The sequence below is a fragment of the Petromyzon marinus genome, unplaced genomic scaffold (genome assembly GCF_048934315.1).
Source record: "Petromyzon marinus isolate PM22_M1 ecotype Great Lakes invasive population unplaced genomic scaffold, UKy_Petmar_22M1.pri1.0 PM_G_Scaffold_3, whole genome shotgun sequence".
In the NCBI taxonomy this organism is placed as follows: domain Eukaryota; kingdom Metazoa; phylum Chordata; class Hyperoartia; order Petromyzontiformes; family Petromyzontidae; genus Petromyzon; species Petromyzon marinus.
In genome coordinates this window covers 5,772,142-5,844,230 of record NW_027422872.1, presented here as the reverse complement: position 1 = coordinate 5,844,230, position 72,089 = coordinate 5,772,142, and the positions used below count along the sequence as shown (strand labels likewise).

The 72,089-nt window shown below is 44.3% G+C and overlaps 2 protein-coding genes across 2 annotated transcripts; both read left to right on the top strand.

Annotated features, from left to right (window-relative positions):
* Window positions 1–35,633: 35,633 nt before the first annotated feature.
* LOC142915342 (E3 ubiquitin-protein ligase Mdm2-like) lies at window positions 35,634–40,283 on the top strand. The gene is made up of 5 exons (XM_076061177.1): window positions 35,634–35,693; window positions 36,436–36,510; window positions 37,309–37,442; window positions 37,774–38,012; window positions 40,246–40,283. The coding sequence occupies exons 1-5, from the start codon at window positions 35,634–35,636 to the stop codon at window positions 40,281–40,283; spliced, it is 546 nt and encodes a 181-aa protein (XP_075917292.1).
* A 2,618-nt stretch (window positions 40,284–42,901) lies between these two features.
* On the top strand, window positions 42,902–45,133 carry LOC142915341 (cyclin-J-like). The gene is made up of 4 exons (XM_076061176.1): window positions 42,902–42,967; window positions 43,482–43,689; window positions 43,811–43,923; window positions 44,903–45,133. Exons 1-4 carry the CDS (start codon window positions 42,902–42,904, stop codon window positions 45,131–45,133), a joined length of 618 nt encoding a protein of 205 aa, XP_075917291.1.
* The last annotated feature ends 26,956 nt before the right edge of the window (window positions 45,134–72,089 follow it).

Sequence of the window (72,089 nt, the reverse complement as noted above, 5' to 3'; positions counted from 1 at the left end):
TCCACCCGCAGTGGTTTAAACAGCCTGGTTGGGCACTGGAACGGTATCCCGGACAGTGCCGGATTAAGCTCGTGCGGGTCCTGTGGCATATATTATAAAGGTGCCCAAAATAAAATAAAATAACACAATTATTAAAACACAAAGTTTACACATCTACCGGGTCTCCACTTGACTTTGTATTGTCTAGGAGGAAGTCCACCCACACCTCCACTTCCACAAACTGCTGGGAGTTGCCTCGCTCTGCCTCACAGTCAGAATTCACCTCCTGCTACACGTTGCCTCCATCGATGTGAAGGTCCCATTTTGGAGTTGAATCTTTATCTTCACATTTCACCTTCACTTCTTCGCTCTTTGCCATCACCTCTTCACATTTCACCATCACTTCTTCCCTCTTCACCATCACTTCTTCCCTCTTCACCATCACCTCTTCATATTTCACCTCGATAACTTTAAAAGTGTCCACGCTGGGATTTTCTTCCGGTTCGTGTTTCATGAGGGATGGGCTCATGATGGCACTTTTACTTTCACTCCTTGTGGATCTTCTCATGCTTTTGTGTTTTCTGGTGTACTTGAAGATGTTGTTGCTGTGAAAACGCTCTCCCGCACGGAGTGCACCTGAAGGGTTTCTCTCCTGTGTGTATTCTCTGGTGTGTTACAAGAGTAGATGAATGTGCAAACGCCTTCCCACACACACTGCACTTGAAGGGTTTCTCTCCAGTGTGTGTTCTCTGGTGTTCTACAAGATTATATGAATGTGCAAATGCCTTCCAACACACACTGCACTTGAAGGGTTTCTCTCCTGTGTGAGTTCTCTCGTGCCGTGTCATATCTCCAGTACGATCCGTGCTGTATGCACACCGGTCGCATTGGAGCCTTGTCCTACCGAGCTGCGCTGAGCGCATTTGCTCCATCAGAACAATTCTGCGGAGGAAGCGTCAGAGGAAGCGTCAGCTGCAGACAGAAAAAAATAATATCCACACCATCTACACGACAGTATCGAGGCACAGAGGAATGCATATATAGTCACATGTGACTTACACGTCTATACTTATTCATATATTCAGGATGTAGTAAAAATGTTTCCTAAATTCATCACAGGGCTGTTATGGCACACAATGAGAGGGAAAATGGTCATAAACATGCCTGGAAGCCTTCGTATCTTCAAAATGAATGTTCACCCAAAACTCCGAGCACACAATTTCAGCTGTCTGGCTACAAAAGGAATATTGCTGAGAGCTAAATTCAGCTGACATAGCAAAGGGTGTTGAAAACAATACTATTTGTGTTGTGCAGAAATTCATAAATTAATGTTCAATCGCAACTTAGAGGTGTGAATCCAGGCTCAGATGTCCTTAAATGCTGGGGATGAACAGTTCCGACTTCAGCTGCATGTGTGTGCTGTGTTCACCTCCAGTTTCCATTCTTACAAAGAGTTCCAGAGGAAAACAAAAGTAAACTACTGTTACGCTATAACCTCCGTGTTCAACAGAGTTAATAGACGTTACTAAAAAACACAAACTGTACACTGTCACTGGGTAAACAGGCGGTGGCGTGTCTAGAATCACGCCTGGCCACCTTCATCTGCTTGGCATGAATGCTTCCTCACTCCACCATGTAATTAATCGAGGATCAATTAACATAACCGAGGCTAACTGGAGTTTGCGTGTCTCTCTCCGTGGTGAGATGTTAACTACCTCACCTGGTATACAGGAAGTCGTGGGTTCGATCCCGACACTGACGCCTGCTGTATATCTGGAGTTTGCGCGTCTTTGACCGATAGACATTGACACACGTATTCTTGGTTCTTTCAGTAAAGTTACGTAGATAGGAAATAACAATAACAGATAATAACAATAACAGATAATACAATTAAATTAAATAAAGACTACTTGTGTTGCAATCAAAACGTGGGTTTTTTTTGCTTTATTTACTATTTTTTATTGTTATTTTTATTTTATTTTCTATCTACGTGACTTTACCGAAAGAATCAAGAATATTAATTCCTGCAGTCACCAAAGTTTTAAGTCAAAACATTCACACACGTTGACAAAGCCTCACCTTGTGTTGTTGTGGGCAGGTCGCTTCTGATAACAAGAGCGGTATAGCAGCTCAAGCGGGCTTGGCCTGGTGAAAAAAATAAAAACTGCGTGAATATTTACAATAAAACAAAGTTACAAAGTGGCGAGCCGGGTGAAGACAAATTAAACTTAAGCGAGATAATTAAAGTGAATGCAATCAGGCGAGGGCAGGAGGCAAGGCCCCGCGTGGCTAGGCCCCGCGTTGTAAAGTTCCAACCTGGACATCGATTCCCATGCTCGCTGCTACTCAACTGACATCCCTACGAGAGAGAGAGAGGCTCTACCTTGATAAATAACAACAACAAAGACCACCACCTCAGATTTCAGTGCAAGCGTGGATCGGCAGCCTCCTGTTACCTCGCGACGTCACGCGGGTAACATGACGCCATTCCAGGGTAAGAGACACACCCCTCCCACGAGCAGCTCTGTAACTGAATAAGTTATGTTAATGAATCAGGGCCATATGTCGAGGGATGGGGCGTGGCTGCTGAACCCGACAGCTACTGATAATGATACTACTACTGATTATGCTACTACTGATAATTATGATACTACTACTAATGATGATACGACTGATAATGATGATACTACTACTGATTATGCTACTACTGATAATGATGATACTACTACTAATGATGATACTACTGATAATGATGATACTACTACTGATTATGCTACTACTGATAATGATGATACTACTACTAATGATGATACTACTGATAATGATACTACTACTGATGATGCTACTACTGATAATGATACTACTACTAATGATACTACTGATAATGATGATACTACTACTGATGATGCTACTACTGATAATGATACTACTACTAATGATGATACTACTGATAATGATGATACTACTACTGATTATGCTACTACTGATAATGATGATACTACTACTAATGATGATACTACTGATAATGATGATAATACTACTACTGATTATGCTACTGATAATGATGATACTACTACTAATGATGATACTACTGATAATGATGATGATACTACTACTGATTATGCTACTACTGATAATGATACTACTACTGATGATGATACTACTAATAATGATGATACTACTAATGATTATGCTACTACTGATAATGATGATACTACTACTAATGATGATACTACTGATAATGATGATCATACTACTACTGCTGATGCTCCTGCTGATAATGATACTACAACTAATGATGATACTACTGATAATGATGATAGTACTACTAATGATGATACTACTGATAATGATGATGATACTACTAATGATGATTCTACTGATAATGATGATGATACTACTACTGATTATGCTACTACTGATGATACTACTACTGATGATACTACTGATAATTATGATGATACTACTACTGATCATGCTACTACTGATAATGATGATACTACTACTACTAATGATGATAATACTGATAATGATGATGATACTACTACTGATGATGCTACTACTGATAATGATGATACTACTACTAATGATGATACTACTGATAATGATGATACTACTACTAATGATGATACTACTGATAATGATGATACTACTACTAATGATGATACTACTGATAATGATGATGATACTACTACTGATTATGCTACTACTGATAGTGATGATACTACTACTAATGATGATACTACTGATAATGATGATGATACTACTACTGATGATGCTACTATTTTAATTTGAAGCTTTCGTGACTGCAGGAATCCACACTCTTTGGTTCTGTCGGTAAAGTCGTCACGTGGTAGGTAGAAACATAACAGATCACGTGACGTTTCGATCGCAACACAACAAGCAATCGTCATCAGGTGGTACAACGACAGCGAGAAACAAAGTGCTGAAGTAGTGGGCGAGAGATCTGCTGTGGGACCAAGTTCTAGAGTAGGAGCCCTCGGCTGTTGTGTCTCGCTGTGGTTGTCCCACCTGATGACGATTGTTTGTGTTGCGATCGAAAAGTCACGTGATCTGTTATGTTTATACCTACCACGTGATGACTTGACCGAAAGAAGCAAAGAATGTGGATGCTACTATGACTGATGATGATGCTGCTACCACAGACTCGTCACACAGAGACTCATCACACAGAGACCCATAGACTCGTCACACAGAGACCCATAGACTCACCACACAGAAACCCAGAGACTCACCACCCAGAGACCCACAGACTCATGACACAGAGACCCATAGCCTGACCACACAGAGACCCATAGACTCACCACACAGAGACCCATAGACTCGTCACACAGAGACCCACAGACTCGCCACACAGAGACCCATAGACTCACCACACAGAGACCCATAGACTCACCACACAGAAACCCACAGACTCATCACACAGAGAAACACAGACTCACCACACAGAGACCCATGGACTCACCACACAGAGACCCATAGACTCACCACACCGAGACCCACAGACTCATCACACAGAGACCCACAGACTCGTCACACAGAGACCCATAGACTCACCACACAGAGACCCATAGACTCATCACACAGAAACCCACAGACTCATCACACAGAGACCCATAGACTTATCACACAGAGACCTATAGACTCACCACACAGAGACCCACAGACTCATCACACAGAGACCCACAGACTCATCACACAGAGACCCATGGACTCATCACACAGAGACCCATAGACTCACCACACAGAGACCCATAGACTCATCACACAGAGCCCCATAGACTCACCACACAGAGACCCATAGACTCACCACAGAGACCCATAGACTCATCACACAGAGACCCATAGACTCATCACGCAGAGACCCATAGACTCATCACAGAGACCCATAAACCCAGCACAAATACACCACTCACTCACTCACCACAGTCACCACACACACCACACACACCACACACTCACCACCACCACTCACCTCCCTCACCCTCCGTGCCAGGGTCTGGTAGTTGCCAGGTCCATCTCTCAGTCCGTGGACTATCACCACAGGCCGCTTCACACCACTACTCACACCACTGCTACCACCACATCTACTACCACTAGTACCACCACCACTACCACCACCACTACTACTACCACTAGTACCACCACTACTACTACCACTACTCACACAACTACCACCACTACTACCACCACCACTACTACTTCTACCACCACTACTACCACCACTACTACTAGTACCACCACTACTACCACTAGTACTACCACTATTACTACCACCACTACCACCACTACTACCACCACTACCACCACTACTCACACCACCACTACTACTACTCACACCACCACTACCACCACCACCACTACTCATCACAAGACTCTTCATTCTACTCATCATTCCCTCACCACCTCCTTCATTCGCTCCTTTCCTCGCCACCGCTGCGAGCGAAGGAACGAACGGAAGCAACAACAACAACACAGCCACCACCACCACCACCACTCTGGCCCCTGACGTTCTCTCTATTTCATTCCTTGCCTCGTTCCTCCTTGTTTCCTTCCCCCTCCCTCCTTCCTTCCCCCTCCCTCCTTCGTTCCCTCGTTCCCTCTTTCCCTCGTTCCCTCCCTCTTTCGTTCCCTCCCTCCTTCCCCTCTGCCTCCTTCCCTCCTGCTTTCGTTCCCTCCCTCCTTCCTTCCCCCTCCGTTCCCTCGTTCCTTCTTCTTTCGTTCCCTCCCTCCTTCCCCCTCCGTTCCCTCGTTCCTCCTTCTTTCGTTCCCTCCCTCCCTCCTTCCCCTCTCCCTCCTTCCCTCCTGCTTTCGTTCCCCCGTCGACTCGCTAAGAATGAAAGATAAATTATCCACGCGGAGCGAGGCGGCCGCTGTCAAAGAACAAACCGCGGAAGTCGACTCCAGGTGGGGCGGGGCTGTCGATGGCCATTGTATGACGTCATTAACACTCGAGCGGGGCTGTCGATGTTCATTGTATGACGTCATTAACACTCGAGCAGGGGCGGGGGTGTCGATAGTAATTGTATGACGTCAATAATCCACGCTCGGAAGGGTTGGGGTCAATGTTTATGTACGGACGTCATGACGTCATCTTTAGTAGAGGGAGTCTCAATGTTTATTGACAGGGGTCATGACGTCATGTTTAGTAGGGGAGGTGTAAATGCTCGGAGAGTCGTGACGTCATTAAGCCCGACTCAATGTGTGGACGGCCGTGACGTCATTCTAGGTAGTAGGGGAGGTGCCGCTGCTGGCTGTATAACGTCACGAAGCCATCTTGGTAAGGAGTGAGTCCCAATGTTAATTACCTTGCAGAGGCCATCCTGGTGAATCACAATGTGAATTAGCTTGGAGAGGCCATCTTGGTAAGGGGTGAGTCCCAATGTTAATTAGTTTGTAGAGGCCATTTTGGTAAGTGGTGAGTCCCCATGTTATTTACCCTGCAGAGGCCATCCTGGTGAATCACAATGTTAATTAGTTTGGAGAGGCCATCTTGGTAAGGGGTGAGTCCCAATGTTAATGAGTTTGTAGAGGCCATCTTGGTAAGTGGTGAGTCTCAATGTTAATTACCTTGCAGAGGCCATCCTGGTGAATCACAAAGTTAATTAGCTTGGAGAGGCCATCTTGGTAAGGGGTGAGTCCCAATGTTAATGAGTTTGTAGAGGCCATCTTGGTAAGTGGTGAGTCCCAATGTTAATTACCTTGCAGAGGCCATCCTGGTGAATCACAATGTTAATTATCTTGGAGAGGCCATCTTAGTAAGGGGTGAGTCCCAATGTTAATTAGCTTGTAGAGACCATCTTGGTAAGGGGTGATTCCCAATGATAATTAGCTTGTAGAGGCCATCTTGGTATTTGAGTGAGTCCCAGTGTTAATTAGCTTGGAGAGGACATCTTAGTAAGGGGTGAGTCCCAATGTAATGAGTTTGTAGAGGCCATCTTGGTAAGTGGTGAGTCCCAATGTTAATTAGCTTGGAGAGGCCATCTTGGTAAGGGGTGAGTCCCAATGTTAATTAGCTTGAGAGGCCATAGATTCATCACACAAAGATCCATAGAATAACCACACAGAGACCCATAGAATCGTCACACGAAGACCCATAGAATCATCACACAGAGACCCATAGACTCATCACACAGAGACCCATAGACTCATCACACATAGACCCATAAACTCAGCACACACCACACACTCACCAAACACAGCACACACACCACTCACCACACACTCACCACCCTCACCCCACACTCACCACACTCACCACCACCACTCACCTCCCTCACCCTCCGTGCCAGGGTCTGGTAGTTGCCAGGTCCATCTCTCAGTCCGTGGACTATCACCGCAGACCACCTCACACCACTACTCACACCACTACCACCACCACTACTACCACTAGTACCACTACTACTACTAGTACCACCACCACTACCACCACTACTACCACTAGTACCACCACTACTACCACCACCACTACTACCACTAGTACCACTACTACTACCACCACTACTACTACCACTTGTACCACCACTACTACCACCACTACTACTACTCACACTATTACCACCACTACTACTACTCACACTACCACCACCACTGCTACTCACACTACCACCACTACTCACACTACTACCACCACTACTACTCACACTACTACTACTACTCACACTACCACCACCATCACTACTACTAATCACACCACCACCACTACTACTCACACTACCACCACTACTACTCACACCACCACCACTACTAATCACACTACCACCACTACTACTACTCACACCACCACCACTACTACTAATCACACCACCACTACTCACACTTCCACTACTACTAATCACACCACCACTACTACTCACACCACCACCACTACTAATCACACTACCACCACCACCACTACTCACACTACCACTACTCACACCACCACTGCTACTCACACCACCACCACTATTAATCACACTACCACTACTCACACTACAGATACTACTACTACTACTCACACTACTACTACTCACACTACCACTGCTACTCACACCACCACCACTACTAACACCACCACCACTACTCACACTACCACCACTACTCACACTACCACCACCACTACTACTCACACTACCACAACTACTAATCACACCACCACCACTACTCACACTACTACTAATCACACCACCACTGCTACTCACACTACCACCACCACTACTCACACTACCACCACCACCACTACTCATCACAAGACTCTTCATTCTGCTCATCATTCCCTCACCACCTTCATTCGCTCCTTTTTTTTCAACTGTAATTGGTCTTTATTTGGAACACATGAAAATAAAAAGCGGGAGACAATATATGCACATTTGGAAGTATAATTGTATAATGAGAAGTTGCCACATCAGGGAAGAGAGAAAGAGTGAGTTGGCTGGGCTGGTAAAGGAGGGAGGACAAAAAAAAACCCCAACAGAATATTAACCATTACGCAAGCGTGTTGTTAACAAGAGGAGACAGATACATCGATCAAAGATTTGCACCATCTTACAGGTACGTATTCCAATATTTGTGCTTTAGACAACAAATATGTACCAATGCATTCAACTCGGCCGCACAGCAAGAAGCAGACCGCCATATTTCTTGGCGCGCTGCCTCTGTACCTAGCCTGGCACAGCAGTCAACCCATGGCAGCTGCTGGGTCTGTCCCGTGACCTGTACCTAGCCTGGCACAGCAGGCAACCCATGGCAGCTGCTGGGTCTGTCCCGTAACCTGTACCTAGCTTGGCACAGCAGTCAACCCATGGCAGCTGCTGGGTCTGTCCCGTGACCTGTACCTAGCCTGGCACAGCAGTCAACCCATGGCACCTGCTGGGTCTGTCCCGTGACCTGTACCTAGCCTGGCACAGCAGTCAACCCATGGCACTTGCTGGGTCTGTCCCGTGACCTGTACCTAGCCTGGCACAGCAGTCAACCCATGGCACCTGCTGGGTCTGTCCCGTGACCTGTACCTAGCCTGGCACAGCAGTCAACCCATGGCACCTGCTGGGTCTGTTGTTGGAATCGAATCGATTCAAAGGCAATGTGCCGAGTGGGTGTTGGAATCGTATCGATTCAGAGGCAACGTGTCGGCGGGTGGGTGTTTGAATCGAATCGATTCAGAGGCAATGTGCAGGAGGGTGAATGTTGGAATCGAATCGATTCAGAGGCAATGTGCAGGCATGGTGGGTGTTGGAATCGAAAAACGTTTATTCGTGACTACGAATCGAATCATCCATGAAAGTTTCAATAAAGCGCGGGAACACGAACTGCCCTGAGACCCAATCAGCGGCGAGTTTTGTGTCGCAGCCAATCAGAGATAAGAATACTCCCCTCCCTCTTCGGCCCACAGCCAATCAGATGCGCGCATCACCCCTCCCCCTGACCACCCCTCTCGGCCCACAACCAATCAGAGGCGAGCATTACACCTTCCCCTTACTCCCCCTCTCTCCTCGGCCCACAGCCAATCAAAGGCGAGCATAATCACCGCTCCCCTCACCTCCCTCGGCCTACAGCCAATCAGAGGCGAGTATCACCCCTCCCGCAGCCAATCGGAGGCGAGTTCAGGGGGCAAAGGTCGCGAAATTTCAGAATTTGTCGATGGCCGCCTCGAAGGCCTCCACTTAGGCTGCGACTTTAACCATTTAACTTTACCACTTTAAACATTAAAGTACAAATAAACAACGACTATACAACAGCTATACAACGACGACTAAACAACAGCACAACAACAACAACTTCTCCGGCGATGTCTACGATGGACGAAGTGAACTCGCGCGCCTCAGCTGCCCAAGGTTCGAGTGATTTTGAGGGCGAATTTTTTTTAAAATTTGTTTTAATTTATTTAAGTCGAAAAATGTTTTAAGTTTTTAATTTCATTTAGTCGAAATTTTTTTTAATTTGTTTTAATTTAATTGAGTCGAAAAATGTTTTAAGTTTTTAATTTAATTTAGTCGAAAATTTTTTTTAATTTAAAGTCGAACATTTTTTATTTAAAGCTTTCGTGACTGCAGCCGTCCACACCTCCTGCACCACCACCACCACCCCAGCCGCCCACACCTCCTGCACCACCACCACCCCAGCCGCCCACACCTCCTGCACCACCACCACCCCAGCCGCCCACACCTCCTGCACCACCACCACCCCAGCCGCCCACACCTCCTGCACCACCACCACCACCCCAGCCGCCCACACCTCCTGCACCACCACCACCACCCCAGCCGCCCACACCTCCTGCACCACCCCAGCCGCCCACACCTCCTGCACCACCACCACCACCCCAGCCGCCCACACCTCCTGCACCACCACCACCCCAGCCACCCACACCTCCTGCACCACCACCCCAGCCGCCCACATCTCCTGCACCACCACCACCCCAGCCGCCCACACCTCCTGCACCACCACCACCACCCCAGCCGCCCACACCTCCTGCACCACCACCACCCCAGCCGCCCACATCTTCTGCACCACCACCACCACCACCACCCCAGCCGCCCACACCTCCTGCACCACCACCACCACCCCAGCCGCCCACACCTCCTGCACCACCACCACCACCACCACCCCAGCCGCCCACACCTCCTGCACCACCACCACCACCACCCCAGCCGCCCACACCTGCACCACCACCATCCCAGTCGCCCACATCTCCTGCACCACCACCACCACCCCAGCCGCCCACATCTCCTGCACCACCACCACCACCCTGGCTGCCCCCCTTAACATCACGGCCCCCCCTTCCACCGCAGCCCCGGCGGCCCCCCCCTCGCGGCCGCGGCTCGTGACGCCGGTGCGCCGCTCGGCGCGGATCCACGCGGCGGGGGGGGCGGTGGGGAGGGGAGCGACCACCCCGGGGAGGGCCCTGAGGGACGGCGACACGGTTGGAGGCATTGCGGAGCTGCTGCTGGCAGCGGCCTACGCGGAGGAGGAGGAGGCGGACGAGGTGGTGGTGCAGGAGGGCGCTGCTGGCAGGGGAGAGATGGGGGGGGGAGAGGCGGCGTCACCGCACGAGGTTCCTGCTGAGGGCCAACGTGGCGCTGGGGGACAACGCCCCCCAGCAGCAGCAGCAGCTCGGGCTACTGGGGGGCTGGGCGGTGAGCGGAGTGAGATGAGTGGTGGGGTGAGCGGAGGGGTGAGTGGAGGGGTGAGCGGAGGGGTGAGCGGAGGGGTGAGTGAGATGAGTGGAGGGGTGAGCGGAGGGGTGAGTGGGTGAGTGAGATGAGTGGAGAGGTGAGTGGGGTGAGTGGAGGGGTGAGTGGGTGACTGGGTGAGTGAGATGAATGGAGGGGTGAGTGGAGGGGTGAGTGAGTGAGATGAGTGGAGGGGTGAGTGGTGGGGTGAGTGGAGGAGTGAGTGGGTGAGTGAGATGAGTGGAGGGGTGAGTGGGGTGAGTGGAGGGGTGAGTGGGATAAGTGGAGGGGTGAGTGGGTGACTGGGTGAGTGAGATGAGTGGAGGGGTGAGTGGGGTGAGTGGAGGGGTGAGTGAGATGAGCGGAGGGGTGAGTGGGGTGAGTGGAGGGGTGAGTGAGATGAGTGGAGGGGTGAGCGGAGGGGTGAGCGGAGGGGTGAGTGGAGGGGTGAGTGGAGGGGTGAGTGAGATGAGTGGAGGGGTGAGTGGAGGGGTGAGTGAGATGAGTGGAGGGGTGAGCGGAGGGGTGAGTGGATGGGTGAGTGAGATGAGTGGAGGAGTGAGTGGAGGGGTGAGTGGAGGGGTGAGTGAGATGAGTGGAGGGGTGAGTGGAGGGGTGAGTGAGATGAGTGGAGGGGTGAGTGGGGTGAGTGGAGGGGTGAGTGGGGGGGTGAATGGGGTGACTGGGTGAGTGAGATGAATGGAGGGGTGAGTGAGATGAGTGGTGGGGTGAGTGGAGGGGTGACTGGGTGAGTGGGGTGAGTGGAGGAGGGGAATGTTTCTGCAGCTGGCTGATGGACTGTGATGCTGTCCACCCCCATATCTCCCCACCCCGGAGTGCCCTACAGTGCTGCCCTTAATTGCTACTCCCAACAGAACTTGCCACAAAAGTGTGCTGAGGCTACTGGGGGTGCCTTTGTCTTTGTATAGGCTGCTTGTCCTCCTCGCATCGCGTGTCACCCAATAAATCAGAGGCCACGTGGTTTGCTGTGCGTTTCAAGCTTTATTATCCAGCCACTCCGAGCGTAGCTGCCGTCACTACACACGCAACGTGATGGGGGCACGGCCACGCCCACTGGTGGGGCACGGCCACGCCCACTAGTGGGGCACGGCCACGCCCACTGGTGGGGCACGGCCACGCCCACTGGTGGGCCACGGCCACGCCCACTGGTGGGGCCCCTCGGCGCGAGGGTTTCCCGACGTTCAATTGCTGACCAGGATCGGAGGTCAGAATGAAACTGATGTTTATTTCTGCATTCACAAACGATGAGGATCATCAACCTCGTCAACCTCGTCATCCTCCCCTAGGAGGGAGCTCGAGAGCGATGGGTGACAGGGTGAGCTCGGAGCGACCCCACAAACTTTCACCGCTTTTGTTCGACTCACCATTACCGCCACCATTACCGCCACCACATGGACAAACCCCGCACGCACACAACAATATTTACACGCAGCAAGACAAAGGTCCACCACCCCCCCTCTCTATCTCGCTCCCCCTACCCCATAGCTTGGAACAGACTGGCGAGCGACGTTTAGCGGCGTAGGCGGGCAGGGGGGCGCCCAGTAATCATCGCCAGCACCCGCAGCCACCTTAATCTCCCCAGTGGCGATGTTTACAATACGTACGGCGTGAAAGATGTTCGACACGCACCACATGGCCGCCACCACTACCGCCATCACTACCGCCACCGCGTGTCACTGTAGACACACATACACATAGACACACACACAGACACATAGACACACGCAGACACATAGACACACATAGAGACACATAGGCACACGCAGAGACACAGACACACATAGACACAGACACATACACAAACACACAAAGACAGACACACGCAGAGATACATAGACACAGACACACACAAGACACATAGACACACGCAGAGACACAGACACACGCAGAGACACAGACACACACAGAGACACATAGGCACACGCAGAGACACATAGACACACACAGACACACACAGAGACACATAGACACACAGACACATAGACACACACAGACACACGCAGAAACACAGACACACACAGACACACACAGACATACTCACAGACACAGTCACACACACATAGACACAGGCGTGTCTGTGTGTGTGTCTGCCAGGATGAGTAAAAATAAGGTGTCGTCTGTCGACTTGGAAATAATCCCACGGGAACGCTGTCTCGAGACAGACAATAAAAGTGTTTTGAAGTTATATCCGTTGACTTGTGAACCGAATAAATCCCGTGTTCTTCACACATTGAGTCTCGTCATCGTTTTTTCTTTTCTTACCTATAAAAGGCATTTTTTTTCTGTGTGTATGTCTGTCTGTCTCTGTGTGGACGCACACTTGCTCGCGAATCGTGGAGTTTAATTTAAAAAAAAGTAGCCGGGTACCACGCCGTAAGCCCCGTGGTGAGCCAGCGCCATTCCGTTTTCCCATCAGTAAACTTTAAAAGTTGTTAAATTAACAATTTAGTGCTATTTCGCATTATTTAAGTATTTCCTAAAGCTGCCCGGGGGTTGCTCCTAGCACCACAGCAAGAAAATTTGAAAAAGATTATTGCTGTGGTTTTCACACCTGATGATGATTGCTTCTTGTGTTGCAGTCGAAACGTCGTGAGAATTTTATTGTTTCATTATTTTATTGTCTCCCTTCTACGTGGTGACTTTACTGAAAGAACCAAGAATATGAATCCCTGCAGTCATGAAAGCTTTAAATAAAAAAATGGAACAGATGTGTTATATTATCTTGGCTTTGTGAAACAGATAAAAAGAGGCCTTCAACATTGATTGTGCCTTGTACCGACAGTTGCTGAGTGGTCCAGTGACATCACCAGAATCCATGGTCAATCTACTGCTGGATGAGGTTCTCACAAAGCTCTCACCATCTCCCGAGATCCCGAAAAGTATTAATCCACCCAGTACCTGCAGGTGATACTCATCAGCTGATATCATCCCGTCATCTCGATGGGCATCCTATTGGCCGCATTCCATTCCTTGGCTGTCATTCCATCACTATCCTCAACCAACCATCGGCCAACATTCCATAACAGAATTAAACCAAGGGAGAGTATTTGAAAGGATGCGATTAATTCACCCACCCATGGGATACGGATCCATAATAGCAAATCATTACAGGCGCACGGCGAATAGTAACGATGGAGACACTACAGCACGCCGTCGATTTGCGGTGCGACGATGCAATTAACTGAGCTCGATTTTTCAATTTAAAGCTTTCGTGACTGCAAGGATTCATCTTCTTTGGTTCTTTCGGTAAAGTCACCACCACGTAGAATGAGAATAAAATAATAAAATAACAATAAAATTCTCACGACGTTTTGGCCACAACGCAAGCGGCCGTCTTCAGGTGAAAGCTCCATTGAAGCTCTCTCGTCCCGACAGTTCTGTACCTTTCACCTGAAGACGGCCGCTTGCGTTGCGGCCGAAACGTCGTGAGAATTTTATCGTGTTATTTTATTATTTTATTCTCATTCTACGTGTTGGTGACTTTACCGAAAGAACCAAAGGAGATGAGCTCGATTTCTTTTGGCAGATAAAGGCAACCGGCGCAGGCACACTAGATCCCGGGGACGTGAATAACTCCACGCGCATTCAGGGCGTCCACATTGCCCTGTCAAGAGGCTGCAGGAGAGCGGGCGAAACAAAGAGCCCTGTGCTCGCCACGCGGACGGTCGCCCAGACAAACAACAAACTTCCAGGCTTCATCTTCTGTGGTTCTTTCGGTAAAGTCACCACGTAGAATGAGAATAAAATAATAAATTAATAAAATAAAATGACAATTTAATTCTCACGACGTTTCGGCCACAACACAAGTGGCCTTCTTCAGGTGAAAGGAACAAACCTGTCGGGACGACAGAGCTTCAGTGAACATTGTGTTATTTTATTATTTTATTCTCATTCTACGTGGTGACTTTACCGAAAGAACCAAAGAAGATGAATCCTTGCAGTCACGAAAGCTTTAAATAGAAACTCTTCCAGGCTTCACGCGGGCCGGACGAGCGGCATGCAGGAAAAAAAAACCCATCACAACCATTATTAGCGCGGACGTCCAGAATAAAAAAAAACTCGTTCAAAAACCCCAAAACACGGCAACCTCCCTGGCTTTGGCGTTCCTCGGAAGACACCTGTTTCATCGACAACCGCATCAGAACACCACCAGGCCGATGCGCACCAGAATTGATCCATCAGGGATTGACACGGGGACTGCGTCGCGATCGTCACGTGGACGGTTCAATCGTCGCGGGCAACCATCGCCTCGGCGCGTCGTCTCCGCGGCGTCGATACAAAAAAAACGACTTGGTGAGAGGTCAACGGCGTTTGTCCTTTTTGAAACACTCGTCCCTGCCGCGCGAGTGTGGAATTTCCACTTAGGTGTGAGAGGGCGCACCGACTGCCTGCCAGTGGTTTCACATTCAGTCCGCCAGGGGGCGAACACGAATTGGGCATCAGACAAAGCGGTGCCTTCAATAGTAGGTTCAGTTCATATTCTTAGCTCTTTCGGTAAAGTCACGTTGAAGGGAAACAATAAAATAATAAAATACATATAAAACTATAAAAATTCTCACGACGTTTCGACCGTAACACAAACGGTCGTCATCAGTTCAGTTTTATTCAATTTCAGTTTATTTTGGTATAGCCCTGTGAATTCTAGATTTGAAGCTTTCGTGACTGCAAGGATCCATACTCTTTGGTTCTATTCGGGAAAGTCACGTAGGTAAAAAAATAAAACAACAAAAATCACGACGTTTCGGCCACACCTGATGAAGGCCACTTGTGTTGTGGCCGAAACGTCGTGATTTTTGTTGTTTTATTTTTTACCTACGTGGTGACTTTACCGAATAGAACCAAAGAGTGTAGTCCTGTGAGCCATCTGGCTCTTGAATCGGAGTGCAACCACAACAAACAAAAAAACTAAAACACGAACAATAAAAACATCTTACAGTGACTTTGTGTTGACTGTGCAAAACAGAAAATCCATGGAAAAAAAAAAACAGCAAAAATATTCCTGAGATAGCACCGTACACCACCAAGGCTGTGTGCAAAAAATCCCAGTGGGATGCAAGTCAAACAACAACCACAACAACAACGACCACAAAAACTTAGATTAAGGCCATCAGTACTACAACAAAACAAACATGTCCAACGAGGTTGTTGGGTGTGTGTATGCAGGGGTATATTACCACTCGGGAGACAAAGGCGGCCGGGCGTGGTGCTGGCCACCCACCCCCTCGTGTGATGTGCCGGCCTTCATCGGCGCCACTCGATAACGGCACTTCCCCCTAGAGTCTGTTAATGCTGTACAAGGGATACTTGTGTGTATCTATTATGGGGGGAGTGGTGGGTGCAGTAGCGAGACAACAGCACGATATACCCCAGCGACCCCAGTTCCATTCCCGGCTACGGCTAACACGAGTGAGGGATTCTGTTCGTCCCGGTCCTGGGTCTCCCCTGGGTCTACTCGGCTTGGGGAGACAAAGGCGACAACCGGGAATGGAGTTGGCCACGCCACCCTTCCGTGTGCCGCGCGGGCCTTGAGATTCGCCGCCCACCCAGCAGCACGTCCCACCGGCCAATCAAGTCTGGGCCTGCAGGCGGGGGAGACGCGGTGGCTGTGGTAAGGGCTGACCCCGGTGTCTTGTGCGCATGGCCAGGATTTGCATATACCACGATCCAGAGGTGGAGCCAGGGGCTGACAGGGGGGGTGACATTCTGCGTGTAAGTGCACGACACTCGGTCTGGCGAACTCCGTGCAACTGCAATGTCAGAGCGTGTCGCCAACCGATGGCGTCCGGTTCAACAGCCCGACTCTCTCTAAATCATTCTTGAAATTAACATTTGTTGAATGTCACCCCGGGCTGAAAATCCTGGCTCCGCCCCTGCCACGATCGCCACCCGCCGAGCTTAAAGGTCAAGAAGGAATTGGCTGGAGGCCCTGTCAGGACGGGAAGATTGTGTAGCACGACGGGAGGGTGGGGTGGCTGTGGGGGATGGCAGGGTGCAAGTGGTCGCGTCACCGCCCCCGTTGGGTCGTCAAAGACATAATCACGTGACATTCTCTCCTGGTTTGTTTAAGTTTCATTTATTTTGGTGTAGCCCTGTGAGCCATTTGGCTCTTGAATCGGGTGCAACCGCAACAAACAAAAAAACAAAACATGAACAAGAAAACATCTTAAAGTGACTTTGTGTGACTGTGCAAACAGAAAATCCAGGAAAAAAAAAACATCAAAATATTCCTGAGATAGCACCGTACACCACCAACGCTGTGTGCTTTAATCCCAGTGGGATGCAAGTCAAACAACAACAACAACAACAAGAAAACTAAGATTAAGGCCATCAGTCTAACAAGGCACGCGTGTCATTGGAACACACGGGCCGTCACGGATACGCGATTGTGTTGCCGTCACGTGACACGTCCAGCACAGTCACGTTGCAGCCCCGTGTCGAGCCATTAACAAGAAAGCAACACGTCACACGATTGTGTCACTACCACACTGCCAATGCAGTAGCACCAAATAACGAGCAATTACATGCCGTAGAATCCATTGTTGTAGCGTGATCCCTGGACGAATTGCGCATTATAAATGTCAATTATTTTTTATTACAATTCCCCCATTGTAATAAGATGTTTTTTTGGGTTCTTATTTTTGTTTTTGTGTTTGTTGTGGTTGCACCCGATTCAAGAGCCGGATGGCTCACAGGGCTATACCAAAATAAACTAAACTGAACCCACGTCTACGCTCCTGGCCTTCAACACAGCGACACGAACCCTACAAGTCTTGTGGGGGGGGGGGACCTCCCTTGCAGTTTGCAGTGGCACGGCTGAGACGCTTGACTGAAAGGTACTCACTTGATGACTCCCACTAGCAAAGAAACCTCGTGTGCAATGTCTCTGAAGCATCGGGAATTAACGTAGCGTTAGCCCGGCCAACAAAAGACACAGATCCCCCCCGTGGTAATCTTTAACAGACTGTTGGGGCAAGTGCCCGTTAGCGAGCACCTCGGAAGCAGAATGTTTATTTACACTGGAGAAATCCGATGAGCTATGAAGCTCTTTTTCACAGATGTCCAGTAGGCGCACGGGGTGAGAACGTTAAAACAACACAAAGTAGAACACGTGATGGTAGTGCAAAGTACAACAATGGTCAATAAATCGCCCACACACACGCAACTAAACCATCCCCGTCCTACCAGGCAAAGCCCACTGAACTGCTATTCACTTATTTTACAGACGCGATTTGGCCTATGAGGGTCGACTGACTGAGATGACTGGCCAATGCACCGCCATTGCCCCCCACTACACACACACACAGTGTGTACACACTGTGTGTGTGTGTACACACACAGTGTGTACACACACACACAGTATACAGAACAATGTCCACGTTGTTGTTGCTGAGTTCACGCACCCAAGGAAGGGGGCAATGGAAAATGATGCTAAATCAACTTAAACTCCATCCCCGCTCTGTGACGTCACCACTCAACATGACCTCATCGGCAAGAAGTGCCAGCGGGAGGTGTACCTCGCTAGTGACGTCATGTCACCAAGGTATTCACGCTCCCCCAACCCCGTCAACAGCGCTCTTGAGCGTGATGTCACTTCCGCTTGGGTCACTGCCGATATCAATCCAGTGGCAATCCTTATTTGGGCAAAGCTACGCCCAGTGACTGCGGTTCATAAACATAATGTATTCGTTGTAGCCGTCGGGTTCAGCAGCCACGCCCCATCCCTCGACATATGGCCAGTTAACATTAACATAATTTATTCAGTTACAGAGCCGCTCTTTACGGGAGGGGCGTGTCTCTTACCCCGGAAGTGACGTTGGTTACCTGCTTACACGCGTGACGTCACGAGGTAACAGGAGGCTGCCGATCCACGCTTGCACTGAAATCCGAGGTGAGAAATTCTCATGGTGGTGGTTGTTGTTGTTTACCAAGGTAGAGCCTCTCTCTCTCGTAGGGATGTCAGTTGAGTAGCAGCGAGCATGGGAATCGATGTCCAGGTTGGAACTTTACAACGCGGGGCCTAGCCACGCGGGGCCTTGCCTCCTGCCCTCGCCTGATTGCATTCAATTTTCGATTTAAAGCTTTCGTGACTGCAATGATTCATCTTCTTTGGTTCTTTCGGTAAAGTCACGTAGAATGATAATAAAATAATAAATTGATAAAATAAAATAACACAATAATATTCTCACGACGTTTCGGCCACAACACAAGCGGCCTTCATCAGGTGAAGGGGGCGAGACTGTCTGGTAGGACAGCGCTGGAGTGAAAGAGCCACGAAAGAGCCACGTTCAGATACGGCCTTTAAGCCTGGTGCTGAAATTTGAGGCTTAAAGGCCGTATCTGAACGTGGCTCTTTCACTCCAGCGCTGTCCTACCAGACAGTCTCGCCCCCTTCACCTGATGAAGGCCGCTTGTGTTGTGGCCGAAACGTCGTGAGAATATTGTGTTATTTTATCAATTTATTATTTTATTATCATTCTACGTGACTTTACCGAAAGAACCAAAGAAGATGATTGCATTCACTTTAATTATCTCGCTTAAGTTTAATTTGTCTTCACCCGGCTCGCCACTTTGTAACTTTGTTTTATTGTAAATATTCACGCAGTTTTTATTTTCGTTCTTTTGTTACCAGGCCAAGCCCGCTTGAGCTGCTATACCGCTCTTGTTATCAGAAGCGACCTGCCCACAACAACACAAGGTGAGGCTTTGTCAACGTGTGTGAATGTTTTGACTTAAAACTTTGGTGACTGCAGGCATTAATATTCTTGGTTCTTTCGGTAAAGTCACGTAGATAGAAAATAAAATAATAAAAATAAATGAAAAATAAAATTTTTAAAATAAAGCAAAAAACCCACGACGTTTCGATCGCAACACAAGTGGTCTTTATCTTATTAAATTTAATCTGTTATTTTTATTTTCTATCTACGTGACTTTACTGAAAGAACCAACAATACGTGCGTCAATGTATCTATCGGTCAAAGACGCTAAGCGCGTGCCGCTGTTGACTCTGAATGTGTGGAGGGGAACACCTTCACCACGGGGAGAGAGAGACAGAGACACGGATAGCCTCGGCTATGTTGATTGATCCTCGATTCATTACTTGGTGGAGTGAGGAAGAATTAATGCTGAGCAGATGAAGGTAGCCAGGCATGGTTCTGGTCACACCGCCACCTGTTTACTCATGGCGGTGTGTGACAGTGTCAAGTTTGTGTTTGCAGTAAAGTCTATTAACTATTGCACACGGAGGTTATATCAAAACAATTTATTTTTGTTTTCCTCTGGGACTCTTTATAAGAATGGAAACAGGAGGTGAACACAGCACACACATGCAGCTGAAGTCGGAACTGTTCATCCCAGCATTCAAGGACATCTGAGCCTGGATTCACACCTCTAACTTGCGATTGAACATTCATTTCTGCATTTCTGCATAACACAAATAGTATTGTTTTCAACACCCTTTGCTATGTCAGCTGAATTTAGCTCTCATAAATATTCATTTTGTAGTCAGACAGCCGAAATTGTGTGCTCGGAGTTTTGAGTTAACATTCATCTTGGAAGATATGAATGCTTCCAGGCATATTTATGACATTTGCCCTTTCATTGTGTGCCATAACAGCCCGTGGAGAGAAACCCTTCAGGTGCACTCTGTGCGAGAAGGCATTTGCACGTTCATCAAATCTGATGAATTTGAGAAAATTTTTCACTACATCATGAATATATTAATAAGTATAGACGTGTAAGTCACGTGTGCATTCCTCTGTGCCTGACGTGTAGATGGTGTGGATATTCTTTGTTTCTGTTTGCAGCTGACGCTTCCTCTGCAGATTTGGTCTGATGGAGCAAATGCACTCAGCACAGCTCGGTACGACAAGTCAACAATGCGACCAGCGTGCATACAGCACGGACCGGACTGGAAATTTGACACGGCACCAGAGAACTCGCACAGGAGAGAAACCCTTCAAATGTACTGTTTGTGGGAAGGCATTTTCATGGTCATCTGCTCTTAAAAAACACCAGAGAACACACACAGGAGAGAAACCCTTCAGGTGCACGATGTGCAGGATGGCGTTTACACGGTCATGTAATCTTGTAATACACCAGAGAACACACACGGGAGAGAAACCCTTCGAGTACAGTGTGTGGGGGAAGGCATTTTCAGATTCATTTGCTCTTAAAACACACCAGAGAACACACACGGGAGAGAAACCCTTCAAGTGCAGTGTGTGTGGGAAGGCATTTTCAGATTCATCTCATCTTCAAAGACACCAGAGAACACACACGGGAGAGAAACCCTTCAAGTGCAGTGTGTGTGGGAAGACTTTTTCAGATTCATTTGCTCTTAAAACACACCAGAGAACACACACGGGAGAGAAACCCTTCAAGTGCAGTGTGTGTGGGAGGATATTTTCACATTCATCTACTCTTAAAAAACACCAGAGAACACACACGGGAGAGAAACCCTTCAGGTGCAGTGTGTGTCGGAAGACATTTTCAGGTTCATTTGCTCTTAAAACACACCAGAGAACACACACGGGAGAGAAACCCTTCAAATGCAGTGTGTGTGGGAAGACGTTTTCAGATTCATCTACTCTTAAAACACACCAGAGAACACACACGGGAGAGAAACCCTTCAAGTGCAGTGTGTGTGTGAAGGCATTTTCACGGTCATCTGCTCTTAAAAAACACCAGAGAACACACACGGGAGAGAAACCCTTCAAATGCAGTGTGTGTGGGAAGACATTTTCACAGTCATCTGGTCTTAAAACACACCGGAGAACACACACGGGAGAGAAAGCCTTCAAGTGCAGTGTTTGTGGGAAGACATTTTCACGGTCATCTGCTCTTAAAAAACACCAGAAAACACACACGGGAGAGAAACCCTTCAAGTGCAGTGTGTGTGTGAAGGCATTTTCATGGTCATCTGCTCTTAAAACACACCAGAGAACACACACGGGAGAGAAACCCTTCAAGTGCAGTGTTTGTGGGAAGACATTTTCACGGTCATCTGCTCTTAAAACACACCAGAAAACACACACGGGAGAGAAACCCTTTCAGGTGCACTGTGTGCGGGATCGTGTTTGCACAGTCACCACATCTTCAAGTACACCAGAGAACACACACGGGAGAGAAACCCTTCAAGTGCAGTGTGTGCATGAAGGCATTTGCACAGTCATCTGCTCTTGTAACACACCAGAGAACACACACGGGAGAGAAACTCTTCAAGTGCAGTGTTTGTGGGAAGGCATTTTCACGGTCATCTGCTCTTAAAAAACACCAGAGAACACACACGGGAGAGAAACCCTTCAGGTGCACTCTGTGCGGGAAGGCGTTTACAGTTTCACCAAATCTTAAAATACACGAAAGAACACACACGGGAGAGAAACCCTTCAAGTGCAGTGTGTGCGTGAAGGCGTTTGCACAGTCATATGCTCTTGTAAAACACCAGAGAACACACACGGAAGAGAAACCCTTCAAGTGTACTCTGTGCGGGAAGCCGTTTGCAGATTCATCAAATCTTCGAAGACACCAGAGAACACAAAAGCATCACAAGGGGCGGAGTCGGAGTCGGAAATCAGCTTGTGAAAGTCAAAGTGCCGCAATGAGCCCATCCCTCATGAAACACGAACCGGAAGAAAATCCCAGCTTGGACACTTTTAAAGATATGAAGGTGAAATATGAAGAGGTGATGGTGAAATGTGAAGATGAAGATTCATTTCCAGAATGGGACCTTCACATTGATGAAGGCAACGTGAAGCAGGAGGAGAATTCTGACTGTGAGTCAGAGTGAGGCAACTCCCAGCAGTTTGTGGAAGTGGAGGTGTGGGTGGACTTGCTCCTAGACAACACAAAGTCAAGTGGAGACCCGGTAGATGTGTAAGCCAGAGACGATGTCGCTACAATAGATGCACCTTTGTCACAGGCCTTTAATGACTAGAATGTGAAGTTGAACACTGTGTGGGCCCGTGGGTTGGGTAGATCTCTAACCAGGAGCAAGAGCCAATAAGCTCCCAAGCATACACTATGTTATTATAATTTATTTTACATGGAGCTTGGTTAATCGCCTCAGCAACTCGGAGTTTTGTATCTCATCTCAAACGCTCGAAGAGCATCCCCAAGTAGCAGCTGCCCCTGTGTGGCACAAGGTGGTGGCCCTGCACCGGCCTGCATGTGGACAAGAGCCTGTCAGTAGGGGGCGATGATTGATGCGTCATCTCAGTTGTGTAGTTTGTAGGTAATGTTTAGAATTTGCTACATTTTCACTCAGACGCCAGCATGCAATGGCCTACTCGTTTTGAATGACACAATTGTATGTTTTACATACACTGTGAAGCAGACTGCAACTTTTTTGTAAAAGCTTCTTGTTAATACGATGTAACGTGATGCAGTATATTTCACTGCATTAATCCAATTTTGTTAACATGCCTGTCAATAATTTAGAATGAATACTTGTCTGGTTTTGTGCATACTTGTAACATTTGATCTGTAAGGGGCAAACATTGAATAAGTGATGTTAGGACAAAGTGTGTGTGTGTTTGAAAGAAACCTGTACAGAGAACTCAGGTGAGACCCGTTGTTCTTGTGATACAGATCAAACGGTGTTTTTGTGTTCCATGAAGCATCTGCCTCTGGAGCAACTCATCGTCTTTGAAATAGGGAGCACGCTCGGATCATTAATCAGTTACAAGGCATACCACTTAAAAGTTACACGTATAGGAGGAGGTACATTCTCTACAACACGAATTGTAATTTCGTCTACGTGTTGACGTAGATTTTGTCTAACTGGGACTAGAAATGCTCCTTGCTGATTGATGTCTGGATGTTCGTAACCATCGGTTGAAGCAAACCTCACTGCTGTTGTTGAGACACTGTGCACCAATAAGGGTCCAACACATTGACGGCCTTCAGGCCAGGAAAGTCACAACATTTGCACACGAAGGACGCATTCACGCAAGTACCCCATGCTCCGTTTTGAAGTTTTAAAATGAAACATCTTTGAATTGTGTTATGTTTTGAATTAGAGAATTTGTATTTCTTCATTAAAAGCTTGTATCAATTTACATCTGGAAGACTTCATTGAAAAGGACATTTCGTGTGAATTTTCTCTCGTCGTTAAGTAGATGGCCTTGCCGGGGGTTCGGTCCGATGCGGACTTTCACCTGTTTGGCTTTGCGGGATCGAGATAAGGCGACACGGAGCTGCTGGCCGTGCGAGAAGACCGCCGTCTGCAGATCGATTCCAACGTAATCGAACGTCTGTCCCTGCGCCTCCGTCGTCCATGCAGGGGGTGCGTCGGTTTGCAGTGCCCCCTGCATGAAAACAACGGAAAGTGCAGCGCTCATCACAGATAGATAAAGTTGTGCGCTTATATTTAAAATGTTCTTCTTTCATTAGGTGATGTTGAAATCGAAAAGTGTTTAGCCAGTTGATGATTTCAATCATTGATTCATTTATTATGAACCACATATCTGAACTTTTTCTGGTCCTGTTGAGCTAAAGTTGGAAAAAGTCCGTGACTATAACTTCGCTCAATATTGTAAACGTGTTTCTATTATTTAGTTATTGTTTAATACAAACTACTTCAGATAATGGGTTTCAAGATGTACTTGAATGCCACGTTCGTTATTCCGGTGTTTAATGGCTTGGACGTCATGGCAAATGGCTTCCATCGATGTGGAAGTCAATGGTGGATGATGATTTGACATTTCGGTGTTGATTTGGAGTAGATTGTTTAACTGTTGCATACCGGGTGGTGAAATGCTTTGCCGAGTACCTTAACTGTTTGACCAAGTGAATTCATGAAGAGTTCGATACGAGTTTGAGCGTTAATATTCTTGCGGAACAACAAAGGTCAGATATTTTAAAGATTCCTGATCGTACGTTTATTGCGACAATGTTCATGGGGAACACGTGTGGAGGCGAGTTCCGGGTGAAGTCGCCCCTTACCTGGCGACCATGGTGGCTGTCCGCTGATCACTCTCGCTCCGTCACAGCTACGAGCTGTAGGGACGGGACGCTCCACCCTGGCGCTGTTTTAATTCACGGCACCAAGAGCGGAGAGCCTCATCCCTGCAGTTCCCTCGTGTTGTGCCGCATCATTTACCGTGTAACGAGGCAATGTTTTCACGAGCAGTGCGTTCCACTACACACCCACACGAGCGAACCATGTGCAACAGTGTGCGTACATACAGACACGAACAAACACGCGGGTGCACATACACACACGAGCGCTTACTTGGAAACACGGACGAGTGGAGATGCATGCACGAATGTGGTCACCACCTGGCTAGCTACACTAGTCACGTGATAACTAGTATACTAAACTATACACTACACTATACACTACACTATACACTACACTATACACTATTATACACTACACTATAAACTACACTATACACTACAATAAACACTATTATACACTACACTTTACACTACAGTACTATACACTACACTATACACTTATACACTACTATACACTACACTATTATACACTACTATACAATACACTATTATACACTACACTATACACTACACTACTATACACTACACTATACACTACTATACAGTACTATACAGTACTATACACTACACTATACACTTATACACTACACTATACACTACACTATACACTAATATACACTACACTATACACTTCTATACAATACACTACTATACACTACACTTATACACTACAATATACACTACAATATGCACTACACACTACTATACACTACACTATACACTATTATACACTACACTATAAACTACACTATACACTACAATAAACACTATTATACACTACACTTTACACTACAGTACTATACACTACACTATACACTTATACACTACTATACACTACACTATTATACACTACTATACAATACACTATTATACACTACACTATACACTACACTACTATACACTACACTATACACTACTATACAGTACTATACAGTACACTATACACTTATACACTACACTATACACTACACTATACACTAATATACACTACACTATACACTTCTATACAATACACTACTATACACTACACTTATACACTACAATATACACTACAATATGCACTACACACTACTATACACTACACTATACACTACAATATACACTACACTATACACTACTATACACTACACTATTATACACCACACTACACACTACACTATACACTACTACACACTAGTGCTGTACTAGTCCCCAAACTGCAAAGACAAAGGCTCCCCAATGTAGACTGACGCATCCACAGACCCACACGTGGACCCACGGACTCGCACAGAAACCCACGGACTCATCGACTCCCACTGGGCGTGCGCTGTTAGCGAGCACCGGTGAGGGTCGCGATGGAACAACACCAGGGGCTGGTGTGGACTGAACCACGGCTGGCCGCTCGTCTCTCAAATTCTGATGTTAGCAGCCCCACCCACCTCACCACCTCCTTAATTATGGCTGAGTCCACCTAAGTGACGCTCGGGACTGCTTCAGGTAAGGGGCCGACCTTAAATGACGTCACGTGATTTTAGAGGATTTTTGACCCCCCCCCCCGCCCCCATCGTCACAGTATGCACTGCTGTTTTCATAGCAGGTACCACCACAGCCAGTATGCACTGCTGTTATAGTATAAAAAATATAACGATACTATCATATAATGTTAACTAAACGAGCACAAATTTTTAACTAATTTAGGATGAACATTAATCTTAATGAGTATGGATAAATATACTGCATTAGCATACAGATTAAAACTAATTAGCATACCAAAATTAGCATAGGACAACCGTTGACCAATCGCTGCGCACCATCGCCGGAGACGCGCCCAGGTTTGCCTCTCGACCAATCGGATCGCTGGCCCTCCCCCCTCCCCACTTTGGCACGGGGCGACCAATCAGATCGCGGGAGGACGCTACCATTTTTAATGCCCTGCACGCTGAACGCCGCGCGCCCATGTGCGTGTGAGTGTTTAGTTTTGTTTTAATTATTTTAATCATTAAAGTTCGCGAGTGTCAAGGTAAGCTACGTTGACTTTTTTTTAAAGCATTTTCTCAAGAGAACCGTTGTTTCTGCTGCTGTTGTGAAAGGCCCGGTACACCCTGAGGCCTTGCCTAGACTAGGACAGCCTTGATGTCACGTGGGTCCACACTCTTTGCTTCTTTCGGTGAAGTCACGGAGGTAGAAAATAGAATTTATTTATTATTTAATTTACTTCATACCTACGTTAAATTTCAATTTTATAATTTTTATTAAGTTAATTGAAACTTATTTTATACCTACGTATTTTTTTGTAAATGAATGAGTTTTTATAATTTAATTAAAATGTATTTTATACTCACGTTAAATTTAATTTAAATTGTAATAAATTAAATTTTATTTCATACATACGTTAAATTAAATTGAATTTTTTTATAAATTAAATTTATTTAAATGTATTTTATACATACGTTTAATTTAATTTTTTAATAATTACATTTATTTTATACCTACGTTAAATTAAATGTTTTAATAACTAAAATGTATTTTATTTAAATTAAATTTATTTTATTTCATACCTACACATGTACAGTCATTTTAACTGTTCTGACTGCTACAAGCTAAGTGCGCCCTGGAAGCGTATTATTAAGTAATACATTTTACAATTCCTTATAGAGGAACCCCATACTAATGAACTGACTACGTATCTATATTATTAAAAGACCGCACGCAGATATCGCAAAAGCGGACCCCGTTGTCAATTATATAATTCGATGTACGTACAGCAGTTGCTGTACGTACATCATTAAAATTACACCGATTGCAACACGTCACCAAAGACAATTTTAATTTGCCCCCCGGGTCTGATCGCGTTAACTGTGCAGGTGGCGGGTCGAGAGGTGACTTGCACGTGTGTGCAGCTTGTTGAATATTGACGTGCGATGACTTGTGGAGAGGAAGAATGATGATGATGGCGATGCAAGTCTTGAAGTCTGACGTTGTTCTCCGAGTCGTGTAGCCTACCGCGTGCAACTTTGGGGATTGCTGCGTAATGTCATTTTAGTTTCCTCTGTGGAACTTTTTTATTTTGTTGATTCTAGCGATGTAACTAACGTAGGGCGGGCTTGGGAGCGGCGTTGACGATGTGTTTTGGCGTTGCACCAACCAGCACCTTTGCATTCAGAAGTTGGAGGTGCTTTGATTGTTACAGCGAGAGGTGGAATCATCACCGCCATCGTCATGGGGTTTAAGTGGGCACGGAGCCCGTCAAGGGAATGGGTAGGTAGAGGAATGGGGTTGGAGAGTGTACACAACTTGCATTTCTAGTAATTTCAACAATTTATGGGCATGCGCATCATTAACAGTATCCTGATTGATGAGCAAAACAAAATCATCAATCTATTGTCATAAATGAGTCCGAAATATCAAGTCATGCTCAAAACGGCATTCCTATTGTTATAAAAATCATTGCACCCCCATTCATGATGACAATTCCAATATGGTCATCATGATGCTCAGAATTACACTTATATTCTCAGAATCATGAACATTTATTAAAACAGCAGTGTGCTCAAAATGGTCATTTAACAATTTCAACATGTACACAATCAATTCCAAGATTCTAATCAAAGTAAGTCCTATGTATTGTGGTGTTTTCATGCTTATACATTATTGCGTGCCCCCCCCAAAAAATATACAAAAGTCTATTTTTATAATGTTTGCACAGTGTACAGTCTGGAAATTACCCACATGGCAAATTTCAAGCTTGGTGCGTGTCGGGAAGTACGCTAAACATTTTGAACAGACGCACACATTCACAACTTTGCCTTTGATATATATGGAGATTAGTAATAAATTGTTAATTTAACTACTTTCAAGTTGACTGATTCGAAATAGGAATAGCACTGGCTCACCACGGGGCTTATCGCGTGGTATCTGGGCACTTTATTTGAAACGTAAACCCCACAGTTTGTGAGTACAATTCCTCGCAAGTTGCGTCCACAGAGACAGACAGACAATGACGTTTCTAGGCAAGAGCAAGAAATGAATCTACGTGTCGAGGAGAGACGAGAGAGCCAAGAGGTCACCTCGGGAGACGGTTCGGCGCGTCAACCTTAGTCACGTGACTGAAGGAGTGTGGGCGTGCCGTGCGTGTGTGTGTACCGTGTGTGTGTGTCCCGTGTGTGTGTACTGTGTGTGTGTGCTGTGTGTGTGTGTGTACTGTGCGTGTGTGTGTACCGTGTGTGTGTGTACCGTGTGTGTGTAACGTGTTCGGCGGTAGTCCAGCGTGACGTCGCCTCTGCTTGGGTCACTGCCGATATCAATCCAGTGGCAATCCTTATTTGGGCGAAGCTACGCCCAGTGACTTGCGGTTCATTAACATAATGTATCCGTTAAAAGCCGTCGAGAGTGTATTGCGACGGGTTCAGCAGCCACGCCCCTTCCCTCGACATATGGGCTGGGCTCATTAACATAATTTATTCAATTACAGAGCCGCTCATTGTGGGAGGGGCGTGTCTCTTACCCCGGAAGTGACGTCATGTTACATGCTGCCGCGTGACGTCGCTAGGTAACAGGAGGCTGCCATCCGCGCTTGCACTGAAATCCGAGGTGAGAAATTCTCATCGTTGTGGTGGTGGTTGTGGTGGTGGTGGTTGTTGTTGTTTACCAAGGTAGAGCCTCGCTCTCTCTCGTAGGGATGTCAGTTGAGTAGCAGCGAGCATGGGAATCGACGTCCAGGTTGGAACTTTACAACGCGGGGCCTAGCCACGCGGGGCCTTGCCTCCTGCCCTCGCCTGATTGCGTTTACTTTAATTATCTCGCTTAAGTTTAATTTGTCTTCACCCGGCTCGCCACTTTGTAACTTTGTTTTATTGTAAATATTCACGCAGTTTTTATTTTCTTTTGTTAGCAGGCCAAGCCCGCTTGAGCTGCTATATCGCTCTTGTTATCAGAAGCGACCTGCCCACAACAACACCAGGTGAGGCTTTGTCAACGTGTGTGAATGTTTTGACTTAAAACTTTGGTGACTGCAGGAATTAATATTCTTGGTTCTTTCGGTAAAGTCACGTAGATAGAAAATAAAATAAAAATAACAGATTATAAATTAAATGAAAAATAAAAAATTGAAAATAAAGCAAAAAACCCACGAGGTTTCGATCGCAACACAAGTGGTCTTTATCTTGTTGAATTTAATCTGTTATTTTTATTTTCTATCTACGTGACTTTACTGAAAGAACCAACAATACGTGCGTCTATGTATCTATCGGTCAAAGACGCTAATCGCGTGTCGCTGTTGACTCTGAATGTGTGGAGGGGAACACCTTCACCACGGGGAGAGAGAGACAAGAGACACGGATAGCCTCGGCTATGCGGATTGATCCTCGATTCATTACTTGGTGGAGTGAGGAAGAATTAATGCTGAGCAGATGAAGGTAGCCAGGCATGGTTCTGGTCACACCGCCACTTGTTTACTCATGGCAGTGTGTGACAGTGTCAAGTTTGTGTTTGCAGTAAAGTCTATTAACTCTGTTGAACACGAGGTTATATCAAAACAATAGTTTATTTTAGTTTTCCTCTGGAACTTTATACGAATGGAAACAGGAGGTGAACACAGCACACACATTCAGCTGAAGTCGGAACTGTTCATCCCAGCATTCAAGGACATATGAGCCTGGACTCACAGCTGAGTTGCGATTGAACGTTAATTTATGCATTTCTGCACAACACAAATAGTATTGTTTTCAACACCCTTTGCTATGTCAGCTGAATTTAGCTTTCATAAATATTCATTTTGTAGTCAGACAGCCAAATTTGTGTGCTTAGAGTTTTGAGTTAACATTCATCTTGAAGATATGAAGGCTTCCAGGCATATTAATGATATTTTCCCTCTCACTGTGTGCCATAACAGCCCGTGGAGAGAAACCCTTCAGGTGCAGTGTGTGCGTGAAGGCGTTTGCACGTTCATCAAATCTGATGAATTTGGGAAACTTTTTCACTACATCATGAATATATTAATAAGTATAGACGTGTAAGTCACGTGTGCATTCCTCTGTGTCTGACGTGTAGATGGTGTGGATATTCTTTTTTTCTGTCTGCAGCTGACGCTTCCTCTGCAGAATTGGTCTGATGGAGCAAAGGCATTCAGCGCAGCTCGGTACGACAAGTCAACAATGCGACCAGCGTGCATACAGCACGGACCGGACTGGAAATCTGACACGGCACCAGAGAAGTCACACAGGAGAGAAACCCTTCAAATGTACTGTGTGTAACAAGGCATTTGCATGGCCATCAGTTCTTCAGAACCACCAGAGAACACACACGGGAGAGAAACCCTTCAGGTGCATGATGTGCGGGATGGCATTTGCACAGTCATGTAATCTTGTAACACACCAGAGAACACACACGGGAGAGAAACCCTTCAAGTGCAGTGTGTGTGGGAAGGCATTTTCACATTTATCTACTCTTAAAAAACACCAGAGAACACACACAGGAGAGAAACCCTTCAAGTGCAGTGTGTGTGGGAAGACATTTTCAGATTTATCTACTCTTAAAAAACACCAGAGAACACACACAGGAGAGAAACCCTTCAAGTGCAGTGTGTGTGGGAAGACATTTGCAGATTCATTTGCTCTTAAAACACACCAGAGAACACACGGGAGAGAAACCCTTCAAGTGCAGTGTGTGTGGGAAGGCATTTTCACATTTATCTACTCTTAAAAAACACCAGAGAACACACACAGGAGAGAAACCCTTCAAGTGCAGTGTGTGTGGGAAGACATTTTCAGATTCATTTGCTCTTAAAACACACCAGAGAACACACACAGGAGAGAAACCCTTCAAGTGCAGTGTGTGGAAAGGCATTTTCAGATTCATCTGCTCTTAAAACACACCAGAGAACACACAGGAGAGAAACCCTTCAAGTGCACTGTGTGTGGGAAGGCATTTGCACAGTCATCTGCTCTTAAAAAACACCAGAGAACACACACGAGAGAGAAACCCTTCAAGTGCACTGTGTGTGGGAAGGCATTTGCACAGGCATCTGCTCTTAAAAAACACCAGAGAACACACATGGGAGAGAAACCCTTCAAGTGCACTGTGTGTCGGAAGACATTTTCAGATTCATCTGCTCTTAAAACACACCAGAGAACCCACACGGGAGAGAAACCCTTCAAGTGCACTGTATGTGGGAAGGCATTTGTACAGTCATTTGCTCTTAAAACACACCAGAGAACACACACGGGAGAGAAACCCTTCAGGTGCAGTGTGTGTGGGAAGACATTTTCACAGTCATCTGCTCTTAAAACACACCAGAGTACACACACGGGAGAGAACCCCTTCAAGTGCAGTGTGTGTGGGAAGGCATTTTCACAGTCATCTGCTCTTTAAACACACCAGAGAACACAGAAGCATCAGAAGATCCACAAGGAGTGCAGTCTGAAATCAGCTTGTGAAAGTCAAAGTGCCGCAATGAGCCCATCCCTCATGAAACACGAACCGGAAGAAAATCCCAGCTTGGACACTTTTAAAGGTATCGAGGTGAAATGTGAAGAAGTGATGGTGAAGAGGGAAGAAGTGAAGGTAAAATGTGAAGATGAAGATTCAACTCCAAAATGGGACCTTCACATCGATGGAGGCAACGTAAAGCAGGAGGAGAATTCTGACTGAGGCAGAGCGAGGCAACTCTCAGCAGTTTGTGGAAGTGGAGGTGTGGGTGGACTTCCTCCGAGACAATACAAAGTCAAGTGGAGACCCGATAGATGTGTAAGCTTGAGATGATGTCGCTCCAATAGATGCACCTCTGTCACAGGCCTTTAATGACAGTAACGTGAAGTTGGACACTCAGTTGCTTGGTTCAACCTGCAGAGTAAGAGCGGCCAGTCTTTGTAGACTTGTGGGTTGGGTAGATCTTTAACCAGGAGCGAGAGACAATAAGCCCCCAAGCATTCACTATGTTATCATAATTGCATTTACACGGTGCTTGCCTTATCGCCTCGACAACTCGGAGTTTTATGTCGTACCTCGTCTGAAACACTCGAAGAGCATCCCCAAGTAGCAGCTGCCCCTGTGTGGCACAAGATGGTGGCCCTGCACCAGCCTGCATGTGGACAAGAGCCTGTCAGTAGGGGGCGATGATTGATGCGTCATCTCAGTTGTGTAGTTGGTAGGCAATCTTGATTCGAAGCTTTCGTGACTGCAGGAATCCACACTCTTGAGTTATTTTGGTAAAGTGACCACGTGGGTAGAAACATAACAGATCACGGCGTTTAGATCGCAACACGAACAATCGTCATCAGGTGGGACAACCACAGCAAGAGAAACTGCTGAAGTAGTAGGCGCCTACTCCAGCAGTTTCTACTTATTGCTGCTGTGCTTGTCCCACCTGATGACGATTGCTTGTGTTGCCATCGAAACGCCGTGATCTATTATTTGTAGCGTAATGTTTTAAATTTGCTACATTTTGACCCAGACGCCAGCATGCAACGGCCTACTCGTTTTGAATGACGCAACAATAGTACGTTGTACATACACTGTTAAGCAGACGGTGCGTATTTGTAAAATAGCTTCTTGTTAATACGATGTAACGTGATGCAGTCAATTTCGCTGCAGTAATTCGATGTTGTTAATATGCCCGTCAATGATTTAGAATGAATACTTGTCTGATTGTGCTTGTACATGTATCATTTTATTTGAGGGTCAAACATTGAATAAGTGATGTTAGGACAAAGTGTGTGTGTGTGTTTTGGAAGTAACCTGTACAGAGAACTCAGGTGAGACCCGTTGTTCTTGTGATACAGGTCAAAGGGTACTTTTGTGTTTCACGAAGCGTCTGCCTCTGGAGCAACTCATTGTCTTTGAAATAGGGAGCACGCTCGGATCATTCATCAGTTACAAGGCATACCACTTGAAAGTTACACGTATAGGAGGAGGTACATTCTCTACAACACGAATTATCTGGATGTTCGTACCTATCGGTTGAAGCAAACCCCACTGCTGTTGTTCAGACGCTGTGCACCAATAAGGGTCCAACACATTGACGGCCTTCAGGCCAGGAAAGTCACAACATTTCCGGCACACGAAGGACGCATTCACGCAAGTACCGGTGCTCCGTTTTGAAGTTTTAAAATGAAACATCTTTGAATCATGTTGTGTTTTGAATTAAATTATTTTATTTCTTCATTAAAAGCTTGTATCAATTTACATCTGGAAGACTTCATTGAAAAGGACATTTCGTGTGAATTTTCTCTCGTCAATAAGTAGATGGCCTTGCCGGGGGTTCGGTTCAATGCGGACACAAACAGTGTACACACACAGTATACACACACACAGTGTACATACACTACACACACACAGTGTATACACAGTGTACACACACACAATGTACACACACACAGTGTGTGTACACTGTGTGTGTGTACACACACAGTGTACACACACACAGTTTACACACACAATGTACACACAATGTACACACAGTGTACACACACAGTGTACACACACAATGTACACATACAGTGTACACACAGTGTACACACACACAGTGTACACACACTGTACATACACAGTGTTCACACACTGTACACACACAGTGTATACACAGTGTACACACACACAATGTACACACACACAGTGTACACATACACAGTGTAGACACACACACAGTGTACACACAGTTTACACACACAATGTACACACATAGTGTACACACACAGTGACGAGTGTCGCTGTCTTCCTGCTGTCTCACAGCTGCCGTGACGAGTGTCGCTGTCTTCCTGCTGTCTCACAGCTGCCGTGACGAGTGTCGCTGTCTTCCTGCTGTCTCCACAGCTGCCGTGACGAGTGTCGCTGTCTTCCTGCTGTCTCCACAGCTGCCGTGACGAGTGTCGCTGTCTTCCTGCTGTCTCCACAGCTGCCGTGATGATTGTCGCTGTCTTCCTGCTGTCTCTACAGCTGCGGTGACGAGTGTCGCTGTCTTCCTGCTGTCTCACAGCTGCCGTGACGAGTGTCGCTGTCTTCCTGCTGTCTCCACAGCTGCCCGTGACGAGTGTCGCTGTCTTCCTGCTGTCTCAAAGCTGCCGTGACGTGTGTCGCTGTCTTCCTGCTGTCTCCACAGCTGCCGTGATGATTGTCGCTGTCTTCCTGCTGTCTCTACAGCTGCGGTGACGAGTGTCGCTGTCTTCCTGCTGTCTCCACAGCTGTTGTGACGAGTGTCGCTGTCTTCCTGCTGTCTCCACAGCTGCCGTGACGAGTGTCGCTGTCTTCCTGCTATCTCCACAGCTGCCGTGATGATTGTCGCTGTCTTCTTGCTGTCTCTACAGCTGCCGTGACGAGTGTCGCTGTCTTCCTGCTGTCTCCACAGCTGCCGTGACGAGTGTCGCTGTCTTCCTGCTGTCTCACAGCTGCCGTGATGAGTGTCGCTGTCTTCCTGCTGTCTCCACAGCTGCCGTGATGAGTGCCGGTGACTCCAGGTTGTCTCTGGCCACTGCCGTGATGAGTGCCGGTGACTCCAGGTTGTCTCTGGCCGCTGCTGGAGCTCACAGGAACATTCTGGTGAGTCGCTTTTAGGGGGGGCTCACCGGTGCTCTGTGTACTACTATACACTGTACACTACTATACACTGTACGCTATACTATACACTACGCTATACTATACACTGTACACTATACACTGCACACTACACTGTACACTATACTATACACTGTACACTATACTATACACTGTACGCTATACACTGTACACTATACTATACACAACTATACACTACATTACTATACACTACACAACTATACACTATACACAACTATACACTACATTACTATACACTACACAACTATACACTGTACACTATACACAAATATACACTACAATTACTATACACTACACTACTATGCACTACATTACTATACACTACACTACTATACACTCACTATACCCTACACTACTATAAACTACAGTACTATACGCTACTATACACTATGCACTACTATACACTACAATGTAATATACACTACTATACACTACAATCGGTCCTGGGCCTCCCCTAGGTTGACTCAAAAGAGTAGCTGGTGTAGCGGTGTGTCGTAGTAAACAAAGCCACTGGGGAGACAAAGGCGGTTCGGCGTGGTGCTGGCCACCCACCCCCTCATGTGCCACAGTGCCGGCAGCCTTGATAGGTGCTTCTCTTCGCTAACAGCACTTGCCCCTATAGCCTGCCGTGGCTACACGGGGGACCTTTGTGTCTGTGTGAGTGATGACATGTGGCTCCGTGATGCCTCTGTCCACTGGGATGCAGCTGAAGCCGGTGCCTGCGATGCTTCGTCTGCTGCAGTCGGTCGGTGTCGAGGGCGACACATTCACGTGGGAGCAGGTGGGTCCCATCACGACCACCAACACCATCATCATCTGCGTGGCTAGGAGATGTTGACTACCTCGCCTGGTGAACAGGAGGTCGTGGGTCCCACCATCATCATTATCAGGGTGGCTAGGAGATGTTGACTACCTCGCCTGGTGTACAGGAGGTCGTGGATTCTATCGCGACCCTGACACCTGCTGTATAATTTGGATTTGCAGGATTATCACACATGGCTACGTGCGGTGCGAAAGAAGTTCAACATAGTACAGACGTTACACTCACCCACCCACTCACCCAACCACTCGTCCACCCACTCATTCACTGACCTACTCACTCAGCCACCCACTCACCCAACCACTCACCCACTCCATTTACCCACACACTAACACTCACTCATCCAACCACTCACTCATCCACTCACTCACCCAACCACTCACTCTACTCACCCTCTAACCCATCCACTCACCCTCTAACCCATCCACTCACTGACTAGTCCATCTCTTCCGCCCATGCCACTAAATCACTGATCCACCCACCCACTCACTGATTCTCTCACTGATCCACACACCCACTCACTGACCTACTCACTCACCTACCCACCCACTCACCCACTCAATCACTCAACCACCCACTCACTCACCTACCCACCCACTCACCCACTCAATCACTCAACCACCCACTCACTAACTCATCCACTCACTCACCCACCCACTCACTCACCCACCCACCTACTCACCCACTCAGTCACCCACTCGTGTGTGTGCATGCATGCGTGTGTGTGTGCATGTGTGTTTGTGTGTGCGTCCCATGTAGGCGCACCACTACGTGGGACAATACATCAAGCGGAGACAACTTTACGATGTAGAGAGGCCGTACCTGGTGAGGTGTGGCGGGGACCCCCTGGGGGAGGTGTTTGGTGTGGAGGGATTCTCACTCAGAGATCCCAGGTGAGGGAGATACAAAGAGGGTGGAGAGAGAGTGGGTGGGTGAGTGAGTGTGGGTGAGCGGATGAGTTATTTAGTGAGTGAGTGGGAAGGCTAGTGGGGGAGTGAATTATTGAGTGGATGGGTGAGCTGTTTAGTGAGTGGGCGAGTGATTGAGTGGGTGAATATTCTTTGGTTCTTTCACTAAAGTCACGTAGATAGAAAAATTATAATAAAAAAAGTGAAATAAAAATAAACAAGCACAAGAGAGAGAGGGGTGGAGAGAGAGAGAGAGGGGCGGGAGATAGAGCCTGCATCCAAACCCAGCCTGGATCTCCCTGTCTCTCTCTTCCAGACACTCGGTGGCAGCGCTGTTTGTGAAGTCATTCTCCATAGTGACGGCCGACAGCAGGCGAGGTGAAGTTCCCCTCCCTCCTCCTCACTCCCTCCCTCCTTCTCACTCCCTCCCCGGGTTCATAGCGCGACGTAGCACTAACTACTACTACACTACCGCTACCCATATACAGTCACACACTCACTCACACACTCACACATTCACTCACTCACTCTCTTCTTTTTCTTTCCCTTCAGCCGGTGTCAACGTCACCACCACCTCCACCACTTCCTCTCCATCTTGCGCTCCAACCGGTGGTGGTGCTGTTTGTGTGGTGGTGGTGTGGGTGGTGGTGTGGGTGGTTGTGGTGGTGGTAGTGGTGTGGGTGGTGGTGGCGGTGGTGTGGGTGGTGGTTGTGATGGTGGTGGTGTGGGTGGTGGTGGTGTTGGTGTGGTTGGTGGTGTTGGTGTGGGTGGTGGTGTTGGTGTGGGTGGTGGTGGCAGTGGTGGTGGCGGTGGTGTGGGTGGTGGTGTTGGTGTGGGTGATGGTGGTGGTGTGGGTGGTGGTGTTGGTGTGGGTGGTAGTGTTGGTGTTGTTGGTGTGGTTGGTGGTGTGGGTGGTGCTGGTGGTGTGGGTGGTGCTGGTGGTGTGGGTGGTGCTGGTGGTGTTGTCGTGGGTGAGTGCGTGGTGTGCCGGAGTGAGCCGCGTAGCTGCACGTTAGTTCACGGCGACAGCGGTCACCTTGCCACGTGCCGCTGCTGCGCCTTGGAGCTGCAGCGGCGTGGCATGGCCTGCCCACTCTGCCGCACGGAGATCCACTCTGTGGTGCACACGTTCCTGTCCTGACACGACACACACACAGACACACACAGACACACACACAGACACAACAACAACCGCCATTCGCCACTAAGTGGCGGTGACGTCACCACGACGCTTGTGCCAGGCTATGTGTACCCTGAGGCAACGTGAAGTGCAGAACGTCCGCTGGCAGGTCACAGGGCAGACCCAGGTGCCACGGGTCAACTGACTGAGATGACTGGCTGATGCACCACCTGTGCCCCCTACTGTGCCAACCTGCTGTGCTTTAGCCACCCGGCGCTCCGCTCGTTCTGAGCATCGCTCCTCCGCCCTCCATTGTTGTTGGAGTGCGACTACCTCCAACTGCCCAGTAGCATCCTTCACGAGCCTCCTCCACAGAGGCCGATCTTGACACCGCTGGTACCAGTCATCGGCAAGTCCACTCAGCTCCACGTCCTCCTGTACCACATCACTCCATCTCTTCTCTAACCCGTGCCGCACCCGCTTAGCCCCCTCAATCCGGCCGAACAAAAGCTGTTTCGGCATGCGGTGGCAGGGCATGCGGGCTACATGACCCAGCCATCGCAGCCTTGCCCGCTGGAGGAGCTCACCGATGGGACCTTGCCCAGATCTTTCAAGGATTTGTGAGCTCCTCACACAATCCAGTCTGGTTAAACCCAGGATGGATCGTAGGCAGGCCAGCCTAAATGTTTCTAACCGGCGAAGATGTTCCATTAGGGGGGTCCACGTTTCGCAAGCGTAGAGAAGGGAGGGAATGACCGTGGCCGAGAGGACCTGAAGCTTAGTGCGGAGCGACAGACCAGGTAGCTTCCACACAGCGTGACGCAACCGATGAAAAGATATTGCCGCTCGACTGATTCGGAGTGAGACCTCTGCTGTTAAACTGGAGCCAATCATAAGCACACTTTCCAGGTATGGGAAACTCTCCACTCTCTCCACAACTGCCCCATCACCGATTGGGAGTTGTGGGGGTGGAGTGTCCGATGGTACAAAATACACAGACATACACACACAGACACACACACACACAGACATGCACAACAATAACAACAACTGCCATTCGCGTCACCACGACGCTTGTGCCAGGACATGTGCCCCTTGAGGCCACGTGAAGTGTCGAACGACCGCTGGCAGGAGGTCACGGGGCAGACCCAGGTGCCACGGGTCGACTGACTGAGATAAGATACACACACAGAGACACACAGAGAGACAGATACACAGACACAGATACACACAGACACACAGACACACATAGACACAGATACACAGAGAGAGAGAGAGAGACAGATAGATACACAGAGAGCGTTTGTTAATTTATGTCTCCTTAAGGACAATTTAATGTTCATGTTTTTACCTCAGAATGTAAAAAAAATGTTCCTCGTAATGTTCAAAATATTTTTTTGTCTACCTCAGAATGTTTATAAAAAAATTAACCTCAGAATGTTATTTTTTTACCTCAATGTAAAAAAGATTTGCTTTTACCTCAGAATATAAAAAAATGTTTACCTCAATGTAGAAATTCTATTTTTTTACCTCACTCGCACTCTTGAATGCGTTTATTGCCGTTTAATATATTAAACTTTTGCACATTTTACCTCATCGTTTCCTGGCATCACTTTACGAGTTCACCGTGTGTGCACTGTGTGTGTGGGGAGCGTTGGTGCGGCAAAGCAAACCCCTCCAGTGAAGGCCCCCTGTGTGGCATCTAACAGACTGTAGGGGCAAGTGTCTCTTAGCAGCTCGCAGCAGCTGCGACCACCGTCACGACAAAATTATCTTACATCCACGTCCACCCTCTGTGAATATTCACACGCACGTGGGAGACGCGCTAACCCATCCCTAGCGATCCGAGTGGTGCGTCTTAAGAGTGCGAGGATTATTCTCCTGGCCGCTCTAACGCCGTTCCCACTCGACGAGCGACCTGACGGAGCTGCTTTCACTTGGTGCAGGGCAGGCCGCTCGCGTGGATCAAGATTGGCACAGCAGCTCAGTGGGGGGCTCCCTTACACCCTGGTGGCAATACACTTAGTTTAGTTTTACTTAGGTCTCTGTTAGTGTGGGTCTCTCTGGGTATCTGTGTGGGTCTCTATGGGTCTCTGTGGGTCTCTGTGGGTCTCTATGAGTATGGGTCTCTGTGGGTCTCTGTGGGTATGGGTCTCTGTGGGTCTGTGTGGGTCTCTATGAGTATGGGTCTCTGTGGGCCTGTGTGGGTCTCTATGAGTGTGGGTCTCTGTGAGTCTATGTGGGTCTCTGTGAGTATGTGTGGGTCTCTATGAGTATGGGTCTCTGTGAGTGTGTGTGGGTCTCTATGGGTCTCTGTGGGTCTATGTGGGTCTCTATGAGTATGGGTCTCTGTGGGTGTCTGTGTGGGTCTCTATGAGTATGGGTCTCTGTGGGTGTCTCTGTGGGTCTGTGTGGGTCTCTATGAGTATGGGTCTGTGGGTCTATGTGAGTGTGGGTGTCTGTGGGTCTCTGTGAGTCTATGTGGGTCTCTATGAGTCTCTTTGGGTGTCTGTGGGTCTCTATGAGTCTCTGTGGGTGTCTCTGTGGGTCTCTATGAGTCTCTGTGGGTGTCTCTGTGGGTTTCTATGAGTCTCTGTGGGTGTCTCTGTGGGTCTGTGTGGATCTCTGTGAGTCTGTGTGGGTCTCTATGAGTATGGGTCTCTATGAGTCTCTGTGGGTCTCTGTGAGTATGGGTCTCTATGAGTCTGTGAGTCTGTGTGGGTCTCTGTGGGTCTCTGTGGGTCTCTATGAGTCTCTATGGGTCTGTGTGGGTCTCTATGAGTATGGGTCTCTGTGAGTATGGGTCTCTGTGGGTCTCTATGGGTCTGTGTGGGTCTTTCCCCCCCCCCCCTTTATCCCCTGGCCGTCGCCTCCCCCACGGGTGCGGCCACGCCCACACCTCATCCAATCAGGAGTCTCTGGCTCACGGATGACGCGTCACCTCCGGCTTCCGGCGCTCAGCAGCACTTCCGGGAGCGTGGAGAGTCCTGGGAGTCGGCGGCTGCGTCACGTGACGACTCCCACGTGGCTGCGTGCTGCCCGCTCCGTCCGTAGTTACCGTGAAAGACTTGAGACTTGCTGTATTTAGACTATATCGTGACATATTGAGGCGTTTAAACAATCACGGTTTGTTACTTGAACGATTTCCCTTCCCGCCGTGTAATAATGGACAGTGTTTGGTAAGACTTTGTTTTGTTTTTCATCATAACGGGACACATTTTTTACATTATTCCACATGCATAGCGGGGGGTAGGGTGTGAGCTTGAGACGTTTGGAAGCCGGTTTAGCATGAGCACTTTTAAGATTTCGTCAATAATGCAATCGGTGTTGCTCAAGCAAATGCATTATGAAGTTTGCACACGTGTCAATAACAAACTGCATTTATTTTTTACACATGGGAAAATGTGTTCATTTTTTTTTTGCAAAAAATTGCAAATGTAGTTTCTTTTCCAAGTGTTGTGAAAATTCTGCCTTTATTCTTAATGCTCTGTTGAGCACGAAGTGCCCGTGGCGTAACCTGTGGTAATCTCCATATATATGAAAGGCAAAGTTGTGATTGTGTGTGTTGTCTGTACTTCTCCACATGCAACAAACTGGAAATTTGCCATGTGGGTACTTTCCAGACTGTACACCATGCACAAATTATGAAAATACACTTTTGTATAATTTTTTTAGGGGGGGGGGGCTCAATAATGTATTTATTTTTTGCACGGCAAGTGAGCTGTGACGTCAAATCTGTCACGTGACCACTTGTGTGCACCCAGCACGTGCCTGTCCGAGTAATAAACTCCACTTGTGTGTACCCAGCACGTGCCTGCCCGAGTAATAAACTCCACTTGTGAACACTTGTGTGTACCCAGCACGTGCCTGCCCAAGTAATAAACTCCACTTGTGTGTACCCAGCACGTGCCTGCCCGAGTAATAAACTCCACACGTGAACACTTGTGTGTACCCAGCACGTGCCTGCCCGAGTAATAAACTCCACACGTGAACACTTGTGTGTGTACCCAGCACATGCCTGTCCGAGTAATAAACTCCACTCGTGAACACTTGTGTGCACCCATCACGTGCCTGTCCAAGTAATAAACTCCACTCGTGAACACTTGTGTGAACCCAGCACGTGCCTGTCCGAGTAATAAACTCCACTCGTTAACACTTGTGTGTACCCAGCACGTGCCTGTCCGAGTAATAAACTCCACTTGTGTGAACCCAGCACGTGCCTGTCCAAGTAATAAACTCCACACGTGAACACTTGTGTGTACCCAGCACGTGCCTGACCAAGTAATAAACTCCTGAGCACAGGGCGCGAGCGACTAACCAAGACATGGACAGAAGCGAGTGGTGGCAAGGCGAGTTGGCAGACGACGTCTACCGCGTCCTTCGAGAGAAGGTATCCGCCTCTCTCATTAATAGGCCTCCTACACGCAGACGCAAATCCCACGGACTGATTTACACGGCTTGTACGTTTGAGTGCTCGACTCGCAGTGGGAAAGTTGCAAGTTCAATCCTGGCCAGCGGGTCGACCCGGCCCCCTATCTCTCCGGGGACTATAACACGAGCGATACGGTACCTTGTGGAAGAATAAAAATGGCTGTGCTTTGGAGGTACGGATCTCCACACCTTATGGTTTTTTTTCATCATAGGCTGAGGACTACCGAATGAGTTCTTCGCCATCTTTCACTCGCTTGAACAGGGAGACAATTTGGCCCGTGGCTTTTGTCACTCTTGGTTTGCGTGACAGCGAAAATTAACTGCTGTGGCCGACCGTAACCGGGCACGTCGCCTCCTTAGACCCCCAGAATAATCTATTATCGTTTCAAAACACCTCATGACCTCTTGACCCAACTCTACAGCGTCCCAACTGCTCTCCCAACCCCGTGTCCTCTGTTTTTTCCCCCTCGCAGGAGCTGTCGCTGCCTCGGTTTTGCGCACGCTCGCCCAAGCTGCACCTCCGTCGCCACTTCGTCGACCTCCTGGCAACTAGCGAGCAGCTGCAGCTGGGTGTGGCCACGCACCACCTGGCCATCGCGATGTTAGACGTGTTCATGGACCGCCACGACATCACCGTCCTCTGCCTCTACACCTGCTCAATCTGCTACCTCATTATAGCAGGTCGGTCAATCGCTCACGTGCCCACCCACCCACCCGATCACCCGATCACTCGCTCATCTCTCGCTCGTACGCTTGGTCGCTTGTTCACCGTCGGCATGCGTGTCCCTGACACCCTGCGCAGCCAAGTTCGAGGAGATGGATGAGCAGGTGCCGCGACTGGACTGGGTGAACCGGCTGGAGGTGATGACCAAGCAAGGGCTAAGTCTGTCCAAGGAGGAATTGCAGCAGACGGAGGTAGCTGCATGCCCCTATTAATTCGGCATGCAATGTTTCACCCCAGAACCGTTCGGTGCATTGTCATGATTGAAGGTCACGATTTGATTCAAGAAACCAATTGTTTCGTCTTGTTACTTTACAATATTACTCTGTGGGTCTGTCGGTAAAGTCACGTAGATGGAAAAATAATTTTAAAAAATCACGACGTTTCGATGGCACCACAAGCAGTTGTCCTCAGGTGATTGCTTGTGTTGCGATCGAAACGTCAAAGACCCAAAGAGTATGAACACATCATCTCTGTTTCATGCCAACTAATTATTCTGTAAACAATTTGAATGTACAGCCCGAATTTGAATATAGAAGCGTGTCTTCTTACTAGATAACAGGAAGGCAAAAGCTGCAGAATAACATTACCACAGCAGACCTGACGAATGAACGTGGAGTGGTGCAGGAAATTCTCCCTTCCTATGGTGGGGCTCAGTCTCTCCGTAAAACAATCACCCCGTGACGATTTGCTTGCGTTGCGATCGAAACGTCGTGATATTTTTTGTTAATTTTTCAATCTACGTGGCTTTACTGAAAGACCCAAAAGAATATGATGGTCTTCTTTGGTTCTTTCGGTAAAGTCACGTAGAATGAGAATAAAATAATAACTTGATAAAATAAATAACACAATAATGAGAATATTATTGTTATTTTATCAATGTATTATTTTATTCTCATTCTACGTGGTGACTTTACCGAAAGAACCAAAGAAGATGAATCCTTGCAGTCACGAAAGCTTTAAATCGAAATTTAATATGATGGTCATTGCATTTACCCGTGCAGACGAAGGGCCGAGTTGACTCCTTGACCAGACATTTGAACTGTTTTGCGAGCCACGCACCAAATAAACCCTCCAGGCAACACGCAACAGCGTGGCGGACTGAATGCTTCACGGAGTGGTGGCAGCTGTGCCGTGCCAGCCCACTCTCCCGTCTGCCTCCCCCCTGCACAGTTCCTGCTGCTGTGTACACTCGACTGGAACCTGTGCACGCCCACAGCGGCGCACTTCGTGGACTACTTCCTGTGGCTGTCGCGGCATGAGGACGCCCCGGCTGGAGGCTCGTCCTACCGGCACGCGTACACCATCAAGTACACGGCCCACTTCCTTCAGCTCGCCCTGCAAGGTGCTCGCAGAGCTGTAGAGGAGCGCTTCGTAGGCACCGGCCTTGCAGCGCTAAGGTGACCGGCGACAGAAGGGGCAGTGCCTGAAACGTCACCGAATATATTTTTTTCCAACGTCGGAATGTTGATATTCTTAGCTCTTTCGGTAAAGTCACGTTGAAGGGAAACAATAAAATAATTAAATATATATAAACAATAAAAATTCTCACGCCGTTTCGACCATAACACAAACGGTCGTCATCAGGTGTGTCGGTTTGCATTAATTTATTTATTTTAAAACGGGGTGTTTATTTAAAAAAACGTCAGCGCCACGCGCAGCGATTTGGCAGTTTATTTAGAAGGACGAGTCCATCTATGTTCTGAAAAGAGGAGGGGGGAGACGAAAAATTAATGTATGCTGTCTGAAAGCCACCGTAAGCGTGAACAGGTCTTAATTGATTGTTCACGCTTACGGTGGCTTTCAGACAACATACATTAATGTTTCGTCTCCCCCCTCCTCTTTTCAGAACATAGATGGACTCGTCCTTCTAAACAAACTGCCAAATCGCTGCCCGTAGTGCTAACGTTTGTATAAATAAATAAATAAACACACACAAATACCGTTAATAAAATAAACAATTTAATGCGAACCGACATTTCTTTCAAATGTTTCTTGCCGTTGCTTTTCACACCTGATGATGACCGTTTGTGTTATGGTCGAAACGTCGTGAGAATTTTTATTGTTTTATATATATTTTATTATTTTATTGTTTCACTTCAACGTGACTTTACCGAAAGAGGTAAGAATATGAATTACTGCAGTCACAAAAGCTTTAAATCAAAATTTTAGTCGGAATGTTTGTTCAAATGTTCAGGGTGCCGTTGGCCCAACGTTCCTCATTCACTGGGTGCTTGTGCGTTTAAGCGTCTGTGTGTGTGCCTGCCTGTCATTCCTGTGTGCAGGGTAGAGGTGGCGTAGCGGTTAGCGCTACGCTGCAGCTACGACCCTGGACACCCTGGTCCCTCGCCCGCTCATGGCTATCACCGGTGACGATTATCTGAACCGGTCCTGGGCCTCCCCTAGGTCGACTCGGCCTCAAATGAGTAACTCATTGCGGTGTGTAAACATCGCCAGCACTGGGGAGACAAAGGCGGCCGGGCGTGGTGCTGGCCACCCACCCCCTCGTGTGCCACAGTGCCGACCTTCATAGGTGCTGCTACTCGCTAGCAGCACTTGCCCCAACAGTCTGTTAAGGCTAAACGGAGGGTTTTTGTCTTTGTTTGTGTGTATGCAGACCACGTATTCCTGAGTTTCCGTCCATCCGTGGTGGCGGCTGCAAGCATAGCATTGGCCCGTATAGAAGTGAAGCTGCCCTCTGCGTGGACTCTGTACATGCAACACTTCACTGGCCTTGCCTGGGAGATGATCCTGCCATGCGTGGAGCAGCTGATTTGGTGATTTGCACGACAAAACAACACAAAGCTCTCCTAAGTGACCGTTTAAGAGACCTATTAAGGCTGAGTTGTGGCTCACGAGGCAGCAACGTGCTCTTTTCTCTCCACAATTTTTGTTTACAAACCAATACCGGTTACCCGTTAAAGCCGAATTTACCCAAGGAAAATTGAATACAGGTTATGCGTCGCTGCCCGAACCATCACTGCTGCCCAAACCATCACTGCTTTAAGATTAACTGTTAGTCAAAGTGAAAGTTGTCTCCCAGGTCAAATGAGCGATGTCGGTGGGACCGAGGTAGTCGTGTCGATTCAACATTCACACAGTGGAGGCCAGTATCTCCAGAGGACAAATACTGTTGTCAAGTTGGCATGACGAGAGACTACTAAAAACAACGAGTATGCCATTTTCTTTGGTTCTTTCGGTAAAGTCACCGCCACGTAGAGTGAGAAAGTAATAAAATAAAATAATAAAATTCTCACGACGTTTCGGCCACAACGCAAGCGGCCGTCTTCAGGTGAATGGTACAGACCTGTTTGCGTTGTGGCCGAAACGTCGTGAGAATTTTATTGTGTTATTTTATTATTTTATTCTCATTCTACGTGGTGACTTTACCGAAAGAACCAAAGACGATTAATCCTTGCAGTCACGAAAGCTTCAAATCGAAAAGAGTATGCCATTGTGCAACAGATGGCAAATATTTTAAGCAATATCCATTACGACTAAATGAAGCTGATATGTGGATTCCTGTGCGTGCGAATTTCACGTCCTAGTCCATCACGGATGCCCTGAGACTCGGTGAGGCGCTCCAGCATTACCCATGGTGCCTTGTGACTCATTGGTAGATGGGCCCTTATGGTTGAGGTTTCTCATCACCTTGCTGAATTAAATAAGCAGATGAACGCTAAACGATTAGACATTCCTCTGGTGCTGTTGCTGGCTTCTTAGTATTTTGGGCCTGTGCTTAGCAACCGTTATTTAAACATAACAACATTAAGTTGCACACTCTTAATTTTTAGAGATTGGAGAGTATGGTTTTCAGATTTTGCCCCAGGGTTGTTTCCACTTATGTTATATTGAGGACAAACTACTACAAACGACAGTACTATGCAGTGGTGTTAATTACTGCAGTACATCCTAGATGTTTTTATTGATGTTAAATTATTATATTGCTGTCAAGGGCACGGTGTGATATTGGGTTCAAGGATCACAAGATGGGCGTGAACCTAACATGATTAGACCCACAGGCATGGACCTGTGTGTGTCAAGATGGGCTTGAACCTAACATGATTAGACCCACAGGTATGGACCTGTGTGTGTCAAGATGGGCTTGAACCTAACATGATTAGACCCACATGCATGGACCTGTGTGTGTCAAGATGGGCTTGAACCTAACATGATTAGACACACAGGCATGGACCTGTGTGTGTCAAGATGGGCTTGAACCTAACATGATTAGACCCACAGGCATGGACCTGTGTGTGTCAAGATGGGCTTGAACCTAACATGATGAGACACATAGGCATGGACCTGTGTGTGTCAAGATGGGCTTGAACCTAACATGATTAGACACACACAGGCATGGACCTGTGTGTCTGTTCTAACTCTACGTCCTCCCCCTGTGTTCGAACTCTTCAGTAAATACAACTTCAACAGGAAGCAGGTCATGGAGCTTCAGGAAAATCCTGCTGTCCACTCTGAGCAGCCCTCCCACTCAGCCTCAGCCATACCACGTGTGCCTCTTCACCAGTCAACTCTACAGCAGCAGCAGCAGCAGCCACAGCCACTACAGCAGCAGCAGCAACAGCAGCAGCCACAGCAGCAGCAACAGCAGCAGCCACAACAACAGCAGCAGCCACAGCAGCAGCAGCAACAGCAGCAACAGCAACAGCAGCAGCAACAGCAGCAACAACAGCAGCAGCAGCAACAGCAGCAACAGCCACAGCAGCAGCCACAGCAGCAGCAACAACAGCAACAAATGATGCAGCAGCAGCAACAGCAGCAGCAACAGCAGCAGCAGCAGAAACCACAGCAACAGCAGCAGCAGCGACAACAACAACAGCAGCAGGAGCAACAGCAGGAGGAGGCGCAGCAGCAGCCACAGCAGCAGCCACAGCAACAGCTACAGTAGCTGCAGCAGCAGCCACAGCAACAACAACAACAGCAGCAGCAACAGCAGCAGCCACAGCAGCAGCAGCCACAGCAGCAGCAGCAACAACAGCAGCAGGAGGAGCAGCATCTGGTGCCCAATTCGGTGCAGACGCCACCTGTGGAGGTGGGTCAGGAGATGGAGTCGTCGTCGCCGCCGCTGCCGCCGCCGTTCAGCAAAGAGACCCTTGGCAACATTTGGGATGACCACGTTTTGGCCGCGCAAGCCGTGTGTCAGCAGGAACCTGGCCATCGAGCCGCACAACAGATAGATCGGCAGGCTGTGCGGCGATTGCTGTTGCGTTTTCGGCAGGGCACCGATTTCAGGAATGCAGAACACGGAGCGAGTTGTCGGTCAAAGCTGAGCTCGTCAGAGCTTTGGTCGGCAAGCTGTGGGGGTGGGGGGTGTTCAAGGAGGCTGTAGATTACCGGCAACGAAAGCGTCGCAGAATCTTTGCGACGGTTGCAAATTTCTATTAATGAGGCGTCGTGCCGCACGCAATCCTGTGAATATCGCAAACCGACTTCCGCTGGTCAAGAGGCCAGCCGAACGCCGACAAATAGTGGGTCGGCCTGCAGTTAAAAGCCACGCTGTTGGGGCCCGGCTCCGCTCTGGCCATTTTATGTTTGGCCATGAATTCAAATGGCCAAAGAGACATAGTAAGAAAATATCTTCAAGCCTAAGTGAGCATTGGTTGATGCTTATTTTCACGGGAGTTTCTCAGCCAATGAAGGTATTTTTTAAGGACACGTCTGTGAAGCGATCGTTGCCGTTCCACAAAGCGGTACTTACTGCGTCAATCCCGGAGGAATAATTGGTCGCGAAAGCCTGCGTGTTAAACTGGAATAATTGTAGAATCTACCTCTTGTGTGGGAATTGAACTGGCAACTATCTGGTTATAGGTTGGACACTTTTATCACTGCGCTACACTGAACAACATTACCAAATACACTGAACATAATGTGCCATCTGTTTAGCCATTAAAATAAAAAATAACCATGCATGGAATTTGTACCAATCTCATGTCTCTGTTTCGGGGCATAGTGTTAGCCCAAAGCCACCCAGACACTTCCATTAAACAGTGCGAACTGTGTCTGCTACTTGTTTTTATATATTGCGACCTTATAACTTATGCACCTCTTAGAAAGAATGTGTATTAATGAAATTACGTGTAATTGTAGGGATGGCAGAGTCAGGTTCGAAGTTTTCTGCATCGACATGTGAAAGATGCTGCTACGGACAGGTGTAATGCTGTAATTTCATTGTGGATAATTATGTACACTTTAAATGGGCACATTTAATCCTGTGTGTGACTGGGTGACAGCATTTAGGTTCAGAATTATCTCTTGCATGTGAGACAAGGGAATCATTCATTGTATTAGACTATTATTAATTTAGAAAAAAATATGTTTCTGATAAAACTGTCTTCCTACTCAAACGATCATGGCAAGATATTCGTATTTGTGGTCCTGATCCAGTGTTGGTAATTCCTCTAATATCACCAACAAAGAGTATTTAAACCTGTAATTGACGAAAAAATCCGATCATAACAGCGCAGGTTGTAAAATCATGTTTTACTTGCAAATAAACACGAACGGTTTCTTCTTAAGCAGTGCATTGTGGTTCTCTTACCTTTGGTCACTGTCAAAATAAATCTGAGCAAATCTGACCGACTGTCAGGTAGCACCAATACAGAGATGGGTAACTCTAGGCCCATTTAGTCATTGATCAGACTCATCAGTGTGGTATCATCACCAATACAGAGATGGGTAGCTCTAGGCCCATGTAGTCATTGATCAGACTCATCAGTGTGGTATCATCACCAATACAGAGATGGGTAACTCTAGGCCCATTTAGTCATTGATCAGACTCATCAGTGTGGTATCATCACCAATACAGAGATGGGTAACTCTAGGCCCATGTAGTCATTGATCAGACTCATCAGTGTGGTATCATCACCAATACAGAGATGGGTAACTCTAGGCCCATGTAGTCATTTATCAGACTCATCAGTGTGGTATCACCAATACAGAGATGGGTAAATCTAGGCCCATGTAGTCATTGATCAGACTCATCAGTGTGGTATCATCACCAATACAAAGATGGGTAACTCTAGGCCCATGTAGTCATTGATCAGATTCATCAGTGTGGTATCATCACCAATGCTCACTGCAGTAAAGACTGCCTCTGGCAAGTGTTGTATATATAGGTGTTATGAAAATTGATGAAAATAATGAAAATTAAATGAAATTTGAGATTTGCATAATTTATCCGAAATCATGTTAATTAGTGTAATTATGTGCATAAATTATGCTGATTCGAGAGATAATCGTATTAATTTATGCGAGTGGGCGTGGTTATGATAATGCAGGTCGTTATGGATTATCAGGTCGAGCCTCGGTGACTAGGATTGTGTTATGAATTTGAATGACGCAATTAATCGTATGCAGTGACGCAGGCGTTGTGAGCGTGAATGAGAGAGAGTCGATTCGACTCTGCTCTTTAATTCCGTATTATCGATAAGGATACGATTACTCTCGATTGAACATTACGAATTATGTGTGTTATGGATTATGTGGTGATAGTGTGCTTATGATAGGTCCCCAGGATTCAGATCTCATACGCAGAACAATATTATGCAGAATTTCGGGAAGAATCACACACAAACCTTCTGCTTTAATCAATTTTATTTCTAGCTAACTTTAATTTTTGGATAATATGAAAAACTCAATCTCGGGATTTTGGAATTTCAACACAGCGTTAACACGATACCATCACGATTGCGTTGTTTCACCTCGATAGCGGCACCTGTGGTTAATTCCCGACGCGTAACGCAATCGATCGGTTGTTGAGAGAGAGATTAAAAACATGCGAACTATTCTATCAAACCTTAACTTTATAATATGCAAACTCGTATGCTTGAATTGTTACACAACACGGCACTTGGTCTTTGATTCGTATCCAATCCTTAATACATTCTGATATGCGAAGTTATTATGCTTGAAATCGTCAGCACAGTACCACGTTGATGTTCGTTCATTGATTCATAACGATTATGAATTTAAAGCGTTCGACTGTAATACTTCTAATTGCCTTATCAACACCACTCGATGGCCACAATGCTTCGTTACTTGAATTGTCACACAAAACAGCATTCGGTCACTGATCATGCGCGGCCCTTAATGCAATTATTGTCACGTTGTTAACAATAGGATGACTGATTATTATGCAACGCTACTCGTTGACAGGGCACTCCAACCAGTATTATTCTTGGAGGCACAAATATGCGTTTGAATTCGTTATTTCATTCGTGGATACCGGCAAGGTTATGCAGAAAGACAAATATTAACGAACGACTCAAGTATTCCTAATCAACTTCTCAACGGGACTCAATGGGTGGCGATGTTTCCTTTTGAGATCCTTATCTCGGGCCAATCTTTTAATTGATTGTGGCCAGACCCCTGACAGGGAACCGGTTGAACAAGCTCTCTATCCCCGCGAGCGGCGCTCCGTGGTGAGGAGCCAAGAATTAATCCTTGTTAATGGGTCAGTTGGTAATTTATGCGGTTAGAAGTACAGCCCCAGCACAATATTACAGAGAAAAATTATGAACACTCTTAAAAACGATGGATTATTCACTCGGTCGTTGCGATGTTTCCACAATCACGGATGGTTCAATGGCTTGAGGTTTTTAGGCTTTGTTAATGACCCGTGTGTGTGTGTGTTGAATGGTGTGAGTGGTGAAAGAGTAGGCCAATGTTCAGAATCGATTCTTTGCGTCAAGCAGACGTCTGGTTTGTGTGTAGTGGGGGGCAGTGTATCATACGTATCAGTTGATTCTTCTTTCAGTAGTTGGTTCGGACTCGACGGACGTTGGTGAACGAGTAGATGCGTTGTTGTAGCTGAGATGACCGTCTGGTAGACGGCGTTAGAAGCACGCCCGCAGCGGCGCGCTGGTGCTCCGTCGTCGGCGGTTGTAGATTGCAGGCTCACGATTCGCTCATGGTGGCGCTGGCCGCTAACAGCGGCAGCGGGTCGCCAATTGGCGACACTCGCCAATTCGGCGAGTTGTAGAGACGTTTCCGGCGTCGGTGATGGCTGCTCTCCTGCTGAGATGAGTTGAGCGGGTCTTCTGCTGAGATGAGTAGAGATGAGTCTTCTTCTGTTGAGCTGAGTTGAGATGAGTCTTCTTCTGTTGAGCTGAGTTGAGATGAGTCTTCTTCTGTTGAGCTGCCCCCGAGGGCTGATGAGTTGGTTTCAATGCTGAAACGGCTCCTTTTTATGCCAAAAATCTCTCCCCTTCTCGGCTCCCCCTCACGAGGTGGAGCTATCTTTGATCTGATCGTATGTCGGTGGGGGGGGTTCGTGTGTCGGTGGTGGGGGGGGTTCGTGTGTCAGTGTGTATGTTTGTGTGTGTGTCATTTATGACATGGCCCTGTTCGGGTCTTTCCTCAAGCCATAAACATCAAGACAACAGACACCTCGATTCATCTCGGTGGCGTCTGGTTGTCTGATCCCTCCACCCAGAGAGAGGGGCGGGTTCCCCCCCCCCTTTTCCGTTCGCGTTCCGACGCACAAAGAAATGGTTAAGATTTTTTTTTTAAGTTTAACATTTCACATCACAGTTGGTATCTTATCATACACAGTTATGATCCTGCTTGTGATTCATAGTATTTGATTTATTTCCAAGTGAAGATGCTCTTCCGAGCGTATGCATTTTATCACGTGCTGCAGGGAAAGACAAAGGTGGTCGGGAGAGACAAAGGTGGTCGGGAGCACCTCTTTATACTTTCGACTTATTTTTCTCAAATACCATTTGGTCCCATGTTCGCCAAGACTCGTGTTTGTAACTACGTCTTCCCGACACCTCTCGGTTTTACCGAGGTTCGAATTGTTATGATGGAATTATTAAAAAGAAAAATAATTATCATCCTGAGTTTAAGAGGTCCATTTCTTGATTGTTGGAATCCATATCCCTTGGTTCTGTAAGGTTCTATAATGGAATGTCGTGTAAGGTTAACACGTTGTTATTATTAATATTATTTTGCAATTTTCTTTAAAACTTTCTTTGCCTGGTTGCCGTGTGTGGGGTGGGTGTGTCTCCTCATCAAACCCGGCTGGCTTTTCCAGATGGCCCCTTGTGATAAGGTGTAATTCCTGCTTCTCCGCGCTGTGAGAGAGACAAAGGTGGTCGGGGTTGCTTGGAATATTGTTTAAACTCTTTCGCAAGTTTGCTCGTTGTCTCATTCCTTCTCGATAACCTTTGATGTGACTCGGTATTCTTGCTCCAAGCTTTGTTTTAACAGTAAAAGTATTAAAGGTGAAAATCATTTGATAGCGAATTAATCATTGGATAATAATTCACTGATGTGTCTGGTGGCCTGTTCTTAATTGGAGTGAGCGTTAGGCTCGCTACTTTTATCTTATTCTTGTTGTTGCCTTTTAATTTTTTTGTTGCTTTACTGGAAAATAAGGAAAAGAATATGTATACGATTTACCCTGTTGGCATCTGGTGTCTGCTCTCTTGGTGTTCTGACCTCGGAGGGACCTTTCCTAAGGGGCCCATCAAACTCTTGTTCATCTGGAGATTTTCGCCAATAGCTGTTACATCCTCGCCTTGAGAGTTTTATTATTTCTTTATTCTTTAATGGTCTGTTTATGACCGACATCTGGTTTTTCGTGTTTCTGGCTTACTGGTTTGATTCATTAAAAAAAATATATATATTGTTTGTCACGAAAGAAAGGAAAAAGAAATCTAGGTGTATGCATCCGTAAATATTCTTATGGATATTAATTGTGGAAAAAGGGCCGTATACAACATTCCGCCCTTTTAAAAATGATCGGTGGTCTGCCACCGGTTATTTTTAATATTAAAGAAAAATGCCTTTTTCCACCATGAACTATCGATTGTCTTCAAGTTTGTGATTTTTCCTTACAACGCGCGCGTACGTGTCACAACTTAGCATGATTACATTTGAAATAAGAAAATAAAAGAACAGGAAAAAGAGAAATTAAGGCAACATGTTACATCGGGTCTTATCAATTATTGCTTTGATTTTTGTTTCAGTTCCTGGGAAACACTGGATAGCGGTTTCGAGCCCGGTGGTACACCGTTTCCCTCCTGGCATCTCTTTGTTTAATGTTTACCAAGTTATTGGCAACCTTACTGCCACGTTTGGTCAAAAGTACAGAATAATTTTTCTCAGGACCAGGTATTTTCGAGTAACCTGTGACCTTTCCATGCAACATCATCACATCGTCGTTTTGGTTCATCGTCGGTATGGCTTTAGCCAAATGAGCACGGTTCCTTGGTTCGTATCGGTAATTTTTTTTATCCCTCGCCTTCCCTGTGGGTTTATGTGGCGTGAAGCCATGTCGAGCGCCACCAGGATTAGTACACAACACGAGTTTCCGTGCTCGACTGTTGGGGTCATTTGCCTTCTCCGCAGCCATGTGCAGATTTGCTGACTCCGTACCACGATCCGATTCCGTGCCTCGATTCGATTCCATGTTTTTGCGTGTGCTGGATTTCCACACATTCCCCAATCCATCATGGATTTTTGTCTCCGTAACGCGTTTCCCTGGCACTTTTACTGTACTCTCACGCAATTTTGCGACACAATTGATCGCGTTTCCATTTACCAAACAAGCATGTTTCTCCTCCCGATCCTGTTGGTTATCATTTCCTGTTAGATCACGCTTCATGGTTAATTTTCCTTGTTCAATAGGTGTGTTCACCACGGGAGCGACTCTCGCGTTCCCCACCACATCAAAGCGTGTGCATGGCGCATTTAGTTTTCCACAATCATGGTTCCCCTCTTGGTTCTGTTTGTAACCTCCAGCCTGCTTGATTTTTTCCAAGGGCTGTGATTTTTTTTTCAGATCAGCGGACACCTCTTTCCCTGTCATTTTCCTCTCAACCAGTGTGAGCGATTTATCACGTGCCCATGTCACCCTCTTTGTTACAGCCAAGCCATGTGTGCCCCTTGTGTATCGTGGAATGGGGAATCGGCGTGATTCTGCTCTTGGCCTATACACGCCGTGATTCTCGCGATTATGTGTCTTTGTGTGTCGTGGCCGCCCATTCTCTATGTGCCACTGTCGACCGTAATTGTTATCTCGCCATCTGTGTGGGTAATTTTGGCCGGCTGTGTGCCGCTGCATTGGGTGAAGATATGGTCCTGCTCTTTGCTTCCACCCGTGGCGATTGTCGCAAATACGCGTCTCTGCACGCTGCGAACGCTCTCGGTCTGTGTGCCGTGGAATTGAGCACTGGTCTGACTTTGCTCGTGGTCTCCACACGTTGCGATTCTCGCAAATACGCGTCCCTGCATGCTGCGATCGCTCCTGGTCTGCGTGCCATTGTCTCGTGTAATTGTTATTTGACCACCCGTGTATGTAATTATGTTGGTAATCCGTGGGTGCTTTTTGTTTTCTGCACTGTGGGCCTGCGTGCATCAAATGCCTCACATGTTTTTTATTTTCGTCTGATAGGCTGGTTGCCTTGTCCCGTTCACTGTGTGCTGTGAAATCATTGTTTTTAGCCCGGTACAGCCAAGCCATGTGTGCCCGATCCACTATGTGGTCTAAGGAGGCTGTCTCTGGATTCAAGACCATTCCCACAATTTCTGTAATCTCTGGACTCAAAGATCCAAAAAACATAATTTTGAACCTTTTGTCACCTTCGTGATACTGATCCACATCGCCCGCATAGTACGCTCTTTTAAATCGCATGAGGTAATCCCGAGGATCCTCGTCTGCACACTGGGTCATAGATTTTGCAGCGTTAAATCCCTCAGACAGTGTTAAATATTCTCCAAACTTCCGAATCACTGCCAGGCTCAGCTTTTTAAAATCGTTCCGAACCTCGTATGGTAGCGACTTTACCCATGATATGGACTGTCCATGCAAGCTGCGTTTCAGCAAACTCGCTTTTTCATCCGTTTTCCTCAGACCCCTGATCATTGCTTCTGCTTCTACCGTTGCGATGTGAGTGTGAATGTCCCTGTTCTTATTGTGTGGATCAAAATAGGGAATTCTGACGAGAGCTTTGTCCATCAATTTCAGAGTGTTACTACTGAACGAGTATTCGGAAAGTTGATCATCGTCATCCGAGTCAGATTCGGATGAGTCATTAACATCACGGTGGCGTTGCTTAACATGATTTTTGTAGTGTATTTTGCGCCTGTAACGTGGGTCAACTTTGCTCGGTGACTCCTGTTTTCCCCATGGCTCATACTTATGTGGTTTTTGTGGGGTGTTTGATTTATATTTGTCTGGTGCGTCGTGCCTGTCGCGATGTTTGTGTCGGCCGTCTGTGTGTGGTGTGCGTTTTCCTGGAGAGTTGCCTCGGAGCTTCGGCTCCGCCCTTTCTCGCGTTATTAGTACATAATCTCCTGGTGATTTAGTTTTGATATTCTGTCTCACTCTGACTTCGGGGTTATCAGTCCCACCTGTTTCTTTTCCGAAATTTTCCTCATCCCATAATCTCTGTTTGTCTGTCTGTGTGAGAGGGTCTGAGTTCAGCGTAGCTATTCCTGATGTTTTTACATCGTGTTCGCTTTTCTCCCATTTTATCCAGTTCTTAAGCAGTGTCCCAATGTCATCAATACAGCTCCCCTTCCATGTGTCTCCCTGATTTGTTTGCTCTGTAGCAGATCGGCCTGACCTTTTTGGTACAAGTTCCCAATATCCCGCAATCCACTCAAAAATTACTCTTAATACGAGCATCTCTGGAATTTCACTTCAGAGTGCATATCAAAACAGTTGTATCCAGAATGCATCAGTTCGACTCCTGTGACTCTGGTATTCCCTTCAGAGTACGTATAAACAATTGTATCACAGGATATGGTCAGTTTGACTCGAGCAAATAATCTTACTTCAATTGTCTTTGTTATACCCTGCTACTCTGGAATTTCCCTTCAGAGTGCGTTTTTTTGTTTGCTTTACACCCGTTACAGTCACAGGGCAACGTTAGATCATAAAACCTTGGTTAATACAACAGTGATTTGTTCCTTAATTCAAGCATAAACTGTCTGCGAGAGATCCCGGACGACGCACCCAATATGTTGTATATATAGGTGTTATGAAAATTGATGAAAATAATGAAAATTAAATGAAATTTGAGATTTGCATAATTTATCCGAAATCATGTTAATTAGTGTAATTATGTGCATAAATTATGCTGATTCGAGAGATAATCGTATTAATTTATGCGAGTGGGCGTGGTTATGATAATGCAGGTCGTTATGGATTATCAGGTCGAGCCTCGGTGACTAGGATTGTGTTATGAATTTGAATGACGCAATTAATCGTATGCAGTGACGCAGGCGTTGTGAGCGTGAATGAGAGAGAGTCGATTCGACTCTGCTCTTTAATTCCGTATTATCGATAAGGATACGATTACTCTCGATTGAACATTACGAATTATGTGTGTTATGGATTATGTGGTGATAGTGTGCTTATGATAGGTCCCCAGGATTCAGATCTCATACGCAGAACAATATTATGCAGAATTTCGGGAAGAATCACACACAAACCTTCTGCTTTAATCAATTTTATTTCTAGCTAACTTTAATTTTTGGATAATATGAAAAACTCAATCTCGGGATTTTGGAATTTCAACACAGCGTTAACACGATACCATCACGATTGCGTTGTTTCACCTCGATAGCGGCACCTGTGGTTAATTCCCGACGCGTAACGCAATCGATCGGTTGTTGAGAGAGAGATTAAAAACATGCGAACTATTCTATCAAACCTTAACTTTATAATATGCAAACTCGTATGCTTGAATTGTTACACAACACGGCACTTGGTCTTTGATTCGTATCCAATCCTTAATACATTCTGATATGCGAAGTTATTATGCTTGAAATCGTCAGCACAGTACCACGTTGATGTTCGTTCATTGATTCATAACGATTATGAATTTAAAGCGTTCGACTGTAATACTTCTAATTGCCTTATCAACACCACTCGATGGCCACAATGCTTCGTTACTTGAATTGTCACACAAAACAGCATTCGGTCACTGATCATGCGCGGCCCTTAATGCAATTATTGTCACGTTGTTAACAATAGGATGACTGATTATTATGCAACGCTACTCGTTGACAGGGCACTCCAACCAGTATTATTCTTGGAGGCACAAATATGCGTTTGAATTCGTTATTTCATTCGTGGATACCGGCAAGGTTATGCAGAAAGACAAATATTAACGAACGACTCAAGTATTCCTAATCAACTTCTCAACGGGACTCAATGGGTGGCGATGTTTCCTTTTGAGATCCTTATCTCGGGCCAATCTTTTAATTGATTGTGGCCAGACCCCTGACAGGGAACCGGTTGAACAAGCTCTCTATCCCCGCGAGCGGCGCTCCGTGGTGAGGAGCCAAGAATTAATCCTTGTTAATGGGTCAGTTGGTAATTTATGCGGTTAGAAGTACAGCCCCAGCACAATATTACAGAGAAAAATTATGAACACTCTTAAAAACGATGGATTATTCACTCGGTCGTTGCGATGTTTCCACAATCACGGATGGTTCAATGGCTTGAGGTTTTTAGGCTTTGTTAATGACCCGTGTGTGTGTGTGTTGAATGGTGTGAGTGGTGAAAGAGTAGGCCAATGTTCAGAATCGATTCTTTGCGTCAAGCAGACGTCTGGTTTGTGTGTAGTGGGGGGCAGTGTATCATACGTATCAGTTGATTCTTCTTTCAGTAGTTGGTTCGGACTCGACGGACGTTGGTGAACGAGTAGATGCGTTGTTGTAGCTGAGATGACCGTCTGGTAGACGGCGTTAGAAGCACGCCCGCAGCGGCGCGCTGGTGCTCCGTCGTCGGCGGTTGTAGATTGCAGGCTCACGATTCGCTCGTGGTGGCGCTGGCCGCTAACAGCGGCAGCGGGTCGCCAATTGGCGACACTCGCCAATTCGGCGAGTTGTAGAGACGTTTCCGGCGTCGGTGATGGCTGCTCTCCTGCTGAGATGAGTTGAGCGGGTCTTCTGCTGAGATGAGTAGAGATGAGTCTTCTTCTGTTGAGCTGAGTTGAGATGAGTCTTCTTCTGTTGAGCTGAGTTGAGATGAGTCTTCTTCTGTTGAGCTGCCCCCGAGGGCTGATGAGTTGGTTTCAATGCTGAAACGGCTCCTTTTTATGCCAAAAATCTCTCCCCTTCTCGGCTCCCCCTCACGAGGTGGAGCTATCTTTGATCTGATCGTATGTCGGTGGGGGGGGTTCGTGTGTCAGTGTGTATGTTTGTGTGTGTGTCATTTATGACATGGCCCTGTTCGGGTCTTTCCTCAAGCCATAAACATCAAGACAACAGACACCTCGATTCATCTCGGTGGCGTCTGGTTGTCTGATCCCTCCACCCAGAGAGAGGGGCGGGTTCCCCCCCCCCTTTTCCGTTCGCGTTCCGACGCACAAAGAAATGGTTAAGATTTTTTTTTTAAGTTTAACATTTCACATCACAGTTGGTATCTTATCATACACAGTTATGATCCTGCTTGTGATTCATAGTATTTGATTTATTTCCAAGTGAAGATGCTCTTCCGAGCGTATGCATTTTATCACGTGCTGCAGGGAAAGACAAAGGTGGTCGGGAGAGACAAAGGTGGTCGGGAGCACCTCTTTATACTTTCGACTTATTTTTCTCAAATACCATTTGGTCCCATGTTCGCCAAGACTCGTGTTTGTAACTACGTCTTCCCGACACCTCTCGGTTTTACCGAGGTTCGAATTGTTATGATGGAATTATTAAAAAGAAAAATAATTATCATCCTGAGTTTAAGAGGTCCATTTCTTGATTGTTGGAATCCATATCCCTTGGTTCTGTAAGGTTCTATAATGGAATGTCGTGTAAGGTTAACACGTTGTTATTATTAATATTATTTTGCAATTTTCTTTAAAACTTTCTTTGCCTGGTTGCCGTGTGTGGGGTGGGTGTGTCTCCTCATCAAACCCGGCTGGCTTTTCCAGATGGCCCCTTGTGATAAGGTGTAATTCCTGCTTCTCCGCGCTGTGAGAGAGACAAAGGTGGTCGGGGTTGCTTGGAATATTGTTTAAACTCTTTCGCAAGTTTGCTCGTTGTCTCATTCCTTCTCGATAACCTTTGATGTGACTCGGTATTCTTGCTCCAAGCTTTGTTTTAACAGTAAAAGTATTAAAGGTGAAAATCATTTGATAGCGAATTAATCATTGGATAATAATTCACTGATGTGTCTGGTGGCCTGTTCTTAATTGGAGTGAGCGTTAGGCTCGCTACTTTTATCTTATTCTTGTTGTTGCCTTTTAATTTTTTTGTTGCTTTACTGGAAAATAAGGAAAAGAATATGTATACGATTTACCCTGTTGGCGTCTGGCGTCTGCTCTCTTGGTGTTCTGACCTCGGAGGGACCTTTCCTAAGGGGCCCATCAAACTCTTGTTCATCTGGAGATTTTCGCCGATAGCTGTTACATCCTCGCCTTGAGAGTTTTATTATTTCTTTATTCTTTAATGGTCTGTTTATGACCGACATCTGGTTTTTCGTGTTTCTGGCTTACTGGTTTGATTCATTAAAAAATATATATATTGTTTGTCACGAAAGAAAGGAAAAAGAAATCTAGGTGTATGCATCCGTAAATATTCTTATGGATATTAATTGTGGAAAAAGGGCCGTATACAACACAAGCCACACATGTAGAGTTACCACTTTCACACCGCGGGGTCAATTAGCTGGGCTAATTCAAAGCTGCTTGAGAAAAATACAATACAAACTCAGCGTCTGATGTCACACTACTGCTAAGGCAAGATGAGCCCATCATAATAGTAACACTGTGTATGTACACCATGTTAATCACACTGTGTGTGTACACCATGTTAACCACACTGTGTGTACACCTATGTTAATCACAGTGTGTGTGTACACCATGTTAATCACACTGTGTGTGTACACCATGTTAATCACACTGTGTGTGTACATCTATGTTAACCAAATGCCAACGTTGGCTCAACGTTGCATGGTTACTGGGTTTGAATTAAAATGTTGTGTTCTCGATGGAGTAATTTCTTCCCCTTCTAAATTTTTCAACGCTTTTACCGAACTTGATTCCCCTGTTTGTCGTGGTCAAATTCTTGTAATAAAAATGTAGTCTACTTCCTGTCGTCCAATCAATCACACATGTTGCACGCGGTGACGATGCATAGCCTGTATTAAAATCGGCATCAATTCATCAATTCATTGCCTCCTTTCCAGCAATTAAAAATAAGATTTATGGACGGCATCTTTAAAAAATTTGCGCAGGTGGGAAAAACGCCGCGGTCCCTAAACTGCGGAATCGTCTCGCGCGACGAGCAGGCGCCGCGTGTCTGAGGCGCGCCTGCTTCGTGCACGTGTTAACGAGTTACGGACAGCATAACACACACACAAAAAAAAGTAGCACGTTGAAGATTAATTTATAAAGTAATCAATCAATTAAGCGGCTCTTTTAAAGCAATTATACATTTTTTTGTATGGACGTATTATTTAATTTGATGTTTTTTTTTGGCTAGGTCAATGAAACGCCGCGGTCCCTAAAGTGTGGAATCGCCTCGCTGGGGAAGCAGGCGCCACGTCCTTCTCTCACGGCGGTGAGTTATAAACTATTTATTGTTGTTATTATTATTGTTATTATTATTGTTAATCTTTAAAGCTTGTGATCAAAACGTCGTCCACTTCCCGTTGTCCACTCGACTTCTTCTTCTTCTTTACCTTTTAGCGCACTTTAAAATAAGAAAGCGTTGTTTAATAATAAAACGTTGTTGTTGTTATTGTGTGTAAGGCGTTTCCAGGGTAGTCCTCGACTTACGACGGAGTTGCGTTACAGCGACCAACACCGTAACTCGGAAATATCGTCCTTAGCCTAACCGGGAGTCTTACAGAATGGTGATTATTTAGCAAAAACAGATAATTTACAGTAGTACTGTATAAACTATATACCGTATGTATTTATTACAATACTGTATTGCTATAACAACTTTAAACATGCATTGAACGTAACGTATCGTATGTTGTACTGTACTCGCCAAGATTCGTACCTCGCGCGCCGCTGCGTTTGCCTGCCGCGCGAAATTTAAAAGATTTTAACAATTTTGTCTTATCGTAAGATTGTAAGATCGAAATAGCGTAAGTCGGGGATCGTCGTAAGTCGGGGATCGTCGTAAGTCGGGGACCTCGTGTGCTTCCCTGCAGGCTGTCACCACCACGTGTGTTGTCACCACGTGTGATGTCACCACCTCGTGTGATGTCACCTCGTGTGATGTAACCACCACGTGTGATGTCACCACCACGTGTGATGTCACCACCACGTGTGTTGTCACCACCACGTGTGTTGTCACCACCTCGTGTGATGTCACCACCACGTGTGATGTCACCACCACGTGTGATGTCACCACCACGTGTGATGTCACCACCACGTGTGTTGTCACCACCACGTGTGATGTCACCACCACGTGTGTTGTCACCACCACGTGTGTTGTCACCTCGTGTGATGTCACCACCACGTGTGATGTCGCCACCACGTGTGTTGTCACCACCACGTGTGTTGTCACCACCACGTGTGTTGTCACCACCTCGTGTGATGTCACCACCACGTGTGATGTCACCACCACGTGTGTTGTCACCACCTCGTGTGATGTCACCACCACCACGTGTGTTGTCATCATCTCGTGTGCTGTCACCACCTCGTGTGATGTCACCACCACGTGTGTTGTCACCACCACGTGTGTTGTCACCACCACGTGTGTTGTCACCACCACGTGTGTTGTCACCACCACGTGTGATGTCACCACCACGTGTGATGTCACCACGTGTGTTGTCACCACCACGTGTGTTGTCACCACCACGTGTGTTGTCACCACCATGTGTGATGTCACCACGTGTGATGTCACCACGTGTGTTGTCACCACCACGTGTGTTGTCACCACCACGTGTGATGTCACCACCACGTGTGTTGTCACCACCACGTGTGATGTCACCACCACGTGTGTTGTCACCACCACGTGTGTTGTCACCACCACGTGTGTTGTCACCACCACGTGTGATGTCACCACCACGTGTGGTGTCACCACCACGTGTGGTGTCACCACCACGTGTGGTGTCACCACCTCGTGTGCTGTCACCACCACGTGTGATGTCACCACCACGTGTGATGTCACCACGTGTGTTGTCACCTCGTGTGCTGTCACCTATTAATAAACTCCGCGTTCAAATCCAATTAAAATTAGTTTTATACATTTGTGGCGGCCCATTGTAAAACGTCAACACACTGAGATGTCTCAGAATATTGAAGTCAGCAACCCCCCCCCCCAAAGTCAAAATCCTGGCTCCTAGCCCACTGACCCTCCTCCACCTACAACAAGTGGAGATCCGTTTATACAGCAGAGTTGCAAATCATTCATTAAGGTGGAGAAATAGTTCACGTGTGGAGTTAACGGGGAATAAAAATAGCAGATTATATATGTGTGTGTGTAGACCAGGCGTCTCAATGTCATACTGTGGCCACGAGAATAATACAGAACTGGGCTACTTGTTTACCAATACTGAGTTATATATTAACATTGTTTACCAATACTGAGTTAATATATTACCATTGTTTACCAATGCTGAGTTATATATTATCATTGTTTACCAATACTGAGTTATATATTAACATTGTTTACCAATGCTGAGTTATATATTAACATTGTTTACCAATACTGAGTTATATATTATCATTGTTTACCAATACTGAGGTATATATTAACATTGTTTACCAATACTGAGTTATATATTAACATTGTTTACCAATACTGAGTTATATATTAACATTGTTTACCAATACTGAGTTATCTATTAACATTGTTTACCAATACTGAGTTATATATTAACATTGTTTACCAATACTGAGTTATATATTAACATTGTTTACCAGTACTGAGTTATATATTAACATTGTTTACCAATACTGAGTTAATATATTATCATTGTTTACCAATGCTGAGTTATATATTAACATTGTTTACCAATGCTGAGTTATATATTATCATTGTTTATCAATACTTAGTTATATATTAACATTGTTTAACAATACTGAGTTATATATTAACATTGTTTACCAATACTGAGTTATATATTATCATTGTTTACCAATACTGAGTTATATATTAACATTGTTTACCAGTACTGAGTTATATATTAACATTGTTTACTAATACTGAGTTAATATATTATCATTGCTAACCAATGCTGAGTTATATATTAACATTGTTTACCAATGCTGAGTTATATATTATCATTGTTTACCAATACTGAGTTATATATTAACATTGTTTACCAATGGTGAGTTATATATTAACATTGTTTACCAATACTGAGTTATATATTAACATTTTTTACCAATGCTGAGTTATATATTAACATTGTTTACCAATACTGAGTTATCTATTAACATTGGTTACCAACACTGAGTTATATATTAACATTGTTTACCAATGCTGAGTTATATATTAACATTGTTTACCAATACTGAGTTATATATTAACATTGTTTACCAATGCTGAATTATCTATTAACATTGTTTACCAATACTGAGTTGTATATTTACATTGTTTACCAATGCTGAGTTATATATTAACATTGTTTACCAATGCTGAGTTATATATTAACATTGTTTACCAATGCTGAGTTATATATTACCATTGTTTACCAATACTGAGTTATATATTAACATTGTTTACCAATACTGAGTTATCTATTAACATTGTTTACCAATACTGAGTTATCTATTAACATTGTTTACCAATACTGAGTTATATATTATCATTGTTTACCAATACTGAGTTATATATTAACATTCTTTACCAATACTGAGTTATATATTAATATTGTTTACCAATACTGAGTTATATATTAACATTGTTTACCAATACTGAGTTATATATTAACATTGTTTACCAATACTGAATTATCTATTAACATTGTTTACCAATACTGAGTTATATATTAACATTGTTTACCAATGCTGAGTTATGTATTAACATTGTTTACCAATGCTGAGTTATATATTAACATTCTTTACCAATACTGAGTTATATATTAACATTGTTTACCAATACTGAGTTATCTATTAGCATTGTTTACCAATACTGAGTTATCTATTAACATTGTTTACCAATACTGAGTTATCTATTAACATTGTTTACCAATACTGAGTTATATATTAACATTGTTTACCAATACTGAGTTATATATTAACATTGTTTACCAATACTGAGTTATATATTAACATTGTTTACCAATACTGAGTTATCTATTAACATTGTTTACCAATACTGAGTTATATATTAACATTGTTTACCAATACTGAGTTATCTATTAACATTGTTTACCAATACTGAGTTATATATTAACATTGTTTACCAATGCTTAGTTATATATTAACATTGTTTACCAATGCTGAGTTATATATTAACATTGTTTACCAATGCTGAGTTATATATTAACATTGTTTACCAATACTGAGTTATATATTAACATTGTTTACCAATACTGAGTTATCTATTAACATTGTTTACCAATACTGAGTTATCTATTAACATTGTTTACCAATACTGAGTCATATATAACATTGTTTACCAATACTGAGTTATATATTAACATTGTTTACCAATACTGAGTTATCTATTAACATTGTTTACCAATACTGAGTTATATATTAACATTGTTTACCAATACTGAGTTATATATAACATTGTTTACCAATACTGAGTTATATATTAACATTGTTTGCCAATACTGAGTTATCTATTAACATTGTTTACCAATACTGAGTTATCTATTAACATTGTTTACCAATACTGAGTTATATATTAATATTGTTTACCAATACTGAGTTATCTATTAACATTGTTTACCAATACTAAGTTATATATTAACATTGTATACCAATACTGAGTTATATATTAACATTGTTTACCACTACTGAGTTATCTATTAACATTGTTTACCAATACTGAGTTATCTATTAACATTGTTTACCAATACTGAGTTATATATTAACATTGTTTACCAATACTGAGTCATATGTAACATTGTTTACCAATACTGAGTTATATATTAACATTGTTTACCAATACTGAGTTATCTATTAACATTGTTTACCAATACTGAGTTATATATTAACATTGTTTACCAATACTGAGTTATATATAACATTGTTTACCAATACTGAGTTATATATTAACATTGTTTGCCAATACTGAGTTATCTATTAACATTGTTTACCAATACTGAGTTATCTATTAACATTGTTTACCAATACTGAGTTATATATTAATATTGTTTACCAATACTGAGTTATCTATTAACATTGTTTACCAATACTAAGTTATATATTAACATTGTATACCAATACTGAGTTATATATTAACATTGTTTACCACTACTGAGTTATCTATTAACATTGTTTACCAATACTGAGTTATCTATTAACATTGTTTACCAATACTGAGTTATATATTAACATTGTTTACCAATACTGAGTTATATATTAACATTGTTTACCAATACTGAGTTATCTATTAACATTGTTTACAAATACTGAGTTATATATTAACATCGTTTACCAATACTGAGTTATTTATTAACATTGTTTACCAATACTGAGTTATATATAACATTGATTACCAATACTGAGTTATATATAACATTGTTTACCAATACTGAGTTATCTATTAACATTGTTTTACCAATGCTGAGTTATATATTAACATTGTTTACCAATACTGAGTTATATATTAACATTGTTTACAAATACTGATTTATCTATTAACATTGTTTACCAATACTGAGTTATCTTTTAACATTGTTTACCAATACGAAGTTATATATTAACATTGTTTACCAATACTGAGTTATATATTAACATTGTTTACCACTACTGAGTTATCTATTAACATTGTTTACCAATACTGAGTTATCGATTAACATTGTTTACCAATACTGAGTTATATATTAACATTGTTTACCAATACTGAGTTATATATTAACATTGTTTACCAATACTGAGTTATCTATTAACATTGTTTACCAATACTGAGTTATCTATTAACATTGTTTACCAATACTGAGTTATATATTAACATTGTTTACCAATACTGAGTTATATATTAACATTGTTTACCAATACTGAGTTATATATTAACATTGTTTACCAATACTGAGTTATCTATTAACATGGTTTACCAATACTGAGTTATATATTAACATTCTTTACCAATACTGAGTTATATATTAACATTCTTTACCAATACTGAGTTATCTATTAACATTGTTTTGCCAATGCTGAGTTATGTATTAACATTGTTTACCAATGCTGAGTTATATATTAACATTGTTTACCAATACTGAGTTATCTATTAAGATTGTTTACCAATACTGAGTTATCTATTAAGATTGTTTACCAATACTAAGTTATATATTAACATTGTTTACCAATACTGAGTTATATATTAACATTGTTTACCAATACTGAGTTATATATTAACATTGTTTACCAATACTGAGTTATCTATTAACATGGTTTACCAATACTGAGTTATATATTAACATTGTTTACCAATACTGAGTTATATATTAACATTGTTTACCAATGCTGAATTATCCATTAACATTGTTTACCAATACTGAGTTGTATATTTACATTGTTTACCAATGCTGAGTTATATATTAACATTGTTTACCAATGCTGAGTTATATATTAACATTGTTTACCAATGCTGAGTTATATATTAACATTGTTTACCAATACTGAGTTATATATTAACATTGTTTACCAATACTGAGTTATCTATTAACATTGTTTACCAATACTGAGTTATCTATTAACATTGTTTACCAATACTGAGTTATATATTATCATTGTTTACCAATACTGAGTTATATATTAACATTCTTTACCAATACTGAGTTATCTATTAACATTGTTTACCAATACTGAGTTATATATTAACATTGTTTACCAATACTGAGTTATATATTAACATTGTTTACCAATACTGAATTATCTATTAACATTGTTTACCAATACTGAGTTATATATTAACATTGTTTACCAATGCTGAGTTATGTATTAACATTGTTTACCAATGCTGAGTTATATATTAACATTCTTTACCAATACTGAGTTATATATTAACATTGTTTACCAATACTGAGTTATCTATTAGCATTGTTTACCAATACTGAGTTATCTATTAACATTGTTTACCAATACTGAGTTATCTATTAACATTGTTTACCAATACTGAGTTATATATTAACATTGTTTACCAATACTGAGTTATCTATTAACATTGTTTACCAATACTGAGTTATATATTAACATTGTTTACCAATACTGAGTTATCTATTAACATTGTTTACCAATACTGAGTTATATATTAACATTGTTTACCAATGCTTAGTTATATATTAACATTGTTTACCAATGCTGAGCTATATATTAACATTGTTTACCAATGCTGAGTTATATATTAACATTGTTTACCAATACTGAGTTATATATTAACATTGTTTACCAATACTGAGTTATCTATTAACATTGTTTACCAATACTGAGTTATCTATTAACATTGTTTACCAATACTGAGTTATATATTAACATTGTTTACCAATACTGAGTCATATATAACATTGTTTACCAATACTGAGTTATATATTAACATTGTTTACCAATACTGAGTTATCTATTAACATTGTTTACCAATACTGAGTTATATATTAACATTGTTTACCAATACTGAGTTATATATAACATTGTTTACCAATACTGAGTTATATATTAACATTGTTTACCAATACTAAGTTATATATTAACATTGTATACCAATACTGAGTTATATATTAACATTGTTTACCACTACTGAGTTATCTATTAACATTGTTTACCAATACTGAGTTATCTATTAACATTGTTTACCAATACTGAGTTATATATTAACATTGTTTACCAATACTGAGTTATATATTAACATTGTTTACCAATACTGAGTTATATATTAACATTGTTTACCAATACTGAGTTATCTATTAACATTGTTTACCAATACTGAGTTATATATTAACATTGTTTACCAATACTGAGTTATATAACATTGTTTACCAATACTGAGTTATATATTAACATTGTTTACCAATACTGAGTTATCTATTAACATTGTTTACAAATACTGAGTTATATATTAACATCGTTTACCAATACTGAGTTATTTATTAACATTGTTTACCAATACTGAGTTATATATAACATTGATTACCAATACTGAGTTATATATAACATTGTTTACCAATACTGAGTTATCTATTAACATTGTTTTACCAATGCTGAGTTATATATTAACATTGTTTACCAATACTGAGTTATATATTAACATTGTTTACAAATACTGATTTATCTATTAACATTGTTTACCAATACTGAGTTATCTTTTAACATTGTTTACCAATACGAAGTTATATATTAACATTGTTTACCAATACTGAGTTATATATTAACATTGTTTACCACTACTGAGTTATCTTTTAACATTGTTTACCAATACTGAGTTATCGATTAACATTGTTTACCAATACTGAGTTATATATTAACATTGTTTACCAATACTGAGTTATATATTAACATTGTTTACCAATACTGAGTTATCTATTAACATTGTTTACCAATACTGAGTTATCTATTAACATTGTTTACCAATACTGAGTTATATATTAACATTGTTTACCAATACTGAGTTATATATTAACATTGTTTACCAATACTGAGTTATATATTAACATTGTTTACCACTACTGAGTTATCTATTAACATTGTTTACCAATACTGAGTTATCTATTAACATTGTTTACCAATACTGAGTTATATATTAACATTGTTTACCAATACTGAGTTATATATTAACATTGTTTACCAATACTGAGTTATCTATTAACATTGTTTACAAATACTGAGTTATATATTAACATCGTTTACCAATACTGAGTTATTTATTAACATTGTTTACCAATACTGAGTTATATATAACATTGATTACCAATACTGAGTTATATATAACATTGTTTACCAATACTGAGTTATCTATTAACATTGTTTTACCAATGCTGAGTTATATATTAACATTGTTTACCAATACTGAGTTATATATTAACATTGTTTACAAATACTGATTTATCTATTAACATTGTTTACCAATACTGAGTTATCTTTTAACATTGTTTACCAATACGAAGTTATATATTAACATTGTTTACCAATACTGAGTTATATATTAACATTGTTTACCACTACTGAGTTATCTATTAACATTGTTTACCAATACTGAGTTATCGATTAACATTGTTTACCAATACTGAGTTATATATTAACATTGTTTACCAATACTGAGTTATATATTAACATTGTTTACCAATACTGAGTTATCTATTAACATTGTTTACCAATACTGAGTTATCTATTAACATTGTTTACCAATACTGAGTTATATATTAACATTGTTTACCAATACTGAGTTATATATTAACATTGTTTACCAATACTGAGTTATCTATTAACATGGTTTACCAATACTGAGTTATATATTAACATTCTTTACCAATACTGAGTTATATATTAACATTCTTTACCAATACTGAGTTATCTATTAACATTGTTTTGCCAATGCTGAGTTATGTATTAACATTGTTTACCAATGCTGAGTTATATATTAACATTGTTTACCAATACTGAGTTATCTATTAAGATTGTTTACCAATACTGAGTTATCTATTAACATTGTTTACCAATACTAAGTTATATATTAACATTGTTTACCAATACTGAGTTATATATTAACATTGTTTACCAATACTGAGTTATATATTAACATTGTTTACCAATACTGAGTTATCTATTAACATTGGTTACCAATACTGAGTCATATATTAACATTGTTTACCAATACTGAGTTATATATTAACATTGTTTACCAATACTGAGTTATATATTAACATTGTTTACCAATGCTGAATTATCCATTAACATTGTTTACCAATACTGAGTTGTATATTTACATTGTTTACCAATGCTGAGTTATATATTAACATTGTTTACCAATGCTGAGTTATATATTAACATTGTTTACCAATGCTGAGTTATATATTAACATTGTTTACCAATACTGAGTTATATATTAACATTGTTTACCAATACTGAGTTATCTATTAACATTGTTTACCAATACTGAGTTATCTATTAACATTGTTTACCAATACTGAGTTATATATTATCATTGTTTACCAATACTGAGTTATATATTAACATTCTTTACCAATACTGAGTTATCTATTAACATTGTTTACCAATACTGAGTTATATATTAACATTGTTTACCAATACTGAGTTATATA

Bases quoted from the DNA above. Each gene is read 5' to 3' on its own strand.
- LOC142915341 (XM_076061176.1), top strand. From the start codon at position 42,902: ATGGACAGAAGCGAGTGGTGGCAAGGCGAGTTGGCAGACGACGTCTAC. The intron at 42,968-43,481 runs GTATCCGCCTCT...TCCCCCTCGCAG, and splicing joins ACCGCGTCCTTCGAGAGAAG to GAGCTGTCGCTGCCTCGGTT. The intron at 43,690-43,810 runs GTCGGTCAATCG...CACCCTGCGCAG, and splicing joins CTGCTACCTCATTATAGCAG to CCAAGTTCGAGGAGATGGAT.
- LOC142915342 (XM_076061177.1), top strand. From the start codon at position 35,634: ATGAGTGCCGGTGACTCCAGGTTGTCTCTGGCCGCTGCTGGAGCTCAC. The intron at 37,443-37,773 runs GTGAGGGAGATA...TCTCTCTTCCAG, and splicing joins TTCTCACTCAGAGATCCCAG to ACACTCGGTGGCAGCGCTGT. The intron at 38,013-40,245 runs GTGTCAACGTCA...GGTGCGGCAAAG, and splicing joins TTTTTCTTTCCCTTCAGCCG to CAAACCCCTCCAGTGAAGGC.